The sequence below is a fragment of the Hydra vulgaris genome, chromosome 15 (genome assembly GCF_038396675.1).
Source record: "Hydra vulgaris chromosome 15, alternate assembly HydraT2T_AEP".
In the NCBI taxonomy this organism is placed as follows: domain Eukaryota; kingdom Metazoa; phylum Cnidaria; class Hydrozoa; order Anthoathecata; family Hydridae; genus Hydra; species Hydra vulgaris.
In genome coordinates, this window is record NC_088934.1 from 7499734 (window position 1) to 7571822 (window position 72089).

Here is a 72089-nt window from a genome sequence, read left to right on the forward strand (position 1 = left end):
TTACAGACACACCAATTAATAATTTAGCAGAAATATCTTTCTTAACATTGTCTGGAATAGGCTGGTACATGGTATTTGTAATAACAATAGTGTGATTATGAGTTTTGATATAATGCACACTTGTAGCCCCATTTTTGCTTGCCTTGACAATCATCCTGGCAGGACAAAAAGCATCCAATTTGACATTCCCTCTGTAGTACCATTTTTTTATTTTTTGTGCTGGTTCAATAGCAGAGCGATGTGGTTTTGAATGACCATCATTTTGACAAATAAAATAACTTCTTTAAAATATATTCTTTATTAATGTTATTTCCAGTAAAGAAACTGCCCGCTTGTTTACTGAAAAAAACATAATTATTAATTTCCTCTCTTTCCTTCCAGGCTGTGAATTGACATTCTGATGAAAAAGGAAGGGATTCTTTGTGAAAAATACCTTCAAGACAGTCCTCTATGTGTTTAATTAGTTTTATTTTTTGAAAAAAAACTTGGGTGCAGTTTTGATAGTAACATGGAGTTCTTTAATTTTTGATTGTTTATCTCTAAAAATAGTTTTATGTACCTATAATCTATGTCTTTTCATGCTATTTTTTCTTGTAAATGACATCATACAAGTAGAACACGTAAAACTAAAAAAAAAATTTTTAATTAGGTTAAAAGTTTTCACCTTTAAAATGTATTTGCATAAATAAAGTATTTTACCTAGGTAGTTCCATGTGCAGGAATAAATTTCACTTAAATAAGTTATAGAATTGAATGACAAAGATGCTTAAAATTAATAAAATTTAAATTAATATTTAAAAAAAAAAACCTTGATAACAACTTAACAAAAATAAGGAGAACCATTGAGTTAATACATGCATTTTATAAAATTTTTTTATCCACCTCTTTTGTTTATAACATCTTTAAGAAGTGAGGGAGAGGGAGGAGGAGATATAAAGGAAAGATCTACTCTCGCAAAATTTTCAAATTAAACAAAAAAGTGAATTAAAGTTTATTTTTTTGTCCTGAAAAATAAACTTTGCAAATAAAATTTGTTACTATCTGAAAAAAAATTAAATAAAATAAAAATAATGAAATTTAGGCCTTTAAATAAAACTTGAATAATAAAGAATTATTCTCACAACAAACGCTTTGTAAAGGGGAGAATTACTCTAACCAAAAACATCTCCAAAAAATGTATCATTTTTTTGGTAAAATAACTCTTATAAATTATTTTTTTTTAAAAAGAGGAGACTTCCTCTCATGTTTTCTTTTTCTATAAAAGGGGGAGACTTCCTCTCATTCTTTCACATGAGACTTCCTCTCATGAGAAATCAAGAAAAAAAAATTTAATCCATATATAACTTGACAAATGCAAGACTTTCTCTCACAACAAACATTTTGCAAAAGGGAGAATTACTTTAACCCAAAAAGTCTCCAAAAAAAGGTTCATTCTACTAATAAAATAACTCTTCTTAATTTATCTTTAAATGATAAATTTTAAATGTAAATATCTCCCATATTTCCCATATACAAAAACAAGGCTTAATCAACAAACATTTCTAATAAGAAGAAATACTCTAACCAAAAACATCTCTAAAAAATATATCACTTTATTAATAAAATAAATCTTATTATTATTTATTTTTAAAAAGGGGAGACTTCCTCTCATATGAAAAAACTTTTTAATAATTTGTTTTAAAAGGGGAGACTGACTCCCGTCATTAATATTGCATTACGATTAAAAGACCAAAAACCTACCTTCAAAATATATTTTTTTTACTGCGGTAATAACAGAAAATAATTTAACAAATAATATACCAAGCTTGTTACAGATTTCTACTTTAATTTTTCAAACTTAAAACCTCATCAGTTCACTCTCATATACGGACGAATGGTGACAAATTTCATGCGGGTCATACAGGTCAATGTTTACGTCGAGAGTATTTCTCCCCTACGTAAAATTCAAATGGCAATGCTAGATTGATTTAACAAAGAAGTTATGAAAAACTTACATTAATCTAAATATATTCACAATTCAGATTACATTAAAGTGATAAAAATTTATATTACACATATAATGTATATATTTTTTATCAGTATTGTACTTATAAAAAATAGATTAATGCAATAGAAATATGGCCCGTATTTCTATATAAATATCTCCCATATTATGGGAGATATTACAACCTTTTTCAAAAAAAAAACTTTTTTTTTTGAAAAAGGTTGCTAGTTTTATTTAAAAATCTGGAGTTTTTTATTTTAAAGTAGTAAATTTAAAAAATTGCATTAAGCTGTTTGTAATTTAAGTAATTTATTTTAAGTTATGAATCTATTAAATGTTACAAAATGTTGTCATACTTATGATAAATAATAATGGTGTTACTATTATTAGTTATAATCATGACAAGAAAATGTTCAATAGTTAATTTTACCACAAATTATTTATCATCAACTTCAAAAAAAAAGCTTCATGTTTACATGTTTCCAAGTGACACACAAAAGTTACAATATTGGTTGTCATCTATTCCAAATGCATTTGAAAATGTAACTTGAAATATGGGTGTGTGTGAAAAACACTTGACACCAGGCTGGAAAATGCACAAGTCTCCTCATTCAAAGTTGGAGGTAAGCATTCTTAAAGTTGTTTTTAATGATAAATCTTTCATTGACTAATTCTATTAATATCTTTTTTTTAGGTTCCTATTGATCCCCCATCTTTTTTTCCTGGATGCACATTTCAATAGTGCGTCAAACAGCCTCAACACAACCAAGATCTACAAATATAAATAAAATTTCTTTAACTTCACGAAACGCAATACCTGATGAAATGGATGATTTCAATCAAATTGATTTAATTAGATTTTATGATGTTGAAATGATGTTGAAATAAAAGAAAGGTAACATTAATGATTTTTTCCTTGTTTTTTGATATTTGTTTGTTTTAATTTAAAGTTTACTTGTTATTAAATCTATTTTAGATATCCTCAATACTTTGCATTCATTGAAAATTCAAAAGTCATATTGTTTGATGTTTCTCAATCATGTCTGCCCAAAAGAATATTTTCTGTTGAAATTAATTGTCATTCATGTCAATTTAATATTTATTATAGGCATTCAAAGTTAACTGCTATGACCTGCTCAGTTTTTCTAATTGTCTTACTCGGTGGTCACAGCTTAAAGCTATTGTCAAAAGAGTTAGTACCTCTAGTCCTGAAATAAAAGATGAGGTATTAAATTTGATTAGTCAAATTGAAAATACATACAGTGACACTTCTGAAGAAATTTCTTTCCTCATTGAATAACTATGCCTTACCACTTATTCTCCAAATGGACATCAATTTTCTACTTTATGTATACATCGTACACTTGAACTGATTCAAAATTAAGAAGAGTTAGAGAAGTTGGAAATAAAAAAGAGTGCAATGATACAATCAAAATTATTTTTGAAAATTTTAATAGTTCTAAAAATTGTTGCTGCCCTCCCTTTGATGAGATGTATATCAAACCAAGTGTTAGTTTCAGATGAGGACACCTCATTGAATATAGTGAGGACAATCCCACTAAAATTGCAAGAATATTAGTCTTTATAATTAAACCTATGTTTGGTAAACCTTCTTTTGTTTGTAGAATTATACCAATATTCAAACTGTTGGTACAGTTTCCTTACAATTTGATCATAAACATAAATAAACAAATAATTGATGCAGGAGGAGAATTATTGTGCCTCATCAGATAACCATCCCACGAATCAAAGTTTTGTTGTTAATAAGAGTTTTCCATGGCAAGGTGTTATAGAAAAAGAAAAACCAGTTATTATATACACTTCCCAGTTCACTTGTTTAAAAGTATAAGAAACAAATGGTTTATGCAAAAAACACAAACAGTTAGTTTAAAAATTAATAATCAACCTCTCTCTGGTGATTGGTCTCACATTGTTCAATTATATAACAGACAGAAATTGTTTGTTGCCAAAACTACAAAGTTTTCATGCAAGTCAGTGTACCTTGGTTTGATTGATAGACAAAATGTTGCAAGCATGATTGCTGTATTTAATGAAAAATTTTGAGAACACTGCCTGTTTTTTGGCACCAATTGTTTCATTATGGAACATGCTAAATGTTAAGAGCAAAGATTGTGAGGTTTTACTTAATGATACCAATTGGTCTCTTTTCCAGACACTCGGTGGCTATAGATTTAAAGAAATTTTAGCATTTGCTAATGCAACTTCTAAGATGTCAGAGGGAAAGGGATTTAAGTGTCATAATACTTTTACACCAGAAACAAAATATGCTTTAGTTAACATCCTACAAAGATTTGTAGGATTAATAAAAAAAATTCTTTCAGAAGATCACCAATATGTTCTTCCTGGTATTTTTCAAACAGATCGTTTTGAAGATGAATTCGGCATCCACAGGTAAAATTATAGTTGTGTTACTTATAGTTTAGAAAATATTGTAGATTTAAAATCTAAAAAACAAATATTTCTTCATTCATTTTTAACGTACATAAGTTTAACAATATGTTTTTGTTTGACTATTGCAGTTTTAACTATAATGTTATAGTAGGTTCAACTCAATTTATTTGGTCTTATCTTTTTGTAAATTTTTTGCTTATCTTTAGACAACTAAGCGATGGAAATTTGTTTTTTTTGGATGAAACTGACATTCAATGCTCACGCATACATTCAGACTGTTGCACAATGGATCTAATGGAAGAGGATATTATTTATTTAGATGAATGTTTAATGAATGCAGACAATGAATCTATTAATGATCAGGAGAATGCTGCCCTTTTTTATATGGCTGGTTATGTACAGTACAAGATCGATCTGCAGTGTGTAGTTGATACAACAACATTACAGTCAGCTTGTTCTGAATTTACAGATTATGTTTCACATGGTAAATTGCGTTATCCTGGTGATAGTCTTTTCCAGTTTATTTGTTTTTGTTATTTACTATTTAACAGCTTTCCAAAGTCTGAAAAACGTTTTCAATGTGTTGTTTATTTAAAGAAATTATTTTTATTTCATTCAACATTACCATTTGATTTAAAAACTGACAGTATAGATATTACAAAAGTTATCTCAATAATAACTAACTGTTTCTTGAAAGGTGTTACAATCCTTGATGATACATCTGATATTGTTTCATTAAACATTGAGGACAGAAAAAGAAACTCAATACTTAGTGGTCCGATCTTTTAGTTTTTGTTGGTGATCGAATTAATAAAGTTTTGAATAATGATTAGTTAATTCGTTAACAGTGTCTTTTAAAATGATTATTTACAGCTAATTTACAGTTATTTACATATAATTTACAGCTAATTTACAGTTATTTACATATAATTTACAGCTAATTTACAGTTATTTACATATAATTTCAGATAATTTTCAGTTATTTACATATAATTTTCAGATAATTTACAGTTATTTACATATAATTTTCAGATAATTTTCAGTTATTTACATATAATTTTCAGATAATTTACAGTTATTTACATATAATTTTCAGATAATTTACAGTTATTTACATATAATTTTCAGATAATTTACAGTTATTTACATATAATTTTCAGATAATTTACAGTTATTTACATATAATTTTCAGATAATTTACAGTTATTTACATATAATTTTCAGATAATTTACAGTTATTTACATATAATTTTCAGATAATTTACAGTTATTTACATATAATTTTCAGATAATTTACAGTTATTTACATATAATTTTCAGATAATTTTCAGTTATTTACATATAATTTCCAGTTTCTTTGTAAAAAGTTGTTTTATTTTTAACACTTCATCAACACAATTTAATTTTTGTTTAAAAATAGTGATAAATATTTAATCCATAAAATTTTTTAATTATATTTCTATTGATAATTATATTGTTTAATAATAGAAGTTTCGCTTTTTTTTTCATCGGCCCTGTCGTCAAAACTACATGAAATAAGAGTTTCTCGTCCCTTTGTTTTAGTAGTCCCTGTTTAAGATTTTGGGTATTCAATTTCTTGTAGATTGTAGAGTTTGAGCTGACCTAATACAGTGTTTTTAAATAATAAATGGCTTCGATATTGTATATTGGTGCAACATAAATTCACTCTCTTATTCAGGAAATTTAAATCAAAGTCGAACTCATGGTCATAACTTTAAGCTAGTTGAAGAGATAGTAAAAAGCAATGAACAGCGTCAGCGTCATCAAAAACATAGTCAGTGCCACAACTATAAATAGTTTGAAAGCAAGATTGGATAAATTTTTCGAATCTGAAAATCTTGATGCTGATTAACGATGAAATTGGCTTTATTCCCATTTAATTAACTTCTTAAAAAATAATTTGTAAATTTTTATGTAGGCCGCCAAAACCAGAATTGGTTACACAAGCTATAGCTTGTTGCGGTACAATAAATAAAAATAACTTAAAAAAATATAATGAACAAAAAATATAAAAATAAGATCTATATATTAACTACAATCCAAGATCAGCGAAAGCAAAATGATAGGTTGTACTCTAAAAGAAATCAGAAATAGAAAAAAAGTCTTCAACGTTATCTTCATCAGATTTAAACTAAAGCCACTTTTTGGTTCCTCTTTCACAAAATGGTTTGATCATAATTGGTTTTGAACCGGTTTCACCTCAGCACGATGCTTTCCTTAGATGCAGCACTAACATTCTAGACACATGTAGACTTTTTTGTTGTTGTTGTTTTTTTGTGTTTTTTTTCTTAAATTTTTTTGTTTTTTAATCTTTACAAATTCGTAATATATGATAGAATCTTTACAGAGTAAGTAAAATTAAAAAAAAAAAATCGTTATACAAAAAAGTTACGTTATACAAAAAAAATATAAAATAAAACTGTAAAGTATTAGAAATTACTTCAAAGAACGCGGAAAACTTGGAGAAGACCGACGGTCTTGTCATCAATAAACCGGTATTCGTTACTAATATTTTTGGATACTTCAATTTAAAATAAGTTTATATATAAAAAAAAAATGTCATCAGTTTTCGGCAGAATTAAAATAAAAATCCAAAATGCAAAAAACAAAGAATGCAGACAAAAGAAGTTTTTAATTTTTTAAATTTTATTTCAATATAATTTTCCTTACATTTATAGAACGCTTCAATTTGTTGTTGTTACTTAAGTTTTCTTTCTTTATTAGCTTGCTACTTTTTGGAAATGTCTATTGGAAACATAAACGCTTTTGTGTTTATGCTTCCAATAGCTTGCTGAGCCATAACTAACATCTTTGGAGATGAAATTGTAAGTGCTGTTGATGGTTGATTATTTTCATTATTTTAATAAATACACAGCTCTGCTCGCAAGAACTTTTCTTCCTACATTCACTTAACATTGAGCCCTTCACTTGAAATCCTTACTTTTTACCTGCATTTATAATTATTTGTTTTGATTTCCACTCTGGCCATAACTCTGCAAGTTTATTCATGAAACCTTACTTGTTGATCGTCACAAACGTAGAATAAAGTGCAGATTTAGCACTTCTGTACTTAGAGTGCAATTTCTTATTAACTTGATCAAGGAGCTGGGTAACGCCGTTTGTGTCAGGTGGAGTGATGAAAGTTCAAATATTTTTGCTTCTTAGAAATGTCAATATATAGCAGTCAAATCTTGAAGAATGATCATTAGACACGACAACATCAGGCCGTTTTATATTGCTTTTTTCAAATTAGTGGTAAAACATTTGTTATGTACTTAAAAGTCTATTATGATTTTGGTTGCCACTGTTATTTGTGGAGATTAGGAAATTTGGAATTCTTTTTATTGTTTCTTTTGGAGTCATGGGAGCATTAATCCTTTTTCCCTTAAATATGTAGCAAGTTGCTATGTCTCCACCATAGGAAAAAAAAAATGATGTATAGTTATGCGTTCCCTATTTTTTCATATCATCTTTATGGCAGCGAGATATTGGTACCACTTGACTTTAGTATCATAATGAAACCCCCCAGTTTGTAAACGTGGAGTTGATGGTACTCCAAATAGTTTAGTTTGTGCTGGGAGAGGAGAAATTTATATTTCTCCTCTCCCAGCACAAACTAAACTATTTGGAGTACCATCAACTCCACGTTTACAAACTGGGGGGTTTCATTATGATACTAAAGTCAAGTGGTACCAATATCTCGCTGCCATACACTTATTTTATTCCTCTTAACTTAAACAGTTTATATAAATATAGTTTTATTTTTGAATCATGCGTATTAACTATTCATGTTTTTTTTGAATACATTATTATTAGAAAAATTGATTTAAGCACCTTTTTTTAATGTCTTAAATTTTTCAGACATAGCAACGCCCTTAGCAACCATCTTTTCACTTACTCTTACTTGGTTTTACGGTAAAATAAATTACCAGCTTTTAACAATCATAAGCTTCAGCTGCATGTTAAGTTAAATTTATTAGTCATACTTTCAAATCACAATTTAGTTCAGTACAAGTTTTGCAAAACATGCAATGCACGCATTGTTCATATGTGATTAAAACACTTTTGTAATAACAATATAGTTTTAATTTAGAAATTTAAATAATATAATAAAAACTTATTCTGGAATTGAAAATAGATTATTTGCTTATAACCAATACAGACACATAAAAAAAAAAGATTTGACTCACGTTAGCATCTAATGCTTTACTGTCAACAAGGAACTCTGACCAGAAAAAATAAAACTCGACCAAATAGTTCTAGAAGACTAAAATAATTAAAACATTACAAATAGTTTTAGTTTATTAAGATTTTTTTTAAAAGAAGAGGTAGCAACTTGCTCAGACTGGAAATAATGTTAATGTTAGAAATAATAAAGTAAGCAATAGGGACTTTGTTTAGAACTACACCTATCATGTATTTAAAGTTCTTGTCAATGACATCATACATTCGAAACTCACAAGAGTCTTATTGCTTATATATATATATATATATATATATATATATATATATATATATATATATATATATATATATATATATATATATATATATATATATAAAAACAATATCACATAATATTTTGGTAAAAACTTCTTTACTACTAATAATTAAATGGTAATAAATGTATATTCTTTTTCGTCAATATAAAATTTTTTACAAAATTGTTAGCGTAACAAATTGACTGGAGCAAGCAGAAGACGATGGTCTTTTCATCTTGCCCCGTTAATTTCAATTATATTTTACAATTAATACCAATTAAGTATAAAATAAACACAAATTATAAGATATTTAACTATATATAAATATAAGAACTCGTATAAGTAAAATAGCCAAGTAAATCAATCTTTATAAATATAAATATAATTAGATGCATTTTTATAAATGTAACCATAAATATTTCCAGCTATTGTGTAAATATAAGAGATTGTTACATTAATGTTGAGGTCAAGTAACTGTTGTTTAACAACGCATTTAAAATGTTAAAAAGAGTTCCCAAATGTTGAAAAGAGTTTCCAAAAAAACTTTAAATTGCAAGGGTAATACCAGTTTTTAAGTCTGGAGATGATACTAATATTTCTAACTATAGACCTATTTCCATTCTTTCATGCTTCTCAAAAATACTAGAACGCATTATGTAACGGGTGATGCGGAAGTTATCGGACAAAATAAAAATGTCAATAACTTATTTATAAATAAAAAAAAAAACTACTATTATATTTTACTTAAATAAAGCATTTATCTTTTAATAAAAATATATTATTTTTTATATGAAAAAACACCACCATCTGCAATTGATCTCAATTTTAGTCTGACGCCTTTCATATGCGACTGTATAAAGTTTAAATCAATTTCTTGTAGTTTTAGTTTAATGCGATCAATAAAAACTTGCTCTGTTGAAGCTTGCTAATCTCCCTCGTAAACCTTCTGTGCCAAATGTCCCCAAAAATTTTCAATTGGTTGTGCTTGAGACACATTTGGGGAATTGGATTCTTTATCAACGTAATAGACATATTGGTCCATCCAATTTAGAGAATCTTTAGAATAATGAGAACTTGCTAAATCTGGCCAAAATAAATAGTTAAAGTCTCCATGATACTTGTGAATAAATGGAAGAAGTCGTTTTTCTAAACATTCATTAATATAGATTGATGAATTGATCGCTACAGCCTTGGAAGTGCGAAACAATGGCTCGGACATACCACGGTCAGATATGGCTATCCATATTGATAATTTTTTTGGAAATTTTTCTTTTCCTATAAAACGAACACTCTCTGGGCATGTCTTTTTGTTGTTGGTTTAGTATCCAGAATTTCCAGGCATGTTGTTCCCTGCAAAACAAAAGTATTTTTCGTCATCGATGACTAGAAGCGATTTTGTGTTATAGAGTTGGTTAACTAGTTTCCTGCTTTTTTTCTTTGGCTTTATTTGTTGTTCTATAGTGTATTTTGGAGTCTTTTCACGTTTTCTATATTTAATATTCATTTTTTTTAACTGACGACCAATTGTCGATTGATTTACACCGAATTTAATACCTATTTTTATCTGACTGACCCCTTTTCGATTGTTGACAAGCCTCGTTAATTCGGCTTTCTTTTCTCTAGTCCAAGATGTCGGACGACCAGGGTGCTTTCTATCAGAAAACGATTGAACAGTTTCAAGTCTTTTTAGGTTATCATATATTGTACTTCGAGCAAATCCTTCCTTTTCAAAATGATTTACTATTTTTTTTTTTTTATATTAAGTTTATTTACAATAAACATTTTTAGTCGCTTTCGAAAAGATTCTCGTTCAGCTGCATTTAACCTCATTTTACCACAAAAACTGATTATTATGCACAAAAAATAATCAGTTTTTGTGATATAATCAAAGATAAGCCACAAAAACTAATTATTATGCTCAAATAATGAAATTAGAATTTGTCCGATAAATTCCGCATCACCCGTTATAACAAATTATACTCATTTTTAGAAAAAAAAAAAATCTTTATAACAAACAATTTGACTTCAAAACAGGGCACTCTACTGATCATGCAATTCTTCATCTCATTCAGATTATTTTTCAAGGTTTTGACAAAAACAAGTTCACTTTAGGTGTTTTTATAGATCTTAGTAGGTCGTTCGACACTGTTGGTCATAGTATTTTAATTAAAAAATTAGAAAACTACGGAATCTAAAATATAAACATAGCTTGATTTAAAAGCTACTTATCTAATAGAAAACAATATATTTCATTTGGGAATGAAAAAACTAACAATATGTCAATTACTTGCGGTGTTCCTCAAGGATCTATTTTAGGACCACTTTTATTTTTGATCTATATTAATGATTTAAGCAAAGCTTCTAATATTCTAGGTTCTATTTTATTTGCTGATGACATAAATTTATTTTATCCTCACAGTGATATAACAACATTATTTAAAACGGTCAATATTGAACTTCTAAAACTAACCGAATGATTAAATATGAATAAACTTACAGTTAATTTAACTAAATCTAATTATGCTATTTTTCATCGCCTCCATAAAAAAGATAAAATCCCTCTTGCACTTCCAAAACTTATTATTGGAGAATACAGCGTAAAAAGAGAATGTTCAATGAAATTTCTAGGTGTAATTCTAGATGAAAACATAAATTGGAAAGACACATAAACATGATTGAAAATAAAATTTCTAAAAATATCGGATCATTCTATAAAGCAAAACCATAATTAGATCAATCATGTTTGAAATACATATATTACTCATTTATTCATTCCTATCTGAATTATGCAAACATTGCCTGGTGCAGCACCAATAAGACAAAGACAAAAAAGCTATTTAGCAAACAAAAACATTCAATTAGATTATTATCAAATGCACACCGCTTCTCAAGTTCTGGACCATTGTTCAACAATCTAGAAATATCAAATTTGTACCAAATAAATATATATCACCTGCTAATTTTTATGTATAAAACTAATAATTTATACAATACCAAATATCTACAAACCATTATTTAATAAAATTCAAAACAAATACATGACTAAATATTCAAGGAACAACTTTGTACAACCCAAAACTATATATGAGTCAACCAAGTTCTCAATTACTATTAGAGGACGTAATGTATGGAATAAGATAATTAGTAATGATATTAAAACACTTACAACTCTTGAACAGTTTAAACAAAAGCTAAAACTATTACTTTTAAATAATGAAAAAACGGAGAATTTTTTTTAAATCTATCTATAAAAATGTCATATTTGAAAATTATCTATTAGTGCATGCTTTGTTCGTCAGGAAAGGTCTAAAGTCTTTAGTTATATACATTATATTCAATTATATTATGAAAAAGTAATTATATAGATTTACAGCATTTATGTGCACATGCATGTATATGTGTACATGCGCATGTGTGCATATATATACATGTGTACATACATGTGTATCTGTTTATGTGTGTGTATGTATGTATGTATGTATGTATGTATGTATGTATGTATGTATGTATGTATGTATGTATGTATGTATGTATGTATGTATGTATGTATGTATGTATGTATGTATGTATGTATGTATGTATGTATGTATGTATGTATGTATGTATGTATGTATGTATGTATGTATGTATGTATATGTGTATGTGTGTATGTATGTGTATGTGTGTGTATGTATATATATGTATGCGTATGTATGTATGTATGTATGTATGTATGTATGTATGTATGTATGTATGTATGTATGTATGTATGTATGTATGTATGTATGTATGTATGTATGTATGTATGTATGTATGTATGTATGTATGTATATGTGTATGTGTGTATGTATGTGTATGTGTGTGTATGTATATATATGTATGCGTATGTATGTGTGTATGTATGTATGTATGTACGTATGTATGTATGTATGTATGTATGTATGTATGTATGTATGTATGTATGTATGTATGTATGTATGTATGTATGTATGTATGTATGTATGTATGTATGTATGTATGTATGTATGTATGTATGTATGTATATGTGGGTATGTGTATATATATATGTGTGTGTGTGTGTGTATATGGGTATGTGTATGTATGTATATGTATATATATATATGTACATATATATATATGTGTATGGGTATGTATATGTGTGTATGTATATATGTGCATGTGTGTATGTATGTATGTATGTATGTATGTATGTATGTATGTGTATATGTTTATATATGTGTGTGTGTATGTATGTGTATGTGTATATATATATATATACATATATGTATTTGTGTATATATATATATATATATATATATATATATATATATATATATATATATATATATATATATATATATATATATATATGTATATTTATATATATAGTATCTTCTGATTATAAATTAACTTTTATGTTTTTACTTTTCATGTTTTCGTTTTTTGCTGTTGGTTTTGAATGATTTATTAAAATTTTATTTTAATGAATAATTTTGAAATTTGAATATATATAGCATTGCATGACCATAAGTTAATCTTCATGTTATTGAGATTAAATTACTTCCTTAACTTTTATTAAAACAACTTTGAAAGACTTTAAATATTTTGCATTTTATATAAACTTTTTTGAAACATTTTTTATCTCATTTTTAATTTTTAATTTTAGTTACAACGTATTTATAAAAATGTCTAGAAAAAACAAGGGACTTGGTGATAAGGCAAATCTGTCTTCTTCTCGTCCTTGCCATTTTTATATATATTATAAAACACGGAACTTGTAAATATATGTACGGCTAAATGAAAGGAAAAAAAAAAGTTTATCGTTTTAATCTCATTTGTGAGATATGAGTTCCACAATCGTGGTTCCAGTCCCCCTTCTAAATATTGAGAACTTTAGGATTGTCTCAAAGATATTTTTGAAAAAGTTCTGCTTAGAGTGTTTTGTTTCGTATTTATGATCAATAAGTTGGAAGTAATTATGGAATATTTTTGGGACCAAATTATTTTTTACTTTTAACATAATCTGAAGGATGCTATAGATGTTTTGTTCATAAATATTAGGAACTCTCAGTTCTTTTATTATTTGTTTGCACTAATATATCTATTTGTGAATATGCAGCATGCTTGCTTTTGTTTTTTATAGACTAAGGCTAGTTTTGATTGGAAAGTACTTGCTCAGGCAACATTGCAGTAGCTAATGTAGTTATGAGCAAATGCAAAGTATAAACTTTTTAGACATACTTCATTTAAAATATACTTAGTTTTATGCATAATCCCAATGCTTTTAGATATTTTATTTTCTAACAATTTGATATGCTCTTTCCGGCTAATATGTTCATCTAGAATGACTCCTAGAAACTTCACAGAAAATGCTCTTTTTAATTTTGTTTTGTCATCTAAAATATTTGTAAATTTTAATGGTAATGTGTCTGACTTTGATGGTTTTGTGAAAAGAATGCATTTGCTTTTTTCAATGTTAAGGGAAAGTTTGATGGCCTTCAACCAATCGCTGAGCTCTTCAAGCTCCTGATTTACTGTGTTAAAAATAGTTTTAATATTTGAGTGGGTGTAGAAAGCTTGGGCGTTATCTGCAAAAAGAATAAAATTCAGTATACGAGATGATAAAAATATGTTGTTAATACAGACAAGAAAAAGAAAGGACCTAGAATAGATCCCTGGGGAATGCCATGGGTAATGGTTTCAAGTGTAAGTTTTATTGTAATATAAAGCTTGTTTCCGATTGTTTAAACAGCATCTAAACCATTTTAGATTTTTATTTTTTATACCATAATTACTAAGTTTGTATAAAAGGATCTCGTGATCCACTGTATCGAACGCCTTTGACAAACCGATAAATACTCCAAGTATGTATTGATTTTTGTCAAACCCATTCAAAATTTCATTAACTAACTTTATTACTGCATGTTCAGTTGAATGGTCTTTTTTAAATCCGTATTGGTTATTAAAAAGGATATTATGATTTTGGAGGTATGAAAAAAGTCTGTTGTACATTATGCACTCTAGTACTTTCGAGAAGCATGAAAGTATGGAGATAGGCCTAAAGTTTGATAAAGTAGAGTTCTCCGCTTTTATATATCGGAACTACGCGTGCTAATTTTAAGTGTTCAGGAAAAACTCTACTTTTTAATGAGAGATTAAAGATATACAATAAGGGATATTTAATAACATCATAAACTTCTTTAACCACCTGAGAGCTTATGTCATCAAGGCCCAGACTCTTTTTGATTGTATTGTTTTAAACGCGATTCGAAGCTCATCAGGAGATAAGTCAAACTCGTCCACTACAAAGTAATAGACGAGTTTGACTTATGATTTAAAAATATTTAAATCATATTTTAAATATGATTTAAATATTTTTTTACTTTGAGTTATTTTATTAGCTAGTGTGTTTCCAATATTTGCAAAATAATTGTTAAAACTTTCAGCAATCTTTTTTTGATCATTATTAACAATGTTTTTGTTATCGATATTTAAATGGTTTGGCAGGATATTACCTGGATCAATCTTTTCCTTTCCTATTACTTCTTTTATAAAAAATCCCATGTTTTTTTTATTATTATCAATATTATTTTGTAAAAGATTTGAATAATAATTTTTTTTAGCTTGTTTCTTAAGTTTTTCAAGAAGGTTTTTATAACTTTTATATATCTTTCATTTTTGCAAGTTTTTTTTTTTTTAATATTTTTCGAAAATTTTTGTTTTTTCTTGGAAGACATGAGGCCATGTGAAATCCATGGACTTTGTAAGTTTTTGAGCTTGACTCTTTTTTCTTATTTTGGAAATGCTTTTTCATAAGCATTACTGAACTCACAGATAAAATGTTCATAAGCTTTATTCGCGTCTTTGTAGTTAATAAGTTGTTGCCAGTTTATTAGTGATAAGTGACCGCGAAAAATTTTAATACTATTTTTATTTATTTCCCTTTTTTTTATATTATTTTGTTTGGTATCCAATCAGATTTTTCTTTGCATATTGAATTAGAAGTAAAAAAGATTGGAAAATGATCACTTACATCGGTTTTTATGATCCCACTTTGTGTGTTATATTTTGAAAAATTATTAGTAAAGATATTGTCTATGAGTGCTTTAGTTTGATGAGTAACACGAGTTGGTTTGTTTATTAATGGTAATATGCTATGTCGATAAAGAATATTTATAAAGCGTTTAACTTTACTATCAGTTTTTATGTCTAAAAGGTTTATATTGAAGTCCCCCATTAAGTATAGTTGTTTATTTCTTACCGTTTCTAAATACTGTTCTAAATATTTTTCAAACAATTTTATATTACCACTAGGTGGTCCACATATTGCTGTTAAAAAAACGTTTTATAATTTTTTCTTATTATTAATCAGTTCTAAGGTTAATGACTCTACGATGGCTAAGATTTTCTGCTTTTTTAAATTGCAGTGTATTGTGGATAAAAATAGTGTTTTTGTCAATTTAATTTTATATTTGTGTTTTTCTCAGTTTTTCAATATTTAGCAATTTTGTTAAATTAAAAACATGATGTCTAAAAATCAACATAAGCTTTTAGGTTGAAATTTTCACAGTATTTTCTTTATTTATAATTTTATTTATAATGGCAGTAGTTGAACTAAAACTAATGTTTTACACTAAAAAATTGTCATTTTATAATTAAACTTTAATAAAAAACTTTATAAAAACTTTACATTTTATGGCACTTCTACTTCTAGTGGAATATAACATTAATGAGTAAGAAATATCAATTTCTTCTGAACTTTTTTGCATTATGACTTGGTTTTAGTTCAACTCCTGCATTACTATACAATGAAAAACTAGTGAAAATTTGAAGTCTTGAACTATTCTAGTTTTTTAAATATTTTGGTTACAAAATACAATTTTTCAGTAATAATCGAGGCAAAAGGGCTTGATTAACTATTTTTTAAATTAAATTATTTTAAATATTATATTTTGAATAAAAACAAACTAGAAAATTGTTGCATATTGTCTTATTCTGATTTTTATTTTTTATGAGTATGTACCATCTTAAAAAATTTTATCATACCATAGCATGGTTTTAAAGTTGTAAAAGTTGTATAAACGTTTTTTTACGCTTATTTACAGCCCTACTGTGTAGTGTTAAAAATCGTATCGCATATCCATAATTAAAATCTTCGTTAATGCTATAGGACATTTTTTTTAACATAATATACATTGTTTTTAATAATCATTTATACTTTTTTTATTACATCATTGATTGTGTTGTTTTATTTGTTGCTTTTAAACACTCCATATATATATATATATATATATATATATATATATATATATATATATATATATATATATATATATATATATATATATATATATATATATATATATATATATATATATATATATATATATATATATGTATATAAAGGGTGTTTTTTAAGCCCAATAGAACTTCAAATTGGCAAAAGTAAGCCAAAAAAAAACAAAAAAAAACTGTAATTAAACTCTTTATTTTTTTGAAAGATCACATAACATTAACACTTAAAAAAATAATTTAGGGCATATGGGCACCGCGGGTATTCTTGACGAAACCCATTCTGGATGTCCATTTTTGGGCCACTTTCTCAAGAACTTCTGGTCTTATGTCACAAATAACACAAACAATGCTGGACTCCAAGGCATCAATCGTTGCTGGTCTAACAGCATAAGCCAGTGACTTCATATGGCTTATCAGGAAATAATCCAGAGGTGTCAAATTGCACGACCTTGGAGGCCAATTGACAGGTCCATTTTTTGAAATTAAATCATCTCCAAATTTTGATTTCAATAAGTCAATGTTTGCGATCGCTGTATGGCAAGTAGCACCATCCTGTTGAAACCACATCTCTTTTATATCTATGTTATCTGTACTCTTAAGCAAAAAATTATTAATCATGGTGCGGTATCATTTTTGAAGAAATAAGGTCCGATGATGTAAACTGCCAGCGTGTAAACTGCACCAAACAGTGTATTTTTCTGGATATACTGGAGTCTGTAGGGTCTCTTGTGGATTAGTCTCACTCCATATACAGCAATTTTTCTTATTAACAAAACCATTAAGCCAAAAATGAGCCTCATTGCTGAACATAATTTAGCGATAAAACAACGGGTCAGTTGTTAACTGCTCAAGAGCCCTACCGGCGAAGGAACGACACGTGTTATGGTTTTGTGGCTTTAACTTTTGCCCCAACTGGATCTTATACGGGTGTAGACCAAGATCTTTGATCAAAATTTTCCATGTCATGAACGGACAGAGCCCCAATTCATGCGACGACAACGAATCGATAAATTTGGGTCGTCTTATTTTCAAAAATTGACGACTTATTTTCATAGTAAATTTTAATGTTGTAGCGTTGCTCAAGCGTGAGCCTATTCATGATTATTTGCTAGAGAATACTGAAAAAAATAAAATAAAATTTTTTACAAAAATTAATTTTTTTATATTACAATTTACAATTAAAAGTTCTATCGGGCTTAAAAAAACATCCTTTATTACGGAACATTAAAGAGCGCAAGTTTAAATAACGTGTTAAATGAAACCTCTTTTATCCTTAAGTATTCGTTTTATAACAATGAAAAAAAAATTTCATAAATGGGACAAAAGGGTAAAATTGAGGGGGTGTTTTTCTCATTTAACCACTTTAGGTGCATGTTGCAAAAAAAGTTAATCGAAGAGTATTTGTTCTATAAAATTGAAAAAGAGTATTTATGATAACAGGAAAAAAATGCCAATGGTTACAAATGGGACAAAGGGTAAAATTGAAGGGGTTTAGGTGCGAGGGGAAGCTAACGTTTGGGGTACTTTTACCTCCGTCAGCGCTTTTTCATTAATGCCCTCGAAGTGAATCTGCTTAAGTTTGGAGTTGGCGCAACCCAGTGGGCACAGGACCTAAATAAGACGTCTTTTGAACGTTCAAAAGACGTCCAAAACGTTCAAAAGACGTCTTTTTTACGTCCTGTGCCCACTGGGAATGCACGTTGATATCGTACCTGAAATAAGGACTTTATGGGGCGTTTATTAAAAATATAACTACAGCTGTTACAGTTGTAAATTCTAAATACTCTTCTGTGCGTTGTGACAAGATCGTTAGGTCTTCTTGTATCACCATAAAAATAAAAAACGAATTCACTATCTAGCAAGTCACTTCTCCACGATTCATTTATAAATATTTGCAAGACATATATATATTGTCTATATATGTGTATTATAGACGATATATATCGTCTATACTCGTGTCTCTAGAGGTTGTTTTTAATGTTATTCAAAAACTTTAAATCTGTGAGAACGATCAAGTAAAATTCGCTTAGTGAATACTAGATACTAGTGAAGAATCTTTTATTGCACGAATTAGTAAATTGTTTTAGAAATGCTGCTATTACCGCATTAATTTTAGCATTTAATCTGTAAAATGATTTTATTTGTACGATAGTTTCAATGAGTTTGGATAATAATTCTTAAGCAATTATATTCATTATTTTTTGCTAAGGTGATTAAGTGAAAGTCGTGTTTTGTTCTCACACTTGTTTTTTTTCGAAATTTAGACTTTATGAATCAGCTAATAGTGGTCCTAAATTTTAAGGTATATAATTGAATACAATTTAAACATATACCTTAATTTTTCTCTTTTTTATAAATTTTATACGAAGCTTTTAATACTTAAAAATCGATTTTTCAATTTAGAGATAATCAATTGCTGATTAAAGACGACATTTTCTCAGAAAATCTTTTAAGCAGCGATACTTGATACTTTTTGTAAACTTAACAAAATAACTAAGTTAGCACACTTCCCTTTTTGCACAAAACGAGTATAGAAAAACCATGCCACTAAAACAATTAACTGACAAAAACACCAATAGAGACGCATCTATTACTATTTCAATACTTATATTTCAATACTTATATTTCAATACTTATCTAATTATTTGTAGGCATTAAAGCCCTTGCAAAAAATTAAGACTTCCAAAATTTTAAAATTAGGTGAAATAAAAAACTCAGTACAATTCCTGTGAATTGAATTTAACTATTTTTATCATTAAAAAAAAAAAAAAAAAAAAAAAAAATCGATTTTGGAATTAAATTTATCTTGAGAAATCTGGCTATAATCTATATTTATAAAATACCATACAACAAAAAGCAATAGACAAAGCAATATTTTATTCATTCCAAAAGATATTTGGTTAGGTAGTCTATATATATATATATATATATATATATATATATATATATATATATATATATATATATATATATATATATATATATATATATATATATATATATAAGTTATCAAGACGATAAAGCACGGAAATCAACTAAAGGAAATAACAGTTAATGTTTAGTAACCATAGTCACGAGATCGATCTCTTTCACGGTCATAGTCATCTCGACGATTAGCAATTGGACTGCGATCACGAAAGTCATCATAAACATCTCTTTGGTTTGAGCGAAAACTATCACGACCACTAACATATGTATCAGTCATACGAGGCAGTTCTGGAATCGGAAGACCTTTTAACAATGGATGATTAGAATCGACATAATATCTCTCATAAATGACATAACCATCAGTAAGTCCTAATTTTCCAGCATTTGGTACTTCTCTAGAATGTACAACTTCTCTTCTTACCCGAACATCTGGGTCTGGTTGGCTGTGAGAATTGATTCTCTGATGATCTTGCCTGTTTAACTCTTGTTGTCTACTCTGTTGCTCAGCCGCTGCAGCAGCAGCTAAAGTATTTACAGCTGAAAAAATACCTAAGCCACCAAGAATATTTTGCTCAACAGGTGCAGCTCCAAGTATTCCACCAAGTGGAGCATTCAGTCCTCCTATCGGTTGGGGACCACGTCTCATTCCTCTATCACGACGATCATCTCTTCTATCACGTCTATTTTCTCTGTGATTTTCTCGTCCTCCGCCATTTGATCTATCCTTTTTATCTTTTGATCTACTTTTAGAAATTTCCACTGTAATCTGCTGTCCTAACATTTTGGATTTGTGTAAGTCTTGCACAGCGTTATTAGCGTCTTCTTCCCTAGCAAAATGAACGAAAGCAAAGTTTTTAATCACAGTAAGTTCATTAACTTCACCATAAGGACCAAACAACCCACGCAAATTATCTGGATTACAGTTATCAGGAAGGTTACCGACATAGACCTTAGTAGGCATAGTAAACAATTGAGCAATCAATGAAGGCGAAGATCTAGAGTAAATAATATATATAACGAGTTATTGAAAAATTTAGTAGAATTCGAATATACGAAAGACATGAAAGTTGATGAGAATTAATCAACGAATTAGAATAAGCGTCATAAAAACTAATAAAAAAACCTTATTGAATAAATGTTAATAAAACAGTACTCTTAAACATAATTAAACCACTAGTTGATGTGGGTCTGAAAGCAAAAGTGAAACAAATGACTTACTTAAACTAGTGATTTAGCAGAAAAAAAGATAAAACTATATTACAATAGCAAAGAACAACATAAACAGACGATCAAAAGACATCGGCTTTAGTTTTTCACACATACAGTTGATGAGTATCAGTAAGTTAGAAAGTCTTTGAGCAAGATTAATTTTTTAAATAGAAAAGTTATAAGAATTAACAAACAAAATTAAAAGCTTAGATAAAGTTACGAGATCGTATTAGGATAAATTAATTTAGATTGGTAATAACTTCTATGTCGTTTACTTAAAACCCAATATATTCACATACAAACTAATTATAATACTCACACCAATGATTAAATAAAAATAAAAAAATTAATTTATGATTGTTATATAAAAGAAAAAGTTGATGGTAAAGCAGACGGTACTATGCTTACTTTTAGATTTACGTCGAACTTTGAACGAACTCTGAAATGAAGTATTCCTTGCAATACGACTGGCAAGCAATAAACAGAGACAGCACAGCTAGGTCTGGTGCGTTAAACAACTACAAATTCCGCGTGGAATGGTACATACAAAGTTAATCCTCGGCTTCACTCTCTAAACAAAATAATCGGTGTTCAAGTTGTGTTCTCGTGTACGTAAAACAAAAACTTTTTGTTAAAGTTACTCACGAAAACTAACTCCCAAGTAAAGGTTGAAAATATCATTTTTAAAGTTACATCAAGTCTTGAAGTTCAAGTAATAAATCAATTGGCGATCTTGGGATCTTCCATAAAGAACGTACGTAGTATGGGGCAGGGGCGGACTGGTCACTGTGCCGCTGTGTATTTGCACAGTGAGCCGGTGTCATATTATATCACTGATCTAGATTATAACTAAATAGCGCATCTCTGATATCGAAATCGAAGCCGAAAAAATATTTTGGCGGCCATATTGTGAGGACCCACGATTTGTTATGATGCGCTTGAAACTCTAAGAAAAGAAACCAAAAGAAAGAAGAAGAAAAGAAAAGGATTGAATGTACCTAGTAATTAGAAGGAAAAAAGGCAATATCAACAAAATAATAAAAATCTGTTGTAAAATGTCTAACGAATGATCGTATTCTTTAGATAATTTATCTAGATTCTTATGTTGATATTCAAAACCTATGATTATAAGTAGGGGAGAGCGGGGTTGGTTGTCACACATTTTACATTTTAGGCTGCTCAGCTTTTAATTTTCATCCAATCAATGCCAAACTTTGCACAAAGCTAGTTTAACTATTTCTAGTAACTATTATAATATTTTTATGACATTGAGTGAAATATTTATTGCTGTAAAATCATTTTTCAAAGACCACTTCTGTGTGACAACTAGCCCCGCTCACGGGGTAGGTTGTCACATGGTGCGGAGTTGATAGTCACATTTGGATTTTGACAAGTTTAGATCAGAATTTAATGTAAAACGAGTACAAATTAATTTCGTTTATGTTTTACTAAAAAAAATAAAAATAAATTCTATAAACTGAAATATATATATTTTAAATATAACACATTTAAAAATTTAGTTTATCACTATAAATGTTTTTAAATTTGGTTTTTTAAAAATTATTGGATAAAGAACACAATTCACAAATAAACTATTGTAAGCCTGGTGTGCATTCTTCATGAGCCCATTTTTGGCAAACCTGACATTGAATCCACTGTTCTCTTGATCTGCTGTTAGAAAATGATTCAAAACAATAGATGCATAGATACTCTTCATCTTCAGATGAATTTAAGACTATAGAAGGTTTTTTCGTAGCAAAATTTGCTTTTATTAATTCTTTTTTACTTCCATTCGTAAATGATTTACAATTCCTAATAAAAATTTTTTAATTAGTTTTCTTCTTTTTATAATTAGCAAGCCATGCTTTGACAGGCGTGTTAGTAAGAATCATAGTTGACCGCTTTTTCCTACCTCTTTTTGATGCTAACCTCGGGCCTGCTTTAGGCAGAGGCCTAATACTCTCAGGTGGTATGATTGAATTGTTAAAACCTAATGTAGTGATTGGGTTCTGATTAGAGGTTTTATTTGATACAACTGGATCTTCTATTGTTATGTCTACCTGATTATCTGGTATCTGAATAGATTCTTTAAATCTTTTATTTGTTGGTTCTGGTTGCATTGAATAAGATTCACAGTCTTTTTTATTTGAATCAGCCTGTGAACAAGGTGGGTCAGGGCGATCAGTTACATAGTTAGGACAGTAATCAATTTCAGTAAAAATATCAGGATTTAACGGGTAAATACCTGTTGCAGCAAAACCAATTAAAATATTGTGGGGAGATACAGCCTTTGGAAATGCAATGTTTACTATTTTTGGAGTATCATATATTGTAACAGTTTTTCCAGGATTCATTACTAACTATGATGTCATAGCAGTATTTATATAGTTTTTGAGAGGACCATAAAATGCCTTATCCAAGGGCTGTAACTTATGTGTGCAATGTGGTGGGAAGGTAAGCATTACTATTTCATTATTTTTTGCCAAATCTAATCCTTCAATACTAAGATGGGTTTCGTGATTGTCAAGCAACAATAAACAAGGCTTTTCTTTAGTACATTTTGTATTGCCTACAAAATGTTTTAGATATTTTACAAAGTTTTCTTCTTTCATCCAACCACTTGGATTTGCATCTCCTGCACTTCCTGTTGGGGCACTGATTAGGAAATGATCTTTAAAGTTTTTACGAGGAAAAATAAAAAAAGGTGGAATGCTATTTCCAATTTTCAAAAGAGCATTTATTGTGCATGCTAATGTTACAAGAGTTCCTCTTTCAGCTGACGTGGTGGCTCCTACTTGTTTTAATCCTTTTTTCGCAATAACCTTTTTAGGTTGCTGTACAGTAGTTACAGCAGTTTCGTCCATGTTCCAAATGTCATTTGGTGAGAACGAGTATTTTTGCATACAGTACTGCAAATTGCTAAAAAATGATGCAACATTCTGCTTATTGAAACTTGTCGCTCGACTTAAACTAGTAGCTTCAGGTTGCCTAATGGAAATATTTGAATGGCGTTTTATAAATCCTGTAAACCAATCCTTACCAGCTTGTTCCTTTACAACCCAAGAATTGGGAACCTTCATATTATTTTTAATTGCTAGCTGGAAAGCAAGTTTTTTTACTTCGGTAGGAGTTAAACCAAAATATATATCTGCTGCTCGCAACAGGTAGGTGACCAGTTCTTTTTCTACTTTTTCTGGCAATATCAATCGACTTTTGCATCCTATAACATTCAGGGAGGTGGGGTTTTCATTTTTGTCAATTAGATCTGCTATAGAACCACGCGATGGGTTAGTAATAATAATTTTTTTACAATAACGTGCTAATGTTCTGTAGTTAATGCCATGGTTTTTTGCTGCTGATCTAATAGAAATGTTATTAATCTTTACATCTTTAACAGCACACATTATGACATCTCCAGAAGTATAACCTCTATTAGTTTTTCTTTTAAAATTTCGTACCATGTTTATTACTAAGCAAAGAAAAATATTTGCAAATAATGTAAACAAAACATTAAAATATATATATATATATATATATATATATATATATATATATATATATAAACCCACTAAATATAAACAATGCACAAACAAAACAACAGACAGTTTTACAAACTAAACAACAGCTAATTGTTTAGTTTGTAAACAAAACAATAAACAGTTGAACTTCTGTAATCCTTTTTCTATAATTATACTAAACATTGGATCGCAATCTAAAGTTATGCACGTTGAAATAAAAATAATTTAGATTACAGATATTTAGTTAAACAAATATAACACTTTCACTTTAGATTTTTAAATAATATCTTAAACATTAAAATAATGCGGACAAATAAATAAAGCCACTAAATAATCTGCAAGCGGCGTTTAATTTGCAGCGCATGGAGTCGAGGCAATTGTGACAACCATCCCCATATATTTTGTGACAAGCAACCCCTTCTGAGTAAGTTGCTGGACACCTGTACATTTACCTAAAAGCGTGAGAATTTCATGATAATTTTTTATGGATTAAGTTACTCAAATGAATAAAGTACTTTATAAATCTACATTCAAAACACAATAAAATAATTTTCGTTTGGTAAAAGAAAATTTCTGAGTAGGCGAAATTTAACTTTTTCATATCAAAAACCTATAAAAACGAATAACTTTTCTTCTACACGCTAAAAAAAGATGAAAATTACTGTAAAAATGTTTTTTTTATATAACATTTCCATTGTATGATTTGAAATTTCTATATCTTATTTACATTTCCTGTAATAAACTTTGTGACAACCAACCCGCGTGACAACCTACCCCGCTCTCCCCTACAAGTTGAAAATATAATACTTCTAAAAGTAAGTAAATAATCTTTTCAACTTTTTTACTAAAGTATATAAGTTGATTAGCATTCTATTTATTGTTGTTAATAAAATATTATATATATATATATATATATATATATATATATATATATATATATATATATATATATATATATATATATATATATATATATATATATATATATATATATATATATATAATGTTACTATTTATGATATAAGATAGTTTTGTGTTTGTAAAAGTTGTAGTTATTGATGATTAAATAATACCAATTTACTTAATGTTTTTCTATTATTTTTCTGTGACATTTTCTCAGTGGCTTTTTTTCCCAGATCATAAAGTCTGACTTTGCAATAACATTGAGAAATTATTTTGATTAATTTAAAAACATGGTTTTCATTAATACCAGTATCAAACATATGTTCATGCAAGTCTCTAAATATAACAGATCCTAAACTTTCTAAAACTGAAATAGATATAACTTCTGGGATATTTTTGGACTGTGGCAGTTTTCCAGGAATTGTTGCTAGCATTCTTGTATATTTTTCATAAGACCACCATTGTTCTTTACTTTAAGAAAATTGGATTCTGGAGCATGTTTTTTAGAACCAAGTTTACAATTTTCAGATATAAATATAACTTTACAAAATATTTTAACCTGCTTAATACTTTTTATAGTTATTAAAAATCCAAGGAACCCAGTTTTTCTTGTCGTATGCAACAATCTATGAGATGAGTCTTGTAAGTTTGAAATATAATCATATGCATCATCAAGAAATTTATCCCATATATGCTTATTACTCATTTTTAGTGCGGATTTATAACCTTTAGCAAAAGGATTTCTTGAGTTTAAAATGTCAAACAATCTATCAAATATTCTAATAAATATAACTGTTGCATCACTTCCTTGAAACAAGATTTACTTTAAATTTTTGTTGCCTCCGATTAATATGCGCTAGTCCTAATTTATTTCCAAAGCGTAACCCTTCATCTTCTTGCAGTTTTTGAAGATGAACTATGTATTTCCATGATATTGCATTGTTTTCGCTATCAAACAAAGCATCACTATCTGCAAAGCAATTTTGAATTAGCTTAAGCATGTGACGAATATCAAGGAGAGTATGAACTTTTTTGTTAGAGTTGAGAGGATGAGTGAAAAAAGTGTTCATTTTTAAAGCATCAATTGAAACACCAAGGTTTGATAACATGGAAATGTGACATGAGGGTCCATTACATGTTAGTGATATGACTTCAACACCAACATCTGTCAAGCGTTTAATAAATAAATTTACAATGTTTGCTCGTTCACCACCATTTAACCCATTTATAAAAAAATATCCACATGGAACTTTCCATGAACTGTTTATACTAACAACCATGAGAACTAGAGCATCTTTTGCAACTGGGGATAAATCATCTTGTATGCTGTTCCCAAGATTAACATACCCATTAAATGCTTTTCCATCCCATGATATGTGTTTTTTAATAGCCATTTCATCTAACAAAAGTGAGCAAATGACTTTAGATCCTAACTTTTCAGCTTCTATAACCTTGTATTTAAGTGCTGCAAACGCTGGCTTTGTAAAACCTGGTTCTGCTGAAACTTTTCCATACCATTTCTTAATTTTTGCTTGATGTGGTAAATTAAAGTTAAATATTTTTCACACATAATCATACGCTTTACTTGAATAAAACTGCAGGGTAAGTGCAAAGGATTTGATTTCTTCTGAATATTTATATCCTTTACCATGATTTTTACACATAATCATTCTTCTGGCTAGAGCTTGAGGAACTTCTGAAAATGTTTTTAATAGCATTTCTTTACAACTTGATGATACTTTTTGTTTTTGACTTAATATTTTTAAAACTGATTTAAGAGGTGTTATCTTTTTTTTCATTTGAGATTTTTGCTGTTCTGCTTATACCTTCTGTTTCAAAGACACAACTATTTTGTTTCTACGATCTGTTTTTTTTTTCTGGAGTTAAACTGCAATTGTATATTTTAACTTTCATGAAGATAGGTCACAATCACTTATTTTAGAATTTTCAAAAGTTGATCTATTAATAGGAACTTTTCTCTATTTCATTTTCTAATATTGAAACGGTGGATTTTTTAAAAATAAAAACATTTTAAAGTTTATTGACCTCTCTTAGTTTGCTTGCAATGTAAACAAATGGATTTATAGTATAACAAACTTAATAAAATATCAAACGTTATTTTTAAAATCATTTTTAAAACGAAATTATTTATTATTTTTAGAATCATTTTTAAAATGAAAGATTCCTAGAACATTTCATAGGTGACCTATGAAATGTTCTAGGAATCTATTCACTTCTTTTACTGTCACTATGTTTTCTTTTATTGCAACCAAATGCAATACACTGTGTCCCTTGCTTTTTGGAATTTTCTCCAGACATTTATAGAATGAACATTGTAATTATTTTACTGAAAAATATTTATCATTATTTGAAAAAAAATAATAATAATTTTCCATACATTCTATTTATGTTAGATATAAAAAAGCAAAAAGTTAAACCACCAAAATAAAGAAATAGCTTGTTCACCTAACAATATTTTAACTAAATAATATTTCTCCCCGGGAAACTAAATAATATTCCTCCCAATATGGCGCTGGCGAAAATATTTTGGCTTCAAAAATTACGATATTTTATTAGGAGATACGCTATCCAGTTATAATATAGATCAGTGTATTATATCCATCGGGGCGATACAAAATAACCTAATGTGTACCTATTTTTGTAAAAAAAAATTAAAGACATATATCATTTGTATAAAAACAATTTTATAAGTAATATTATATTAGATTCTACAAGATTTCCTTAAAACAATAGATTCAATTCATACAATTTTGTTCTTTGCTTACTACGTAATATCCTATTCTTTATATACCGCTGTGCTATCAGCGGTCAGCGATACGGTCGGAAACACATTCCTAAATTAGTTATTACAGTATTAGCTATGATACAGTAATAGTGCGTACATGATAGTGCGTTTTTTGTGATGTACATTTTATGATAGTATGAATGCATAGTATGAATTGCTTTGTTATTACCGAAATCCTGATTTCTATCGTAGTGTCGTGTATAAAATAATGTGTTTATTCAGTGCAGAATCAAAATACTGCTATCATTTAAAACTTAAAATTAAGTTAAATAAATTAACAATACATTATGGAGAAAAAAACAAAGGGTGGAGCTAAAAAGCTTCGTATAAAAAAACTGGTTGATTTAAAGGCTATTGCAAATGACCCAAAACAAACAAAATATCATTTACATCGGTCGTTACATGCACATCTAATAAAATATTTGTTAGTGAGTTTAAAGAGTTTAGTATACTACACTTATATCAATCTCCTAGACTATACAGTATACTATACTTATTTCAATCATTAATTATATTTATAGTAATATATTACATCATATATTCAATTTAAACGAGTTAACTACATTCATTTTTCTTTTATCCTTATTTTATTTTTCTGTAATTACTTTTTCTATTGTGTTTTCAATATTTAGATGATTGTGTAACGCAAAAAAACACCAAAGTTGCTTAATTGATACTGTTGGAGAAAGTTCTTTGGTGAATAAACTTTTTAAAACTATATATTACCTATTACATATTTACTTATTATATTGTGTCTACATTATTTGGTACAGTTGTTATTTTATTAATAAGTACCTACATGTAAAATAGTTTTAGTTTCATAGATTTGTAAAGTAACGAATTGTTAAAAACTTGTTTAGGTACATGAGGTTAAGGAACATTGCTGTAAGTAAAAAATATTCATTTGTGGTTCCCAAAAACAGTTCAATTAATTAAAAAATGGATTTTATGAAGCAACAACCTTATCAATCAACTGTATTGCATAATATTTCATGGTTTCTTTTCAAACTTTTTAATAGGGAGGATCAGAGAAGTAAAACCGTTTTGAGAAAATGGTTGACGTTAGGATGTTAAAATAATAATGAGGTCAAAGCCTTGTATTGCAGTATATGTATTGCTTTTTCTACATCACCAACCAATTTTTCTACTGGCTGCACAAATTTATAAAATATTTATGCAGCTATAGAATCTCACGAAACAAGCAAAGTACATATTTGCGCTGTTGAAAGTTATGTTAAAGCATCAAATAATGACAAGCTGAAAAAAGAGTTTATGTATTAAAACAAGTCTTTGAAATTATAAAATTCTTGGGTAAGCAAAACCTATCTTGTCATGGAACTGGTAACACAGAAGGGTTGTACAAGATGGATGATGTTAATGTTAATAGAGGTAATTTTTTGGGGCTTTTAGAATTTAATGCTGAAAAAGATGCAATTTAAAAAAAATATTTAAACACTCCTATATTGTCAAGCAAAAAGAGAAAATTAAATCTGGATCAACTGCAAAAATGTGCAAAGGGGAGAGGATCATTAGTTACACTTTTATCCAAAACTACTGTTAATTAAGTAATTACAGGTATACTAGAAACTATGAGGAAACATATTCATAAAAAAATAAGCGATCAGCAGTTTTTTATTTCAAGTTTGACAGCACTCAAGATATTGGAGCTGCAGATCAAGCCTTTATCTGCCTTTGTTACTTAAATAATACAGAAATTAAAGAGCGCCTTTTTGCTATCATTAAAGTAGAAGATTCAACAGGTAAAAGTTTATATGAATTATTAAAAACTTGTTTTGACAAACATAATATAAATATTAAAAATGTTATTGGAGAATCATTTGATGGTGCTTCAAACATGAGAGGCGAGTTTAACGGTTTGCAGTCTTTTATTAAGCAGCAAAATGAAAATAGTATTTATGTTTGGTGCTATGCACATATTTTAAATTTGTGTGTTTGCGATACCTGTGACAATATAGTAGCCAAGAGTTTATTTGGATTCTTGAACCGCTTGAGTGCCTTTTTTTCTAATTCTTATAAACGAATGGACATTTGGAAAAAAAATAAGAAAATTTAAGTATTGAAGTGAAAAAACTTTAAAAGCTTCAAAAATTTGGAGAGACTAGATGGTGGTCCCGAGAAAAAGCTCTTAAATGGGTTTTTGACGGAGAAGATTGTTTATATCCTACTATTGTTAGTTCTTTAGATTTTATTTGTTCATCAAAAAGCTTTGATCAAAATTCAATATATGAAGCAACGACATTAAAAGATAAATTGTGTGAATTCCAAAATATTTTGACAGCCCATTTATTTCTTAAAGTTTTCAATTCTATTGGACATACATCCAAATATTTACAGTCTGGTAATTTAGATCTTTTAGCTGGTTGGTCAATGGTAGATCAATAGATAGAATTTAGATCTTTTAGCTGGTTGGTCAATGGTCAAATGGAAAACACAATTGATCAAATTGTGTTTTCTACATTAACCAACCATAAATTTTGATACAATTGTCATTTAAGCAGAAAATTTTTCATAAATTATGAACGATAAATTTACAAATTTTGCATTGAATAATAGTATAATTGTGGAAGATAAATTACCAATAATGCGTCCTAGGCATAAGAAACGCAATTATGATAAAGTGTGTTCAGATGAATCTATTATAAATCCTTATGATAAGTTTAGAGTAAAAGTTTTTCAATGCACTATTGATCAATTAAAAATCAGTTTTATTGAAAGATTTTCAAATAATAAGGAAATTATAGCTGATATTCAGTATTTATTGCCAAAGAATTTTTAACCAGAAAATAATTTACGAGAATTAGCATTAAAAGAATTATCAAAATTATCTTCTATAAGCCATCAGAAATTAGTGTCAGAGTTGAACCATTTTTCAAAAATATATGACAATATTGCAAAGCCTCTGGGTTTTTAATACTTTAAAAATTTATAATGATACGTTTCAAGATAATCAAGAGTGTGACAATGACGAATTGGGATAAAATAGATTCAGAAGTTAAAAGTAAAATATACTTACTTAAACTATACTTACTTACTTAAACTATATTTAGTTATATTTTATGTTTGTGCAAAAATATTTTTTTTTACAGGGTGTAGAAAATCAAAAACTATCAATAATAATCATAGCTCAAAATCATGCTTAATATGTCTACAAAAATTAATATACCAGTTAAATATGCATTCACCTACATATTGTAACTTGTATGCAGCAATTGAATTTGTTTTAACACTCTCTGTTACACAGGTTAACTGTGAAAGAGCATTCAGTAAGCTTAAACTAGTTAAAAATTGTTTATGTTCTTCTTTAAATCAAGACGCATTTAAATCTTTAAATCTTTAAATCTTTTAAATCTTTAAATCTTGAAGCATTCATGCTAATGTCTGATAAAAAAGATATATTGAATGCTATTGATTTCCAAGAAATATTGAGTATATTGAAAAAGTCTTCATTATTAAAGAACCATAATGTTATTTATTTTAAATATATTTAAATTATAACAAAAATATATAGTATTTATGTTATAATTTTTAAATAATAAAATTACTCGTTAATAAATACTTAATTTATCAACTTGTTTACAATGTAATTTTTGTACTACAGATGTAAGCTATATAGTAAAAAAATATTTGTTAGTTTTTTTTGGAAATTTTTTTTTTCAAATTTAGTTGTCTAATGTTTTACTTAGTTACTTTCTTCTCCCCTCTCAAAAACGATGTCAATTCTCTTCCCTTTCCTCTAAAATAAAAAATATAACATTGATTTTTTTCTGGTTTAGTTATACATTTGCTCTCTATAGTACTAAATTGATGTAAAACACAATAAATTGTTCTTTCGGATATTGAATAAACAAGGTCGTTTCTGAATTTAAACTTAATTCTCGATGATTCTGCCCTAGCTCCTAATCACCTAACATTTATAGCAAAATTATATAAAAATCTGCTCTTAAATGGCGTAAATTAAATTTAAACAAAAAAAATTGCCATTAAATTGTTTAGTTCTTAACACCCCCCTCGTTTTCAATAACTGTCAAACGTTTTAAAACCCCTTTCCTCTATCTAATAACGTATTTTTTTGATTACCCCAACACTTCGGGCCGATTTTACTTACAGCACAGTGGATTGATTGGGTCTCAGTCCGCCCCTGGTATAGGGGAAGCAAAAACGTACGAATTCGAGCAAGCGACAGTAACAGTGAGTACGTACGCGGTTTGAAAAAAACAACAAGAAATTACAATCTCTTTTCTGCATCTCTCCATAAAACTTAGTTTCTTTTTTTTTAACAAAATGCAATGAATTTCACGAGTTTAAAAAATTAATATTATGTTTTTTTTGTTTTTAAAATGATTTTAAAATTTTGTCCGTTGGGGAAGGAGGTTTGATTTTGTAACTAATAAGCGTCAGAGTAACAAAATCAGTTTGTGCCTTGTCTAATAACATCTTTCCAACAACATCTTTAAATATAATAATGTATAACTAAATTTTTCTAATATCACCTGTAAATACACTGAGATATAACAACTCTGTCCAACAAAATCTGAAATTTCATTTATGTTTAATAACATCTGTGTAAAAAGTATATGATTAATAAGTATATGATTGTTATACTTAGATAATTGTTTATGATTGGAAGTATTTGAACTGTATTTGTACAACTACATCTGTGATGTAGTTGTACAAATGCAGTTATTCTTAACATAATTGTTAAGAATTAACTACATCTGTAGAACTTCCAGATGTAGTTGCACAGATGTTGTTATACTTAGATAATTGAAAAGATTTAAAAGAAAAAAGTATATTTGCTTTTAGTTGTGTTCAGAGAGAGTTTGTTGGCTTTAAGCCATTCAGTGTCATTCAGCAAAATGGTTGAATTTTAGTACACTAGATGATAAGTAAATATCGTTTATGTAAATAATAAATAATAAAGATCCTAGAAGAGATCCTTGTGGAACTCCGCAGGTAATCTTTAATAATTTAATGCAGGTATTGTCATAAGATACACATTGCTTGCAATTTTGAAGATAGGAACAATATCATTTAAAATTGTTACTAATAAAATTTAAGTTTTTAAAAAAGTATATAATGGTCCACAGTGTTAAAAGTTTTTGAGACGTTAATAAAAACCCCAATAGTATATTGCTTGTTTTCAAACCCATTTGAATTTTCTTTATCTAATTGAATTACTTCATGTTCTGTCGAATGCCCTTATCTAAATCTTTACTGATTATTCAAGCCGTAGACAGCTTTTTTTTGATGATTGAGCTAAGCAACTTTGAAACATGAAGAAAACTCCATAATTAAGTACGTTCTTATACATAAGGAATGAGGATGCTGTGCAAAGAGTTGCGGTGATTGTAAACTAAAAACAAAAAAATCCAAAACTTTACCCCCCAACCCAAAATAGGAGGGGAATGAGTCAAGTTTGTTATTTTTTTTTCAATCTTCAAATTAATTTATATTTATTCATAAATTTCGAATTTGATTAAATAATCTCTTGTTGATCGGCTTTTATGACCTTATAAAGTTTACAGCCCCCTCAATTTGAGGGGAGATGATTCGTTGATGCTTCTGTTACCTATAAAGAGGATCTAATTGTTTTTTTTAGCACTACCCCATGCAATATTTGCATAGTTTACATGGCATTGAATAATGAGTAATAAAGTTGAATAATGCATAGTCATTTAGAAAATTTCTTGCTTTATACAATACTCAAATATTTTTTGATATAGTTTTAGTATGATTTTTTATCTGATAAAAATCTTGTTAGATTTTCATCAGATGAGAAAACACCGAGAAAATTTATGATTTTTGATTGTTTTATTTGAATATTGTTAATATATATTTGAGGCATATCATTAGGTAAAATATTCTATTTTACCTAATGATATGCCTCCATTTAGTTTTTGATATCCTGAGTCCAATTAGTTTTTGATATAATCCCTCTTGGAATTTTAATTAGCTCAATGTTCATGCTATGAAAAAAATTTTAAGATACTGGACAGAAAAAGTTTTATGTCATCATCAAACATTACTGTCATTAAATTTGTCATAAATGAGAAAAAAGAAGTGGTTCTAGTACGGACCTTTGGGGAACACCAAATATTATATTTAGTAACTTTGTAGAGGAGGATACATCAATTTAAACAAACTGTTTACAATGCTTAAGTAGCTTTTTGTAATATTATAAAGTTTCCGCTGTTTTCATAGTTTTTAAGTAAATAACACATAATGTTTAATGAATAATGATAACAATTTTTGGTTTTATGGTATGAAAAGCATAGCGAAGTTAATTAGGCAATACCTCAAGCTCATCCATTACACTGTTGACTTCTTTTAGATTTGATTTAAAATTTTTGTTCCCTGGAGTTATTGGGTTTGCAAGGTTTTTACCAACGTTTATAAAAAATTTTCTTATTTAGCGTATAAACATTTTCGTAATATATTACCATGATCATAATAGCAGTGGTTGCGTACTTGCCTCAAAAACAAAGGATCCGTGATTCAAACCCTACCTCTGGGCAAGTTTTACAATATAGTTAGTAAGGAGGGGTAACCTTCCTATTAAATGTTCATCCGCGGTTCCCTGTGACAAGACCGTAAAGACTTCTTGGGCACCTAAATATTAAAAAAAAATCATTATTTTCTTTTTCTATTGAAAAAAAAGTAAAAAAAAAGCAAGGACAATATTGACTGGTAAAACAAATCAAAAACATTATTGATCTCTTCCGCCATCATTTACAATTTATTGTTTCAAATCAATATCGACAGCAAGTTAATGCAATCCAAAAAAATGTTATTTGCCACCACCTCGAGTTTGGTGGACTGTTTTACAATCTGGAATCACAACTTGATATGAACATTTTATTTATTTTTTTATTTTTATTTTATTTATTTTGTCATTAATAAAAAGAATACAATGCCGTTTTATATAAATAAAATCTACATGATCGGGGCTAAAAGAAGACAATATTTGCCTTATCACTACGCCCCGACGTGCTTTCATCATCAGGCATATACAATCATTAAAATGTAAACATAAAATTACTTTGTACCATATAAAAAATAAATACAAATTTTACAAGTATGTTAAGATCAGTTACTAATTTATAATCAAAATAAAGTCGCAAAAAAATAATAATAATAATAATTACACCTAAAAACTAATAAGTTAATAGGATAATTTAAAAAAAAAATTAAATTAAAGACCAGTTAATAAGATAGTTGTTAAAAAACAAAAAAAATTAAAAATCAAAAAATAAATATATAAAAAAATAAAAATTAAAAAAAGAATCTTAAAAAGAATTTAATTCATTAACATCGTTAAGAAGTTTTTGGTTTGAGTTTTTGTTTGAATAGAGAAAACGAAGAACAATTTTTCAGCTGGTTATTTAATAAAGTGTTCCATAATTTAGGACCTCTGATGGCAGTAGAAAATTTAGTAAACAAATAGTGCATTTTAGGTTGTTCATAATTGTAATTTGAAAATCTTATAGGGTACACGTGATTAATTTTAAAGAAAAGTGTATTAAATATTATAGGAGTGACTTTATTATGAAGTTTGTACATAGATATAAGAATTTGATAAAGGTTTAATTGAAAAACATTAAGTATGTGATGATTTTTAAATAGTTCTTTAGAATGTGGGAATCGATCTGCACCTGAAATAATTCTGACAGCGTGTTTTTGTCTACTAAGCCATTTTTTAACTTTACTTACATTAGAGCTGCACCATGCAATATTTGCATAGTTTATATAACAATGTATGAGGGAGAAATGATTTTTAAGCAGTTTTGGTTTAAGAATTGCCTAGCTTTGTAAAGAATGCAAATATTTTTTGAAATTTTATCTTCTATCGTTCTTATGTGTTTTCTCCATGTCAAGTTTTCATCAAGTATCACTCCTAAAAACTTTAATGATGACTTTCTAATTATTTTAGAATTGCTAATATAAAGATCAGGAAGTTTTAATGGAATATTTTCTTTATCGTGAATTCAATGAAAAAGAGTATACTTAGTTTTATTTAAATTTAAGAACAATTTGTTTGCCTTTCCATTCCGCTAGATTTAAAAATTCCTTGTTTACTATTTGAAATAAAAGGTCGACATTCCCACTAGAATGAAATAAATGTGTGTCATCTGCAAACAAAACTGAGTTTAAAATGTTTGAAAACTTATGGAAATTGTTTACATAAATAAGAAATAAAAGTGGACCCAGAATTGAGCCTTGGGGAACACCGCAAGTCAAGTAATCAGTTTTTCCTTCTTCGTGTGCTTTGTACTGTTTTCTATTGTTTAAAACTTTTGAGTCATTCTAAATATGTGCTTTTAATTCCATAACTTTCAAGTTTTTTTATAAGAATGCTATGGTCTACTGTATCAAAGGCTTTGCTAAGATCTATAAAAATTCCGAGGGTAAATTTACTTTCGTCAAATGCTTTAAATATATCGTGAACAATATTAATAATGGTATGGTCAGTTGAATACCCTGGCTGAAATCCAAACTGTTTATTAGATAGAATATTATTTATATTTAGAAAAGTTAAAATTCGGTTATACATAATTCGCTCTAAGATTTTCGAGAAGCAAGGTAGAATTGAAATTGGTCTGTAATTTTCGTGATTAGAAATGTCTCCTGATTTGAAAATAGGTATGATGCTTGCAATTTTAAGTTTCTTCGGATAAATACCTAGTTTTAAAGTTAGATTAAAAATATGTAAACGAGGGATTGTTAAGTATTTTATCGAATTTCTAATTACATTACTACTAATATTATCATACCCCACACTTTTGTTTAGTTTTAAAAGATATACTATATTTAAAAGTTCCTTTTCAGTAATTTCATAGTTATACATCTTAGAGGTCTTATTAGGAGTAAAATATGACTCAAAGTTTACTTCAGTAGTTTCTATTTTCGACGCTAAAGAGGAACGTTCGCCGAAAAATATCGATTAAGTATTTCAGCAATTAAAGATTTATTTGTAATAGTTTTATTTTCAATGTTTATATTTTATAGGAAGACTATTTCCGTCAGTTTGTTTCGTGCCAAATACTTCCTTAATTATGTTCCAAGTATTTTTTGGATCATTTTTATATTTTATTAAATGCTCGGTATAGTAATATTTCTTTGACTTTTTAATAACCATCTCTAAAACACGTTTATAATTTTTTTAAATTAGTTTCATTATTGAAAGTTTTTTTTTTAGAAACTTATTATATAGTCGTTGGTTTTATTTTGACGACTTTTTAATTCCAGGCGTTATCCATGGGTTGAATAATGTTTTTTTTTTCCACACATTTTGTAACTACAGGAAAAGCCGTATTGTAAAGTTGTTGTAATTTATCAATAAACTTATCAAATGCCTTATCTGTGTGTTCAATATCAAGGAGGTCATCTCAATTTTAATCTGATAGAAGAGTATTAAAATTTTTCATTGATTTTTCATTTATATTTTGCGTATTTTTTTAACTTTTTGTGCATAGATGTTATCACATTTTTGTGAGATAAGAAATATAATGAAGTGATATGAAATGTTGCATTTAAAAATTCCTGTTTTTATTTTTTATTTGAAATCATTGCCTAGCCGGCATTTCTACGTTGTTTCAACGTTGAAATTTGGTTGAAGCGTTGTTTCAACGTTGTTCAACTATGTCTCAACGTTAAAACAACGTTACGATTTAAACGTTGTTTATTTAACGTTGTTTCAACGATAAATAAACGTTGACAAAAAAACTTAATTATAAAAAAACCGTCCGTTGAATTGGTACTTTAAGCAAAAATAGTTAAAGCGAAAAAGTAATAAAGCAATATTTTAGTATAATGTGCAAAACAGAAGGTGTTTATGTGTGAAATTTTGAATTTTGAATTTTCAAAAACGTTTTATTTAATATTCAAATTTCTACTTGTTCTTACGATAAAAGAAATTAATAACTTATTTAAGAAACTGGAAAAAATCCCACTCTAATGTTCTAGCTCTGGCAGAATCATCTTCTAGTAGTGAAGAAGAGAAAGTCGAAAAAAATAATGACAATTCAAAATTTACACAAAATATCAGTTAAGTAAAAGAAGACAAAAGTTCGGAAAGCGGTTATGAAAGTGAAGAGTTTCTTTATGATTATTTGTCTCAAAGTGACAATGAAGAAGAAATAGAAAAAAACGATGCTTCTTTTAATCATAAACTGGCGAAATGGCATTAGAGTACTGCTGTTCACGTGAATAAGTAAACAAGCCGTTAGCTATACTGATAGCAGAAGCCTTATGCTATCTGCAAAAACAGCTTTTTGTAAAATCCAGTCTCAAGTCCAAAATAACAGTATTGACCACCACACTTGCTTTCGACAGTAACTGATTTTGGAGCCTGAAGCAATGTTCTTTTATCTTTTAGTGAGGATAAGAAAAAAGGAAACAAAGTACCAAAATTAGATAACGTTGATAAGTTCTCGATGGCTGAAGACAGTATATTATTGTTTATTTTTTAGTGAATTTTTGTTTAATTGTATTAGGTTTGTAAAAATATTCAACGAAAATTGTTTTGTGAAACTATTTTAAGTTATAGAGTTTCAAAAGAGAGTATTATATTTTCTTACTGATATAAGAAATCCCGAAACACAGTGACAAAGCCTGATTATAATAGTGAATTTATAAGCCCAATAAGTTTTATTTTGTCAGTAGCTAAATTTGTTGAAGTGACAAGATATTAGATGACGAAAAAAACACAATCATCAGGATTGAGTTTTAATAAGTATTTTATTAAATAGTTATATCATTTAGTTTCAGAACTTTTTTTAATTTTATGTCTACAGCTTTGTGTCAAAACTTATAAAAACTTTTAACTGTATATATTAGAACAATGGCTTCTTATTTGGTAGGATAATTTCAATGGTTTAAGGGCAATTAATGTTAAATGTCTACAGTTTCATTTTCATTAATATGATTATAATACATTATGAGCGAGGTTAGGCATTTTTTACAACCAGATGTTATTCCTGGTGTTAACTTGTTATTCAGGTCAGGACTGATTATTTTTATCTTGTTACACTAACAGAAGTTTACCAGACTATATGGCGCTATGAAAGGTATACCTTTATAAGATATATAAAACTTATTTTTATTTACAGCTTCTTCTATTAAATACGATGAAGCGACTGAAAATTTAATTGATGGCATTTTGTCTGACTTATTCTACATTTCGAAAAGGTGGTAAAAAGGTGGTAAATATGCTCCATTTCGAAAAGGTGGCGGAAAAGAAAGGAAATTAGATTGATTGTTATAAATATTTACATATATTTCAATAAAGAAATATTTTCTTGTTGTCTACTAATATTTTGTTTTCAGAGTTAATTCAACATTACCAAAAAATATTTCAGTTATGAAAAAACATAGGATTGAGTTGATGTTTTAAGTATATAATGATATATATTTAAGTATATAACTGATATAATATTTTTATTTTTAATAAAAACAAAAATTATTTTTTAATTAAATTAATTATTTTTGAACTAAAATTGTTCTGTATATGCATGTTTTTTTGTATTAGATCAATTGATCCACTCCCAGGTAGTATACCTTCGTTTGGGCAACGTATGTAAAACCATTGCAGACGCCGGCTTTTTTACCAACGTTGATCCAGTGTCATGTATAAGGCAATGATATTTATGATTGAGATTAATACCGACGCAACTAAAAGCAGTTAGTGCAAAAAGCAGAAGCTAATCTGGCTGTAGCGTTATCGAACTAACGCAACACAACTAAAAGCAACTAGCGCAATTACATTTGTCCAGCGTATGGTAAACACATCGCAAATCCTGATTGTTTTTAAAGTGTAAACTTAATATTGACCAATGCATACGGATTAAGGTTGGTTCAACGCATATGAATCAACGTTGGTCCAATATGTACAGTGAGTGCAGATTACAACTTAAGTAAAATTTTCTGTTAGTTTTGAAATATCAAACCACAAGCAAATGTGCATAGAATCAATGGCTTCTTTGTAATAATCAGTTGTCGTTTATTAAATATCGCTAAATCTTATATCAGTAAGGACTGTAATAATACATAATATAAAGTTTAATACAATAATAATACGGCTAGAAACAGCTTCAAACTATGGACTTTCAGTTATGAAGCCAGAACTTTAACCCTTACACCACGGCTGCTATCAAAAATAATATTTATAATGTATAGAAAATAGAAAGCAGTATTTCCATTACCCGGTGGAAAAAGTTTACCCGAGTAATGGGTAATTTTAAACTTACACGGGTATTACCCGGATAATTTTATCCATTACTTCTTCTCAATGCTATAGTACAAAAAATGGGATCGTTAGTTTAATCATTTTAGATTAAAAACACAAGTTTTTAACAACAAATTAAAAAATATATATACTTTTGTCTTTAAACTACATTTCTATAATAAGATTTTTATAGAGCTGACGCATTAAAATCAAAGCATCAAGAGTATTGTTGCTCAATCTATTTCTTATTTTTGGGGCAAGCAATCCTATGGCTGAGAAATCTAGTTTCCAGCCTTCATTGATGTTGGTTTAAATGTTAATAAAGTTTGAAAAGTTTTTCAAGATTTTAAGACTTTGCACTGCTAAGTAAACTTGACTCTTTTTCTAAAATTTTAAATCCAATCTTATCTACGGGGTTAACCTCAAGGTTTGTCTCTTGAACAAATGAAACAAACTCTTCTGAAAAAGATTTTATTTTTTCAGAATATTTTCATGTATTAGCGGTCTTCTTGAGTTATGATCTTATTAGAACATGACTCAAGAAGACCGCATATACTTATGGTGAAAATATATATACTCCAGTTAACAAAATGGGTAAATTTGAGTAAAATTTAAATTTGCTAAGCTAAGTCAACCCGCCTAAAATAAGTAACTGTGAACACTAAGTAATTTTAAAATACATTCTATTTTTGGATTTTAAAAGGTTATTCAAGCTATTTTAAATTTGAATTAAATTGATCAAAATGCATTAAGATCAATTTAATAATACCTTTTAGATTCTTAGAAACAATGACGTCTTTTATTCGAAAACAAATTGATTATTCTCTCGCAATAAAAGTACTGACGTCAAGTAAACTGACGCCGAAAAAAGATTTTATAATACTATTTTACATCTGCGTGTTTATTTTCTTTTATATTTCATAAATAATTAAGGTCGGCTTTTTTTTCATTTATATGTTTCTAATACACATTTTTATGTTTTTACACAAACGCCATCACTTTTATGTTTCTAATAATTTTCTTTGTGACTAAAAAGATCTCTCCAGTAACTGCCTTTAATGTAAGTTTTAATTTGTTGAACATTAAACCACGCAAGTTTCCACCCTGCTAACAATCAATTACATTTTAATATTTTCTTTAGTTTGATAATTGTTGCGACAGCTTAATTTTGTGGGGATAAATTTTTGCCAATGAAATTTTCAAGTAATTTGCATGAATTATTTTTGGAAAGGCGGATATCATAAAAATTGGTGTAATATTACCAAAAATTGTTTTTCACAAAGTTCAATCTAAAATAAAAATAAAAATTAATCAACATGGAAATAATAATAAAGGGGATCTAAAATAAACGATTGCTCTAAACATAAACTAAAATAAACGACTGTCATAAGTAAATCACGAATAATGAGCAAATAATGGCAACAAAACAAAAAAAACATCATGTAAACTATTTTATGCAAAATAAAAAATAATAAACGTAATATTAAACATATTATACGTAGTCTAACTCATCAATTGAGTTGCAGGGGCGGAAATTACAATTTTTAGTCTTTGAGATAATTTCCAGATTTGGAGCAAACTCCAATAATTTATATGTTTGTACTTATGTCAAATAAGGATGCTTTACTATTTTACCATTGACTATAACGTTATGTTGTATATTCAGGTATTTACTTTATATTAGTACTTGTACTATTGTAAATTTCCTTGAAATGTTATAACTTATTTCAAAATATATTTGATTTGATTTGCAAAAAATTGCGATGATTTAAACCTGGGTACAAAAAAAATCTTAACATTTTTTCCCCTCTCTCTGCCCCAAAGTGAAAGCAACAAGTTGATTAAACATTTTTTTACTATTCTTAACTAGATTTAAATTCATCGATGAATTTACTACGACAGATTATACTATGAAACTTAAAATTTATCGTTGAATATAAGTCTGGTTAAGAATAGTACAAAAAATATTTTATCAACTTATTAATCTCACGCTTGAGACAGGAGGGGCCAAAATTTTGGAGCTTTTTTATTCCCATGTTCAAAGCAATTTTTTGCTTTGAACATGGGAATAAAAAAAAAGCAATTTTTTGCAAAGCATCCTAATTTGACATAAGTATAAACATGTAAATTTTTGTAGTTTGCTCTATGTCTAAAAGTTATTTAAAGACTAAAAATTACAATTTCTGCCCTTGTTGAGTTGCTATCAGAATTGTCATCATTTTTTAACAGTTCTGTGTTCGTCTTTTAATACATCTTCTGAGTCACCATCTAAATAAGCATTACGCTCAATTTTGTAAAAAAAAAAAAAATCTTGAGGTGTTTGACTCATGGACGGGTTTTAATATAGAAAAGCTAATTTACAAATTGAAACTTCTCATAGTATTGACAATAAAAACTATTCTCATACTTGTTGATTTATTAACAGCACTTGATCAAGATTATCAGATCTGATAAGATCTAATAATGGTGTAAAATAAAAGAGCAAGTTAAGTTATCTGAAAATCAAAAAACAAGAAACCTTGTATTTTGCACAATGTTGAAAGTAATTATTTCAGAGGTTTATGCAAAGACCTATACTACTTCTGTTTACGTTAACGATATATACTTATCTTAAGACAAATTTTATGCTTCACAATACTAATGATAGTAATGTTTTTATTATTATTTTCATTATTATTAGAACAGGTTTACTAATGTCTGCTAAATCCAGTAAGGTCTGGTTAAATATTTAATAAATATGATATTACCCAGTGGGTACGGGATGTAAATAAGTTATCTTTTAAACGTTTCAAACGTATTTTGAACATCTTTTGAACGTTCTAAAGACGTCTTTTTCAGGTTCATGCCCACTGGGTAGTGGTATAATTTTTAGTACAAAATTAAGGAGAATAATGTAAAACAGAATCCACAATCACTTTTCTGAAAACAATTTATTATATAAGATACAATGAGTAGGTGGGTTCAAAAAAAAGAACTCAACTATACTAGGCACTTCAACATCTGAGAGCGTAATATTGATAATTGATGAAACACGGCTCAAGAAAAAAGATCTGACGTTTTATGCCGACAAAATAGTCTGAGGTGTACGTTCTTTCATCGTTCAACCGATTACTTTAAATACAATCACTTTTTTTTGCAAAAGGTAGAGCCATAGCTTATCAATGGTACCAAAAATATTTTTATAACACTTTAACTTTTAGAGATAATTTGATTCAAAAATTAAGGTCAATTTATTGCCTAAATATTTTTGAAAATTTATAATGTTTTTTTTTAAACCTTTTGTGCATTACCATTAAATGAAACAATTTAAAAAAAAGTACTGTCACATATTTATTATGTCAAAGGTGTTTCCTTCCAAGTCATTATACTTCCAATTACTATAGTTTTTATTTTTGTATTCTTAGTTTGGAATGACGGTCTTGTTTATTGTTAGTTTTGTAAAAGAACAGACATGACGGAAACGTTAATGCGATTCTTAAAAACGTTAAACCGCTAAAAACGTCAAAAGTCATACAATAAAAAAAATAATGAATTTTTAGGTTTAAAAGTTGCATAAACTTTCAACTAATAATAATATAACAATAAAGTTGTTATTTTTTAAACGTTAATATTTGTTTCTAACTAATGGTATTTGTTTTGTTTTCATTTTACATTTTTTTTTAAATGTTGAAGTGCCAAACTATACATAACTGTCTTTATACCAAAATTGCGTTTTTTCAACACACCCAATCATCTCGTCTTAGGATTATCATAATTTGAATAGTATGACAGCTTATGTATTATATCATAAAACTCATAGAATTAGCAGTAGATAAGCATAAAATATTGAGGATGTAATAAATTTTTGATGATCTTGTTTCGTTCTAACGTAACTACAAAATATTGAATAATACAAAATTATAACGGGGATGGTAAATTTTTTTAACAATAAAACATTTAAAAAATGTTAACTATAAAACCAAGAAATTAAAATAACACTGTCTTTTATGAATATCTTTAATCAAAAAAGTTCGCAAAAAAATCAGTAGTCTACCGTAAAAAAGGGTATACCATTTTAGGAATCTGCTCATTTTATGCAGCCTTCCCCTATTTATCCCGATGAAACATTTTCATCATGTTTGCTAGATAATACATGTGAGATCCATAATAGGACCTCTTCTATTCCTTAGGCCGGGTAAATAAAAATGAGCGATTGCTTTTACTCAGTAATTGGTCAGCTTTGCGTGAATAAAAGCTTAACCAATTTTGATTAACTTTTTATTCGCGTAAAGCTGAACAATTACTGAGTAAATTGCTTAACTTTACGTGACTGAAAATTTGAATAAAACTGCTTAGTTTTTATTCACGTAAAGCTGATCAATTACTGACTAATTACTGCTCATTTTTATTTACCCGGTCTCTTATTTATAATATAAAGGCTCTAATAACATAACGATTATGTTTGGGGACGATACTAATCTATTTATGTCGTACAAAAACATTTAACACTATTTCATAGATAGGCGTTTCGATCAAAACTTTAAACTGAATTTTATGTTAAAAAAACTATTGAGATAAATAAACCTTGATATTATCTTTCTAAAGTTACTTTTATTACTATTATATTGAAAAAAGAAAAAAATTTGTTTAGTATTAAAGAACTAAAATAAAAATCGTCAATGATATAAAAATTAAAAAAAAAACGCGCTTTTAAAAACAACGTTAAAAAAAATTGTTTGACTAGTTTTTAAAAAAAGCGAACTTCAAAATTTGACCAAAAACTTTAACTTAAAATAGTTTATAAGCAAACTTCTGAACCACAGCATAATAAGACATTTTATTATAATAGGAAATTTGGTTTTAGAAAATGCTCCTAACATTTAATGTCTGAAAAAGATCAACTGGGAAAAAAATTTGTAAAAGGGCAAATATTTTAGAATTTACTCTTACAAAACATGTCAAAACTTTGCCAATAATAACCATACATTTAAATCAATTCGTAAATTTTATTTATCAAATAAATTATTATTTTTATTTATTTATCTGAATTTTATATTTTTTAATTATTTATATTACTATATTTATGTATTAACTATTGTTATAGTTGTATAAGCATATTATAAAATATATCAACTTATTTCCATAGAGGTTCGGAATGCATTTTTTTTTAATCTTTGCATGATTTATCACATTTTGTAAGATACATAAAATCAAAAATTATGATTTTTGATTTTATGTAAGATTTAATGTTTTAGTAAGGTTTTTCTGGTTTAACTTGGAATAAAAATATTTTTCAATTAACTGTGTAAATCTATTTTACTATCATGAGTTTGGCCAAATAACATTGTACACGCCGGTTATCACGTCGATAAATGATATTTATTGCGTAGTAATTTTTGTGTACATTTTAGTAACTATTATAAATATTAAAAATTATCAAGAGACAAACTTTGTATGGAAAAATACTTCGTGCATATTTTAATGATGATTGTAATTATTGTCGAGAAAGTTAAACATTGTATATATAATAGTTTGTGTGATAAATTAGATCAATTCAAAATCTCAAACATTAGTTAACACGGTATGAATACAATAATCTAGATGTTAGATGACAACATTATCAATGGCACAGTTTAATTCTAATTTCGATATGGCTGGTAATAAATGTGAAAACCTTGATGAGCCAGCATCACAAAAAAAAAAAAAAAAAAGAAGGTATGAAATTATCATTTTTTTTTCTTTTTAATCAACAATGCATAGTAGTTACAATTTGTAGACTCAAAAGAAAAACTAAAAGTTTTTGGGTCTTTCTAATTTATAAATTAGAAATATAATAAATAACTCGATAAGTCTATTCTAGTAAGTTTAATTAGTTCTTTTTTAATTTTTTGGATTTTCCAAATAAAAAAAAGTAAGATTATGATGAAAGCAAGGAAGACAACAAAAAACCAAAACCGTAAACCGTAACCGTAAACAGTTATAAAAAGCCAAAACGTAAACCTTCAAAGTTTTTAAATATGGCTAACAAAAAAGACGAACCAGAATAGTAAAATGGTTATATCTTATTATAAAGCATGTTGCCAGCCCTTAACAAACCGTTAAAGTGATTTAGAGAGGCATGCTGATATAGCCATTCATATAAGTAACATGATGAAATTACCAGAAAATGACCACTTATAAAAATCAGCGGCAAACTATCAGGGATACAGCCGCGAAAAGGCTGTGGCGAAGTTAGAATCTATATTGGGCATTTTGGTACCCCTGGTGAAAGCGTTATATGCAGACAATGAAAATGGTTACAAGATGTCTTGCGCAAGACAAAATATCAGTAGCCTTATTAGACAAGGTATTGTTGAATTTGTACAAAAGATTTTTTAACATATATAACCCTAATAAATTAATAATTTTAATTATTAAAATGTTATTTAATTCATGTCAGGATCTGTTGTATTTTATACTATTGATGAAGACCTTTGGTAGTAAGGTTATTGAATAAAGAATATCCATCCATAAACCAGATCGTCGTTCCACTTCAATTGAATGGTCATTTAAAACTGAGTAAGTTAAGTGGTCTTGAATGCCATTTAAATGAAATAGCTTTGAAAACAGTTTTGTTTATTTTAAACTTTTTTTGCAGTTTGCAAAAATTTTATCAAGAAGAATGTCTAATGTTTTTTTATCTTCCATTAGCACAACCAGAAAGCGGAGATCTTCGATATCGATCAGTTGCTATTTATGCGGTAACGCTGTGATAAAAAAAAAAGGTAAGATTTTTGCAAGATTTTAAGCAAAAAACGCGCGATTTAAGACAAATGGAAGATTTTTATTTTATTTTTTGTAAATTTATCAAATTTTAAGAAATTTGTAACTTGATAAATTTGAAAATTAGGTTAAATAAAATGGAAACTTCATGATTTTGATTTTTCTAGCGTGGAAGCACTGTTCGAAGTAAGTAGTAAAATTAATAGTAAATTTGTCCTGGTTACTCAGTTCATAAATTAGAAAAATAATTGTCTCACCTAGTTAACGCAGTACACCACCTAAAAAGCTGTGAGTAATGGCTCCAAATTTAAACTGCCCATTTTTGCTTATAGGAACCTTCAATTGATAAGTCACTGGTTTATATGTATCAGGAATGTTGTCTTAAGTTGTCCCTCTTAAACTGAATAATAATAATATGGAAACTAATATGTATAATAATGTTAATAATGATATGGTAATTATAATATGTATAATACAATTATACAGTAATACAATAATAGATAATAATATTAAATATGCAAGGTGTGTTTTTTTTTTTTTTTTACAACTTCAATATATTTACACTTCATTACTTTACAGTTCTACGACATAACATAATGCAACACGTCAAATATAAAACATTACATAATAGGGGAAGACTGGGCAGGATGGTGAACATTTTGAAAGCCTTTAGTTACTGCAAAACTATCATAAAGCAATAATTCATTGTCAGTATGTTTATGATATCATAATAATTAATTGCTAGCATGAATTCTCAGTTTGTAAGAAAAAAAATTTGATATAAAAATTAAAATAAAAAGTTCATAAATTTGTCATCTGGTCAGGAGACCGAGGCAAGATGACTTTTTTTGCTATTTCTACCTCCATTTTTGGAAAATTTAAAAAACTATTAACTACTCTAAAGTAACACAAAATAAACACGCATCAAAATACTCCTAATAAAGTTACACCTAATGGATACATCATGAATAACCGAAACCGAGTTATTTTTTTCTAAGCGCAAAAAGTAAACTTATGCATAAAATTGTATTAATAATATTAAATAAAAACTAATTAGCCTTTTTAAATACAAGATTTAAATACAGTTTCGTTTTCACCCATTTTTAAGTTTTTTAGTTGAATCGTGCCCCCATCTTGCCCCTTTCGACATTTTTCTCCGTTTTCCCTATAGCAAGTTTAACAAAGTGTAATTTAATTTATAAATAATGTTTCTTATCATAAAAACTAAGTGTTTCTTAAAAAAAAAAAATGTCTATATATATACATATATATATATATATATATATATATATATATATATATATATATATATATATATATATATATATATATATATATATATATATATATATATATATATGTATATACATTTCGCCGTTAAAGAATATTTACTATTACGAAGTACATGAATAAAAGACCTACATGACCGGGGCAAAAAGAAAACTATAGTTGCCCCATAATATTGAGCATCCGTGGCGCAGTGGCAGCGCACTTGCCTCAGAAACAAAGGATCTGAGGTTCAAACCCCAACCTCTGGGCAAGTTTTGCGACATCGGTTAGGAAGGAGGCGTGAATTTCCTATTAAATGCTCATCCGCGGTGTTTTGTGATAAGACCATAAGGACTTCTTAAAGAACATAAATAAAACTAAAAAAAAAAAATTAATCCCCGTAAGATACTTAAGTTAGAAAAACCGTGTATCAAAATCCAAAGATAAAATCATTTTTTAATACCATTAAAATTACTAAAAATATAATTAAATGGGAATTAACTAAAAAACCGAAACCAAAAAAAACCGGAAACAAATTGTTCCATACCTTATAATATTTATGTAATTGAACAAATAAATAAATTATTTTAAAATATTTTTAATTTTTATCATTTTATATAATAAGCTCGCCTAGTTATTTAATGCAAAACAATTGAGGAAAAATATGTAGATAAAAAAAGGAAAAAAGGTAAAAAGTGAATGGTTACATCCACATTCACGCTCATATATGTAAGAAAATAAATAAATATAAAAACATAAAAATAAAAACTATAATTCTAACACATGCATATACATGAATTTGAAGTATACATAATATACGATTTTAAGAACTTCTTTTTTTAACTTTTTTTTTTTTTTACATCCTCAGTAATAAACCATTTATAATTGTAAAAAAATCTTGTAACATTTCACAAGAATATCTTATTTAAACGCCTTTGAAAAGTTTAATTTATTGTCGTTTAGTAAAAAGTTTTGTTTAAGTTGCGTTTTAAATTGGTTAAGCGAGTGTCTTAAGGTTATCGTTTAAAAGTGTATTCCAAAATTTAGGTCCTTGGTTTGCTATTGAGTATTTAGTGGTTGATTAACAGGTGTTGGATTGCCTATATTATTTAAAAATTTTGTGCTTTATATATGAATAATTTTTTTACATAAAGAGTTAAATAACAACGGTGCCATTTTTTTATCAAGTTTAAACATAAATATAAGAATATGATAAAAATCCAATTTAAAAATATTTAGTACATTAAGTTTACTAAAAAGTATTTTTACTAACTTAAAGCAAGAATCTCAATCAATAGACTTGTTTACATAATATTTGCACTGAAGAATTCAAAGTTTATTTAGCGTTGTTATTATTATCAGAAATTTGGTACTAGTATTTCAAAAATGGAGGTTTGGCGAACGACGAAATAAACTATTTTGTTTATACGTGTAAGTTACGTATTTACATATAAAATTTTAAAAAGCTTGAAATTTATTAAAACATTTGTTTATATATTTTTTAAGGCAAATATTTTGTTAGTTTAATTTGTTATTATCTTAGATTTTGGGTTCAAGATGACACATCCTGGATGCCACATCCTGGTGTTAAAAGATATAAAGTCAAATGCAAAGTCAAGAACTATTCACATTCAATTTTTAATAATGATTATCAGATGACACATAATTGAAATTATCATACAGATCATATCCGAAATCATAAAGGAATACCTTATGAGAAGTATGACGCACCATGAAACCCTTTTTAAACCGATTCGGCAACCAATTCCCAATCGTGTAGCAATATAAGTTTGTTCAAAATTAATTTCAATGTCCAAGAACTTAAGCCAAGCAACATTACAAATGAAGTGGAAATGAGTATCAATGAAAATCTGTCTAAAATCTCTGAAAAAATTAAAAATGAACCGTCTGAAATTAAATGGAGATGATAAATGAGAGTGAAAACATTGATATTAATAATGATGAAATAATAGCAGTGCCTGAAATTTTGGATTTCTGTGATCAAACTCTGTTACTAGAATCCCAACCGAGTGATGTTAATTTATTGGCAAAAGAAACTACGTTGTCAGATTCGGTGGGTAAATTTGCAAAGCTGTATAAACTTTTAAATTAGTGTGATTGTTTTTAAGTGAGTGTGGTTTAAAACTAGAAGAAGTGAAAAATTTAGATTAAGACAATTTTTGGAAAAACTTCTCATTGAAATGACAGAGCTTGCCTGCGAGGTAGAAATTTCAGCAGAGAATTTACTAGACACCATTGACCAAGCTCTTGCTAACATTTTAACCAAAGAAAATATGATAATATAAAAACTCTTACTACAAAAAATATCTTTCTTTCGCATGGTCTTGGTCAGCGTCCAAAAATTGAAAATGATAATCAAAGAAACGAATTGAGCTCGGGCCACATCAAATAAAACTTAATAACTATCCTATCAATAAAAATATTGACAAAAGGAAGCAAAATCGTTTTTCATCATTGAAGTACGACAATATATTATATAAGCTAGATGTCTAACTTGGGGGATTTTATTGGACAAAAAATGGAGCCGCTTTTTTTTGCTTATAAAATAGGCAAAAGCTGAAGCCGATGTGTGGAATCAAAGTTAAAAATGCAAGCCAAAAGTTCACAATAAATTAAAGATAATTCAAACGATTTAATAACTATAAAATATTTATAAAACTTTTTTTATGAGCTTACGTTAACTAAAATGTTTTATAATTCATAAAAATGCTTTAAAAGCGTCTATCGCTTCTCTATTTGAAACTTTTATCCCTTTTTAATCGAAAATGAATTTAGGAATCATAAATTATTATTTAACAAGAATTATAATTTCCTCTTAACACTTTTACATAAATAATAAATAGAACTTATATTTAAAATATATTTACGTCATTTTAGATAAGAAAAGTTAAATCACATTTGTTTACAAATTTAATCCGTTATTTGTAAAAAGGTCTAAGGCGGCTTCACTTTTCGGATCAAAGTTAGACATCTAGTTTATATAATATATCATTGTTGTGGTACAAAGAATACCCTCACCAAGAGTGCAACATACTTAAAGATTGCGCATTCTGCTACTATGCTTTCTCTTTCCAAATGGACCAAGTAGAGAGAATAGTGAAGTTGTTTGGGTTCAAAACGGTATCCGCAAGTGGCATAAAATGAAGAGTCAAGGAAAAAAAAGTGAAAGAAGAAAACTGTCAGAAAATTTTTTATAAAAATCTCATAAAGCTTTATTATTAAACTATTGCAATTATTGTAATAGTGCTCAACATATCAATCTCCTTTTGGATAAGAAAAAAGGCAAATTGTTATTAGTGAAAAAGATGAAACGGAGTCTAATTAGTGTGTTAAAAAAAATCTTATTAATTTGGCTTGATCATTGAGTTGGCAAACCTTTCGTGGAGAAGATCGGGATGAAAATGGAAATTTCACACAACTGGTATATTTTATGTCGAGAAAATATTAACTAAATCCCAAAACGACGTCATTAATTTACTTGGACAAGTTTCCGAAGTTAATCAAACATTGATTTTTCAATGGCAGATACAATTATGGCAGATACAACTCCTGATGTGTCTCTCAGAGATAGGTTAGCAATTGCTGTTAAGTACGTGTGGTACGTGGCTAATAACTGTAATATTAAACAAAGAATTATGCAGATATGCGAGATAACTGACAAAACAGGTAATGGAATTGCAAAGTTAATAATATCGACAATCAATTCCTTCAACTTGATATCAATTGTATTGTGTTTCAAGGACACGATTACGTCAACTCTATGTCCAGAAACTTTAAAGGAGTTCATGCAAAAGTTTCAGAAAAGCTAAAACAAGTTATAACTTATATGTCAAGCTCATCAAACTAATACTTTTGTTGAACATGCGGTTAAAAGAAATAAAATGGCTTCAAATGTTTTGAAGTTCTTGAAATGTGCTACGTATTTATTTCTCCAAGTACTGAACAACTCAGCTTACTTAATTCTAAACTTGAGTCCATTGAAAATTTAATTGAAACTTCGTAATCTATCAAAAACTAGATGGTCAGCGCGTTCAGAATCCATTTAAGCATTTTGGATAAGTATGAAACCTATTGTTGAATTTTTTTATGAAAGAAGTCAGTCTGATTTATTTGATAAGAAAGCAAAAAATCAAGCTGTATCAGTACTTAAAAAGATCGTGAATCCAAACTTTATCATTATGCTTAAGTTTATTAGTCAAAAACAGTTACAAATATTCTTACTGACGAGTTGTAGAAAGTTGAGTCGAACAATTTAGATGCTAAAATAATTGTATTGTTTACGATACAATCTATTGAACGAAATAGAAAAGAAGAATTTGATGTGCATCGTGAAATTTAAAATAAGTAGCATGAAATCAATGTGTTAAAAGTATACGAAGATCGTCATAAACGGAGAGCATTTCCGAAACGCAAGTGTTTTCAGTATCTGTTGCGAAAGTGATGAAAGAGCATTTAGCAAAATAAAAATTGTTAAAAATATTTTGCAATCTGCTATGTCAGATGCTAGATTAGGATCATTAATTGTGTTGGCGTCATTAATGCCATATTTATGACGCCAACACAATAAATGTGTTGGCGTCATAAAAAGATTTAGTGGACAATATAGATCTTGACATGTTGGTAAAAAAGAAGTCTATTACAACACAAAGACGTATTCAAATTCAGTAATAGATTATGCTGTTTTGCATTTTATACGTTATTTTTGTTGTTGCTAGTATATTCTTTTGAAAATCTGGAAATTTCATTTGCATTGAAAAATTTATGTAATCTTTTAGAAAATATATATTTTACTTCTTTTAACGTGTTAAAGGTAATTAATTAAGAATGTAATTAAGAAAGTTTTCCAAAAAATCGTTTTTTTAAAACAAGAAAAAATTTTCTTGTTTTTTTTTGAGGATCGTTTGAATGCTTTTTTTAATTGATCTGAATAATAGTTTTTTTTAGATCTTTTTAAAGTTGACACAAAAAGGCGTTTAATAGCGTTTTTGATTTAACCAATTTTGAAACTTCAGAAATTGCCTTATTATAATATTCAGATGTGAATATATCGTGGGCTTTATCAGCGTTTAGATTCAGTAACAGGTCATCCCAGTTAACACTTGATAAAAAATTATGAAAATATTTAACTGAAGAGTCGTTTATTATTCTTGCTGTTATTTTTTTATTTTTTTTTAAATCACCATTACATTTGTGGAGTTGGAGTCACGACATATTTAGCTAAGTCGGAGTCGCTAAACAAAATCACGACTCCTACTCCAATAGTAAAACTTCTCGGTATTGCGCGTGCATGTAAAAAATATTTAAAGACTTCAAAGGACTTTTCATATATTTAACAAAAAAATTTTTTTTTAATTATCTCGTAATATTTTTTAAAGAATTCAAAGAGTTTTTTAAAAATTTTGCTTTGGAGTTGGTGTCGTACTGAAAATTTTAACGATTGGAGTCGGAGTCGGAGTCGGAATTGGTACTTTTTTTTTACGACTCTTCTTCCCTGTTTTCAAACACACACACACACACACACACACACACACACACACACACACACAAATATATATATATATATATATATATATATATATATATATATATATATATATATATATATATATATATATATATATATATATATATATATATATATATATATATATATATATATATATATATATATATAGTACCGGAAAAATTATTATGGATTTCTCAGGTTTTAAATAATAATCAAGTTTTTTACTTCAAAAGCAAAGTTTTTAATACTTGGTTTAACCACCTTTGGCCGCTTTCAATGCTTTCACTCTCTTGGATATGTCTATGATTGAACTACAGCATTAGTTAGCGATTATTTCGCTGTGGAATCAAACATGAATTAACCTCTCTATAAGCTGTTCTTTTTTAGTAATTGGAACTTTGTGTATTTTTTCTTTTAAAAATATCCCATAAATTCTCAATTGGGTTCATATCTGGTGAACTCTCAGGCCATCCGAGTACAGAAAAATCATTGTCTCGGAACCATCTGATTGACAACTTGCTTATATGGCAAGAACCACAATCCTGTTGAAATTCCTTATCAGTGAACCAGTCTCTGACTTGAGGAACCAAACGTTTCTCCAACACCTCTATATACTTTCTCTGGTTCATCATTCTTTCCACATTATGTAGACAGCTTGTTCCATAGATGGATATTGCTCCCCATACCTATTATCTTAGTGGGGAACTTCATTGTTTTCTTAAGACACTCAGGCTTAAACTCCTTTCCAGGCCTTCTTTTGATGGTCTGGACTCTATTATACAACACAGCAACCGTTGATTTATCTGAGAATACAACCTGAACAAAAAAAATGCCAGATAAGTTTCAAAGAAATTATGGTACAAATATTACATTACTAGTCATGATCAAAAAGTTAACATCTACTGATATTAGTAAGAAAATATGATGAAACTGAAAGAAATCAAGAATTCAATACTATCAGAGATCTAACAGAAAGGTAAATTAATGATTACCTTGGACCAATCTGATTGCATCCAACTTTCATGATCAACGGCCTATCCATGCCTAGCATGTTTTATTTTGTTCGCTCCAACAAGCGATTATTCACTATTTTACGGCTTACGTTAATGCCCAGACTAGCAAATTCCGTAGATATTTTCCTGCAAGAACTTCTTCTATCTCTGAGGGCCATTACTTTGATTTTTCCTTAAGACTGGGGGTAGTGATTCTTTTACAACCGCATTTTCCAACTTTTCCAGCTTCAAAGTTTCTATCCTCATCCATCTTTCTTTTCACTGCACTAACTGTTTGAGTTGAAATCTTCAATTTCATAGCTATCTCCTTTTGTATTAGGCTATTATTTTCCAACAAAACACAGATTTCTTCTTTTTTTCTAGGGCCTAGGTCTTTTCTTTTCCCCATCACTTCAAAATTGGTCAAAAATGTCAAAGATTTTGCTGAACAATTATTTTTTTATTTTTTCAGAACTGAAACTTAGAATTTGTAGAGTCCAAGTACATACCAAGTACAACGTACACCGCAGAGAGTAAAAGAAAGTGACGCGAATTCAAATTAACATATTTCAGAATTTACAGGTAAATTTCAGCAACTTTTCTTGTCTAGCCCTTAAATGACCCTAAAATTAAAAAAACCTATTATATTTGATAATAAAATAGCCTCATTACTATATATATATGTATGTCATTAAAAAAATATATATCATTGACCACTGAAAACATTTTGGCTGCTTTAATTAATGGAGTTTAGTGACAATCCTAAAAATCCATAATAATTTTTCCAGTACTTTATATACATATATATATAATATAATTAAATCAAATACGGTATCATACTATTTATTTATTTTTTATTTTTTACGTTATATTTTGTAATATATATAAAATGATAAATAATGTATAACATGTTATATTTAGTATCATATATTTATATATCATATATTAGATTATATATATCATACTATATTATTATTATAATATAATATAATATATCATATTATACATATTATAAATATTAACAGTACTGTTAAGATTTATAATTTGTATAAACAAATATAATGAGAATAGATATATATAACATTGTAGTATTCTAGTAGAATTTTTAGCAATAGGGTACTTCTTATATTATTAAAAAATAATTTAGTACTAGATTCTAATTTAAATTAAAACTTTATTAAATATTAACTTAAACAAACAGAAATTCTGCATTAAGTTTAAACTTGACTCAGAGCCGACGACACGGGTTTAGAAGTGGAGGGGCACAATCGTCAGTTTTGAAAAAAAAGTCCTCTATATCTAGAACTTTCTATAGAAAAAAAAGGTTCTTTAGAAAAAACGTATGGAAGAGGGGGTATGTCCCCCCGGCTCTCCCGGTGTTGTCGGTTCTGTGACTTGAAAGTCATAGTCAGTACCAACACTTTTGTTTATAAAATCAAAGCAAAAACTAATTTAAAAAAATTTGTCTCACAGTACATGACATATTCCCATAAAACCAAAGAAATTGTGAACCATTTTCTGCCAGTTCATAACTATTGCAGTCTAATACATGTACCTTTTGATACCTGATCTAGTTAAAATGATATTACATTTTAAACTTACTTATAAAAAAACACAGAATTCTAATGAAAAAAAAGTTAACATCTGAAACTTGGAAAAAAATCGAAACTACAGCGCAACTCAATACACTTTTAAGCAGATTGTTTTATAAAATTTCCCTTTTAACAAAATAATTTAAGAGAAAAGAATCCTCAACAAGCACTTAATAAATTACGTTACCGCTCGCAAAAATCACAAAAATCACAAAAAAAAAAAAAAAAAAAATCAAAAATCGATCTAAAAACGCGTAAACATGAAGCTTCAATCAAAGTCTCTAACAAAGTGTAGGGGAAGCTCGTATCTCTAAGGCCGGATTATTTTCAATGCCCAAATTCAAAGGCCTAGACCTGGCGAAAAATGGTGAAAGTGATATGATCACATCAATATACTAATTACTTTGTATTAGTATAACTATATTGATTTATACTATAAAAGTTTGTCATGTAGAAGAATTTAAAAATTAGTGGCCCTAGGTACAATAGACATTTTTTAAATTGTACCTAGGGGGGCGGTCTTTAAAAATTAGATTTAACTCCATAATAAATTGAAAATAAATATAGACACATAAAGTTGTTTAAAAGTTTATTTAATCTTAGATTGGTTTTAACAAATTTATCTTGTGTCACTTAATTTCAACACTTAAATAAATAACAAAATTGACGAATAAGTCTACGCGTAAAATGGTAGTCCCAAAATAACCACAAGAAGTTAAAAAATTCTGCACTAATCAAAATTTAATATTTTCTTCAAGTTCTTTACGCACATATGGCATTAAGTACAAGAGTAATAAATCAGCGAGAATAACTAAGACCTCGTCGACGTTACTAGATAATATATTCACTAACAATTGTCATAATTGTTTCTTAAAATCGAGTATAATCAAAACCGACATAACTGATCATTACCTAATATTCTTAATTACAGATAATACAACCCTTAACCGTTCTGTCTCTAAATCAACAATCTTAATACGACAAACCAATAAAAACTCTATATTATACTTTCGAAATCTTTTATCTGAAAAAAAACTGATTGGAATCTTATATTACAATCTCAAGATGTGAACAATGCGTATGAATTATTTTTGGCCCAGTTTTGTATACTCTAAAATTTAGCATTTCCTGTAAAAAAAAAAGTTATAAATTCTATTTCACTTTTAAACCCACGGATGACCGAAGGTTTGTGTAAATCATCAAAGAGAAAACAAAAACTTTATGAAAAGTATTTAAAACATAAAACATATAAAAATGAATTAAATTGCAAAAAATATAAAAACATGTTTGAAAAAACAAAGAAATACGCAAAAAAAAAAAATTATTATGCAAGCTTGTTGGAAATAACACGCGGAAACACACAAAAAAACGTGGAACGTGATTAAGCAGACATTCGGTAAAAATAAATGTCCAAAAAACAATTTGCCACAAAAACTTTTAGTTGACGGGGAAATGATTTATAATAAAGAAGCCATAGTTAAAAAGCTCAACAAATTTTTTTTTGATATTGGCCCATCGTTAGCTGATAAAAATCCAAAAAACTCCTCAAACTTTGAATCTTATATGAAATCAACCAACACATCTATGAAAGAAGTAAAATTAAACATAAATGAGTTGCGAAATGCCTTCAACTGTTTAAAAAATAATAAATGCGCTGGCGTATATAAAATCAGCGTGAATGTTGTAAAAGCAGTGTTTGATATAGTTGAACCGTCACTGTTTTACATTTTTAACCTTTCACTAAAATTCGGAATTGTACCAGAGAAATTAATTATTGATAAGATCGTACCTATTTTTAAATCTGGCGATGACACAAATATGTCTAATTATAGACCTATTTCTGTCTTACCGTGCTTCTTAAAACTGTTAGAACGAATTATGTATGATAGACTTAATAGCTATTTAATTGAGAGCAATATAATGTTTAATAAATAATTTGGGTTCAAAAAGAATCACTCAACGGATCAAGCGGTAGTCGAGCTAATAAATTATATATACAATGGGTTCAATAATGATTGCTATACATTAAGAGTTTTTATTGATTTGTCAAAAGCATTTGACACTGTTAACCATAATATTCTTATAAAAAATTAGAGCTGTATGGAATACTAAGCAACAACTTACTATGGTTTAAAAGTTACCTGTCAAGCAGAAAATGCATAGTATATGCAGCAACTAAAACAGAAAAACATATTATAACTTGTGGTGTTCCCCAGGGATAAATTTTAAGCCCCGCTATTATTCCTGCTCAATATGCGGTAGTGGTGTAGTGGTAGAGCGCTCGCTTCATAAACGAGAGGTTCCGAGTTCAGTCCCCACCACGTCCCTGGTAGTACCGCGCTCAACTCGTTTCTGTGCGCAGCGGCCTTGTTTGTCAAGGTTCGTATTTCGGACCTATGGAGTTGAGAGAGAGAGTTATACCACAAATAAGTAGCCTCCTCGTCTGTTGTGGCCTTCTCGGCCTTGAGGAGGTGAATTAACAAATATATATATACATATATATAAATATATATATATATATATATATATATATATATATATATATATATATATATATATATATATATATATATATATAAATGATTTATTTTTAGTATCTAAAATTTTTAATGTTATTTTATTTGCTGATGATTCGGATTTTTTTTATTCAAACAATAATATAAAAGATCTGTTTAGAATATCTAACGAAGAATTATTAAAAATAAATGACTGGATTACAAATAATAAACTTTCAGTAAATGTTGGGAAAACTAAATTTATTTTATTCCACAAAAAGAACCTTTTTTTTAAATTACCTAATCTCTTCATGAATAAAATAGTTATTAAAAGAGAGTCAACGGTTAACTTTCTAGGAGTGCTTATAGTTTTTTGAAAAACATTAAAACAATAAAACTCTTCTCAACTTCTCCGCAGAACAATTTAAAAGAGAATCTAAACGATTTCTATTAGAAAATAACTTCGATTTTTCTTTTAAATTTGTACCTAAAATAATTAAACTGAAAAAAGTCATTATGACTCACTTATTTTTATTTTGATTTGTTTTTTATTTTCTTCTTATAAAAATGAAAAATAAATAGCTAAAAGAAATTATCTATATCTTATTATACGATTTACTATTTGTAACGTATTATGTTTTACTATATAATTTTCAACCTGTAAATTTTTAACTTTTAATTTTTAATTTGTTTCATAAACTGAAGGCGACAATGTAAACGGGGCTCGGCGATAATCAATATGCGCCTTCTTCTTTCTCCGGCCATTTATTATATATGTGTGATCTTTCTTATTGTAAATTTTATTAAACGGCAAAGTAAAATAAAAATATTAACAAACCCCGATTGATAAGAAACTTATTGAACATCGCATTTAGTACTTAAGTAACAAACAATATAATTTTAATAATATAAAAAGCATTTCCTCTAGGATTGTAATACAACCTAAGATACCAGCTGCAAAAACGTACTTTAAACCATCAAAAAGGGTTTTCCAATTATAAATTGACGTTGCAAAGCTCTCAGAGAATCAAATAAAAAATAAATATTTTTATAACTAATCACCTCATGGTGATATCACCATGGTGATAATGCATTTTTTTCAGTTGTAGAAGTATAATATTTTACTTAAAATACTCACAAGCAATTTATTTTCATAAAAATAACTATGTGAAATCGACAAATTTGCAACAACCATACATAAACAGCATTTTCGAACTTAAGTTATTATTATAAGCGTTACTTAGAACTTTATAGTTTTCAAATAAAGTGGGGTGGCCCTAGGTACTAAGAGGTCCTTGGTACACATTTTCCGTAAACATTGAACTAATAAAAATGGTTTTAAATAAACAAATTATTTCTTAATATTGATAAAACTAAACATATTTTTTTTATCTCCTTATTAAAAAACAGATACTGCTGATTGATTTACTTTTACTTGTAATTGACAATTGGCATTTCCGTTTCTGTGCGTGGTTTTTTCTTTTTCTTTGTTTTTAGAATTAAAAGCTGGGGTTTAAAGCAATATTCGTACTATTATGATTTTTTTCAAGAACAATTATGACAAAAGTATTATCATATATAAGGCTGCCTGAATGTTTAAATACATTCATTTTTATTCTTCTTTTTATTTTATTTTAATGTCGCAATAGTTTGAAAAATATACAACAATTTTCAAAACGCAATACTCTAGCTAGATATACAACAATTTTTAAAACGCAATACTCTAGCTAGATATACAACAATTTTTAAAACGCAATACTCTAGCTAGATATACAACAATTTTTAAAACGCAATACTCTAGCTAGATATACAACAACTTTTAAAACGCAATACTCTAGCTAGATATACAACAATTTTTAAAACGCAATACTCTAGCTAGATATACAACAATTTTTAAAACGCAATACTCTAGCTAGATATACAACAACTTTTAAAACGCAATACTCTAGCTAGATATACAACAATTTTTAAAACGCAATACTCTAGCTAGATATACAACAATTTTTAAAACGCAATACTCTAGCTAGATATACAACAACTTTTAAAACGCAATACTCTAGCTAGATATACAACAATTTTTAAAACGCAATACTCTAGCTAGATATACAACAATTTTTAAAACGCAATACTCTAGCTAGATATACAACAACTTTTAAAACGCAATACTCTAGCTAGATATACAACAATTTTTAAAACGCAATACTCTAGCTAGATATACAACAATTTTTAAAACGCAATACTCTAGCTAGATATACAACAACTTTTAAAACGCAATACTCTAGCTAGATATACAACAATTTTTAAAACGCAATACTCTAGCTAGATATACAACAATTTTTAAAACGCAATACTCTAGCTAGATATACAACAACTTTTAAAACGCAATACTCTAGCTAGATATACAACAATTTTTAAAACGCAATACTCTAGCTAGATATACAACAATTTTTAAAACGCAATACTCTAGCTAGATATACAACAACTTTTAAAACGCAATACTCTAGCTAGATATACAACAATTTTTAAAACGAAATACTCTAGCTAGATATACAACAATTTTTAAAACGCAATACTCTAGCTAGATATACAACAATTTTTAAAACGCAATACTCTAGCTAGATATACAACAATTTTTAAAACGCAATACTCTAGCTAGATATACAACAACTTTTAAAACGCAATACTCTAGCTAGATATACAACAATTTTTAAAACGCAATACTCTAGCTAGATATACAACAACTTTTAAAACGCAATACTCTAGCTAGATATACAACAATTTTTAAAACGCAATACTCTAGCTAGATATACAACAATTTTTAAAACGCAATACTCTAGCTAGATATACAACAATTTTTAAAACGCAATACTCTAGCTAGATATACAACAATTTTTAAAACGCAATACTCTAGCTAGATATACAACAACTTTTAAAACGCAATACTCTAGCTAGATATACAACAATTTTTAAAACGCAATACTCTAGCTAGATATACAACAATTTTTAAAACGCAATACTCTAGCTAGATATACAACAACTTTTAAAACGCAATACTCTAGCTAGATATACAACAATTTTTAAAACGCAATACTCTAGCTAGATATACAACAATTTTTAAAACGCAATACTCTAGCTAGATATACAACAATTTTTAAAACGCAATACTCTAGCTAGATATACAACAATTTTTAAAACGCAATACTCTAGCTAGATATACAACAATTTTTAAAACGCAATACTCTAGCTAGATATACAACAACTTTTAAAACGCAATACTCTAGCTAGATATACAACAATTTTTAAAACGCAATACTCTAGCTAGATATACAACAATTTTTAAAACGCAATACTCTAGCTAGATATACAACAACTTTTAAAACGCAATACTCTAGCTAGATATACAACAATTTTTAAAACGCAATACTCTAGCTAGATATACAACAATTTTTAAAACGCAATACTCTAGCTAGATATACAACAACTTTTAAAACGCAATACTCTAGCTAGATATACAACAATTTTTAAAACGCAATACTCTAGCTAGATATACAACAATTTTTAAAACGCAATACTCTAGCTAGATATACAACAACTTTTAAAACGCAATACTCTAGCTAGATATACAACAATTTTTAAAACGCAATACTCTAGCTAGATATACAACAATTTTTAAAACGCAATACTCTAGCTAGATATACAACAACTTTTAAAACGCAATACTCTAGCTAGATATACAACAATTTTTAAAACGCAATACTCTAGCTAGATATACAACAATTTTTAAAACGCAATACTCTAGCTAGATATACAACAACTTTTAAAACGCAATACTCTAGCTAGATATACAACAATTTTTAAAACGCAATACTCTAGCTAGATATACAACAATTTTTAAAACGCAATACTCTAGCTAGATATACAACAATTTTTAAAACGCAATACTCTAGCTAGATATACAACAATTTTTAAAACGCAATACTCTAGCTAGATATACAACAATTTTTAAAACGCAATACTCTAGCTAGATATACAACAATTTTTAAAACGCAATACTCTAGCTAGATATACAACAACTTTTAAAACGCAATACTCTAGCTAGATATACAACAATTTTTAAAACGCAATACTCTAGCTAGATATACAACAATTTTTAAAACGCAATACTCTAGCTAGATATACAACAATTTTTAAAACGCAATACTCTAGCTAGATATACAACAACTTTTAAAACGCAATACTCTAGCTAGATATACAACAATTTTTAAAACGCAATACTCTAGCTAGATATACAACAATTTTTAAAACGCAATACTCTAGCTAGATATACAACAATTTTTAAAACGCAATACTCTAGCTAGATATATTCGGTGACTGCTATTTCTCTTCAAAAATATATTAAATATAAATTGTAGAGATATAATATTTCACTTGAAATACTCACAAGCAATTTATTTTCATAAAAATAACTATGTGAAATCGACAAATTCGCAACTTCCGTGCGTGACTTTAGTGCGTGACCATACATGAACAGCATTATTGAACTTAATTAAATCTTTGATAACATTACTAATTTATGCTATTCTTTGTTTACAAAATATTTATATAGATTACAATTAAATGAGAGTAAATTAGAGATCGCCAGTTTTATTTTTATGAAAATAATAAACAAACCATTTATGAGTTTCTGCGCGTGATTTTTTGAAAATGCCCTAATATAAAAATAAAAAAAGTAAACTGTAACCTACTTTTTAGGCATTTGAATCGATGAAAATCTTATTTTAAAAAAATACATTGCAAACATTAGCAGTAAACTTTCGCAAAAAAATATTCTACAAAGCTAGAAATGTTTTAAATAAGTGTGCATTAATTTAATTATATTACCCTTAATTATATTCACTTATTTATATTACCCTTATATATACCCTTACCTAATATATACCCTTAATTATATTACCCTTAATTATATTCACTATCACATAAACTATGCAAACGTTTCTTGGAGTAGTACAAATAAAAGTAAACCTTTTTATTTTCAACAGAAACATGTGACAGGTTATATATATTTAAAATTTTAAAGTTCCGTAAAATTTTGCATTGCTTTTTACGGACCTTTTTTATAAATTTTTTTTATTTTGTTATTTAGTACCCCAAGAAGACTTAACGGTCTTGTCACAGACCACCGCGGAAGTGCATTTAAGTAGGAAGTTTACGCCTCCTTCCTTATTGTGACGCGAATATATATCCAAAGTTTTTTTTGAACATCGATCTCCTGTTTCTAAAGCAGGCATTCTAACCACTGCACCACGGCCGCACAAAAAATCAAAATAGTTTATAAAATTTTTTAACAATAATTATATTTAGCAGGCTTTTTTTCCAACAAATTCAAGTAAATTTTACATTGCTTTTAATGGATCTGTTTTATGAATCAAAATAGTTTTAAAAAAATTCGCTCGTGATATTTCTTATCATAAATAAATTTTTCACGAAATCTTAAAGATTGATGATACATTAATATACTTATAATAATTTTTTGTAATCCCTTTTTCAATTAACTCTTCTATAACATTACTAATTTATGCCGTTCTTTGTTTACAAATATATATTTTTTTAATATCTTGTTTAATTTTCAATAATGTAAAAAAAAAAAAAAAACTTTTTTTATTTAATAAAGAAATAATGACCGTGTATGTACTTTGCAACGATTCTCGAAGACCAAGTAAAATACAAGACCAAGTGAATTATATATAAAGATTGTTACAAAAAATGTAAAAAGTCAATGTTGTTCAAAATCATAGTTTTTTGAGTGCAATCAAATTGTAAGAAAGTCTAGAGTGGTTGGCTGTGCTTCTCACCAAAAGCTTGTAAGCTTAATATTCAGTGCTGATTGTTTCTAAAAAGTCAAAGAAGCTACTACTTGTTTTTGTTGTTTTAGCAACTATTTGTTATTATAATAGTAAGAAGTTGTCGCTAAGAAGTCATTACACAAAAATAGTATTAAAAAAAATTTATAATACCACAAGAAAAAGTTAAAAATCTTCTAAAACAGAATTGAAAGAAAATATTGGTGTCAACTTTTAACAGAGTTTAAGTGTAATTAAATTATTGTTGTAAAGAGGTCTTGCATTTTGCGAAAATGAGATTGCTAGATCAGTAAACAATGGCAGTCATTTAGGATGTTTGGAGTTACTTGCAGAACGTGGTACATATTTTGTAGAGCGTTTTCAAGGTGCTAACAATTGTAGAGGTCATAAATTATATTTGCCATCAACAATTTCTGATAAATTCTTTTAATTATAAGTGGTTGGTTAATGAAGCAGATTATAGACCAATTGTAATGGAAAATACTATTTTTATTAATTTTTAGATCCAACTCCAGGTGTTTTCATATTCAGATCAGTTATTATTAATAATTCAACATGTTACATCGAAATATCTTTATTAATTGCAAGCAAACTAGTTCAAAATTTTTTTAAATTTATTTTAATTTATTTGGGTACTGGTGAATGCTTGCTAAAATACTCTACATTTATAGAAGAGAATAACATAAGCATTGCTTCAAATATAAGTAAAGAAAAATAAAATTGCATGCCAGACAGGGTTCGCAAAGAAAATAGTTCCGCGAAATACATTACCCGGAACTAATTTCTTTGCGAATAATGTGAAACTCATAATGTTGGTATTACATTAGTAATACCAACATTATAAAAACTTTCTAAATATGAAAAAATATTTATATTAGAAGCAACTAAACTCCATATGGAAAATAGTACAAGACTTTCCATTTCAATATACGACTTTCGGGTCTGCTCACCTCAATACAGTTGATGCGCTAGAGAAAGGTTATAAAACAATTCAATAGATTTAAAAAAAAAGTCAAAAAGCTCACCGCAGTTGAAAATAAGTAGATTTACGGCAATAAAGAATAAGTTAGAGAGAATGCACCACGTACTGTCAATGATTTTTAAAAGATTTGGCAAAACAATCAAATGTCATAAAAATAACTAAAAAAATGCTGTTTTTCTTAAAACTTTTATTCAAGTGCTTTGTTCTTAATTAATTGAAATAAAACAGAAGTGTAAAACTTTGTACCAAAACAAATGGGACCCTTTAGAGTAGAAATAACAAATTAAGAACCCTGACGAAATTAAGTATAACTATTGACAAGCTATAATCAGCATTGAATTAAACAACCACTTATTTCAGTATTATTAATAACCTTTTTGTTTTTGCAACACTATGATTGCATAAAGGTGACTAGAATAGTCATCCAGTCAGATAGACATGGGATTTTAAGATTTTGATCAAGTTGTTAAGGAAAAATTTAAAAGGATTGTTATACAGAATAGTAGTAAGACTCGTTCTGAATTGAGAAATAATACTTTTATTGAAAAAAAAAACAAATAAAGAGAGGTTGGGGGTGGGGGAACAAGCACTATACGCATTCAAAGCAAATAGCTATACAATAGCGTATGTAAAGGCGCACCTATATTTTTGAGCAGACTTAATAGGCGCTTGGATAACTAAAAAAAAAATACTAAAAAATGAAAATCGAAAAAGTTAGTACAAAAGAAGAGCCCCGGCTCAATATGAACCTTAAATCACTTGTCGTCAACGCAGCACATGCCATTCATTATCACACTAATCAACCGCGCTACTGTGTCATTTTTTTAAAAACAGTATTATATAATGAACTATATCTACAATATATGCTAGTAAAAATTTGAAATATATCCTATCAATTGCGAGCTAGTAAAATATATACTATGACTAAATAAAGTGAATATTCCTAGTAATTCCAAGTTATTACGAATATATAAAGCACTGAAAACCATGGAATTAATTAGAAATAAGCAGCTAATATATTGTAATTCACCGTTCTCAGGAACGTACTACGATCACCAATAAGATTTCTGGAAGCTCAAGACCTGATTCGACAGCAATCATCAAATTAATGTCCTTGTTTTTAATCATTTATTATTATTACTATAATTTTTGTTAGTTTTTTAAATTAGTGGCAAATTATCGATCCCCGACGGATGTTTATAAAACTCTAAAGCTTTTCAATTTCTAGCTTTTTACCCCAATTTGAGTAGTCCTCCTCTATAAAAAGAACAGCATTTCGTGACATTAGAATAATAAGGTTCAATCTCCTTTTTACCATGTTGAGAGAATTAAACAAATTTTAATATATACTTTTAAATTTTTAAAATCAAAAAACAAAATTTGCTAAATTGGTTTAATTAAAAGATTAAAAAAATCAAATTTGTTAAGTTGATTTCTTAGAACACACATTATCAACTTCTTATTAAAAAGTATTGATTGGTATAAGACAAAATAGCCTATCGTGATGTAAGAATTATAAGGTTTTATCTCCCATTTTTCATGTCGAGAAAGTTTTACTTTCGGTTTTGATTTATTATATTATTTTCATGTTTCTAATTATATAATTTCAACGTATTAATTTTATTATTATTATTATCATTAATTTCAATGTATTAATATATTATTTGTATAATTTAGTTTATTAAACTTAATGTATATATATTATTATTACGTAGTTTTAATGCAATATATGTATAATTTAATTTATTAATTTTAATGTATATAACCTTTAATGTAAATAATATTTTAATGTAAATAATCTTAATGCTATATAATTTTTAAAATTACTTGTTTCAACTTTATTTAATAATCTTGGGAAAAACAATAATTTATAAACAATTTAAAAAATTATATTAGTAATAATTTAAGATTAATTATAAAACATAAATAACATAAACAACATATTTTATCAATATCAATATTAAACAATAATAACTGTAAAACATTTAAATAATTAAAAACCAAGAGTAAAATTATCTCAACACAACAAAAGGAAGATAGAAGCCTATTATTCTAACGTCACGATTTATCAAAATGCTTATTTAGATATATGGTTAATTGTAACTTGAATTTTAATCACATAAAATTAACTTTAACTATTTTAGGTTACAACATTTCAAATGTTTATCTTTGTTGCTTTTCTGCAAGAAAAATTATTAATGGCACCTTTAATGTTAATTTCATTACGGAGTTTCTGTTCAATGCATAGTTTGGCAAGATTCTTGAACGCATGGTACTCATTGTGGATCTTTGGTAATGATTGTGGATATTGTGATCGCATGGCAATCATTGTGGATAGTTTTCTATAGTTTTATTATGAAAAACTTCTCTAACAACTAGCCTACATTTACCTCAGTTGTAAGAAAAACTTGTAGCAGTACTATATTATATTTGGAACTGAGTTTTAAAAACTGTAATTGATTATTAAACTGCAAAAGTTTAAGTGAACAACCCATCCATGAAGTAGACTACCCATTCATTTTTTTGTTATGTCTTGTGATACAGCAATAAAAATAGAAACTTGGAGTTTTTTTGAAAAAATAAGAATTAAGAAAGTTATTAACTGTACAATTAAAAATCGTTGTCTCGATTACCCCAAAATAAAAAGTAAAAATGACCCAATACTTGATAGATATTTACTCAGAATATACCAGTTATTTTAACAAGAAATTTCTAACATATTTTAAACATATTAACAAAATTGATTTTATCAAAAATAAATTAGAGGAAAAGGAATGTTTTAGAAATAATGCATAAAAAACACAAAAAAATTAGGTGAGCCAAACAAGATTATTACTATATAATTTCAAGAACTAAAACGTATTAAACAAAATTTCCTAATAAATGAATTTCATTACTATGAAAATTGCAACTTTTTTGAATAACTATTTTAAAAGTTATCATTTCGCAAACTTTTGTTTTACAACGTTTTATCAATCGGTTGCTATGTCGTTGTTATGGAAAAAATAATTTATTTTGGTAGACATAAAGCCATATTGTTAATACTTAATGTTAAAATGTTAAGCTAAAATTTTTTGTGATCTGTGAACAAAAGAATAATAAGTCAAATTTAATTTTTTTTTTTTTTTTGTCAAGATTGGCTTTTATTTCATGAGGTGCCACCTTAACGGAAAACTGATTATTGTTAAAATATTAATGTTTTAAGACTCACAAATTATGTTATTATTATGTAAATATGCAAAATGACATTTAAAAATTTTTCAAAATAATGGTTCGGCCCTTGCTTATTCCTGCTAATTTTTTTTAACAAGGATAGGTACAAAATTAAAATCGAAATTAATAAATTATTAAAAATAAAAACTTATGTATATTTTAGGTACCATAAACAAAATAAGTTATGAAAATGTTAATTGTGTTACATGACCCGTAAAAATTAAATAAAGGAACACAACTAAATAATGTATTATTTTATATTTATTATTTCGCTGTTGAAATAAATTATTAAATTATTTTTAATTCGTAATTATTTTAAGTCTTAATTATTTAAAATTTGTAAATATAACGCATGTATCTTGAAATTCATTACATTATAGAATATTATTCCTTTAAAAATTTGAATAGATGCGCTTTGGATTTGATAACCAAGTATTACAATTTACCTTACATTACTATACAAGCAAAAAAATTTAATATTAATAGAACAAAAAATATTTTGAAAACTGAAAATTTTAACGCCAATTATATATTTCCAATTTTTTCGTATTTCCAAAATTTATTTCTTTAAGAAATGTGCAGAAGTTATAGACTATACGCTAAAATTTGTCTTTTTAAATATTTCAATTTAAAACCTTTTTTAAAATTTGTTTAAATTTTTATTTTTAAATAAATTTGTTTTTTAACTTATTGATAACTTTCATAAAATTGAAGCATTGAAAAAACTTTAAGACAGTTAATTCCCGGTAAGTCATAATTATAATTTATACAAAATGCTTTCCGAAATAAAATTAAAAAAAAAGAAGATTTTTTTGTTAAAGCTAACTGAAAATGTCATAAAATAACAACTAAAGAAGAAATTAAACTAATTTTTGATTTATTTGCGAGAAAAATCTTTGTTAAATTAATCTTGCATCTTGGATGACAATACAAAGACATAAAATTTTAAATAAAAACGTTTTCAAACTTAATAACAAAGGTTTTCAACTAAAAAATTAGCCCCCCCCCCCCCCCAACAAAAAAAAAAGTATTTAATATATCAACACGTGCTTTTTTGCAAGCCACACAACAAAGTTCAATAACCTCCGTTCAACAAAGTGATTGCTATATTTTTCGGATTTAAATCTTTTAACAAAAACTTTTTCTATTTATTTCATGCACCACCGTTTTTTCCATCACTGAAAATTACTTGCTTTCACCTTTTCAAAGTCCATCCAATTGTCTCCTTACATCACCTTAACGTAGTGAGCCGATCTTAGGGCCGTCAGCATGGATTTTCTAACAGCTGTATGAACACTAATTCCTTAGCAAAATGTTTCAAGCTGTATTAAATTTACTTTTGTTAAATTTCTTATTAAGTTTATGATAAATTAACCTTACATTGGTTTTTACTTGATAAAATAAGACTGTTTTCGCGCTTGTTTTTTTGTTGTTGTTTTTTTTTTACATTCCAGATCTTCTTTAACGTTGGGTGCCACCCGTTATTTTAAACACTTTCAGAGTATTTCTGACAAAATTCTTTGGTATTTTAAATCTTCTTGCCATTTCTCTTTTACTAATCATAGAAACATCCTATGTACCATATTCATACTTGTTAATTTTCTTGCTTTGCTTGCAACTTTTCATTTCTATGTATATTAACTTTTAGATCTTTTCAAAATATTTAAAAAGGTTCTTATTGACTAAACTAAACTGATCATATGCAATTTTATGCAATCTTTTAACATGTTTTTAGTGCTTGTCATAGGCTACTTTTGCATTTTTAATATTATATCAGGGAAATGACTTAAAGGAAAAAGGCAAAAAAATTTATTTTCCAAAGTGTGAGAGCTGTTTGAAACTTTTTATGGTCATTATGACCATTAATGGTCATTATGACCAAGAAAAGTTTCTAGAAATGGCTTTCTAGAAATACCGACCAAAGAACACCAAGAAAAATTTCCAGAAATATGGTCATAACTTTCAAACACAAAGAAATTAGTAAAATTTAAAATCTACGCTTAATCATTTGTTATAACCATATTAACATCTACGCTTAAAATCTACATTAAAATCTACGCTTAATCATTTGTTATAACCATGGTAACATACAAAGATTTGGAGTTTGCTTCACGTCTAAAAGTTTTCAAACAACAAGTGCACCTGCTTGGTCTGAGAAAAAACCTTACAAAAGTAATTAACCTTAGATACTTATGTAAGTAGCCATACATAAGTATCTAAAACTTTGTAAATAAACAAGTGATTAGCGAAGGACTGATGACTCCAAATGATTAATAAATGACAAGTACTAAAAACTAAATAGTTTTATGCACAGATTTCAAATTCGTAAAATGTTAAGGGTATTGCAGTTCTTGTATTGAGCCATTATCTTTAATATATCTTTACTATAGTATTGAGCCGTTGTCTTTAATATCACTATATACTCTTTTTGTTGAGTTCAATTTTAACATCTTGGCTTTCAGCACGTATGTTAATAGTTTGACCTCTGATCATCCAGATGATCGATGATAGCTAGAAGAAAAATATTTGGTGTAAAATTTTTCCTGATCTCTATGCATAATTCAATGAAAATCTACATATTCACTAAGCAAAGCTTTGAGGGTACTCAAACCACTTGAGATCATCCACTTTGTCTTT

General features: G+C 27.7%; 4 protein-coding genes and 1 long non-coding RNA gene across 7 annotated transcripts; 3 read left to right on the forward strand and 2 right to left on the reverse strand.

Moving 5' to 3' along the window:
- Positions 1–2352: 2352 nt before the first annotated feature.
- On the forward strand, positions 2353–5385 carry LOC136091536 (uncharacterized). 2 transcript variants are annotated; one of them, XM_065819207.1, is made up of 4 exons: positions 2353–2607; positions 2679–2879; positions 2961–4396; positions 4603–5385. In XM_065819207.1, the coding sequence occupies exons 3-4, from the start codon at positions 4035–4037 to the stop codon at positions 5183–5185; spliced, it is 945 nt and encodes a 314-aa protein (XP_065675279.1). In that variant the 5' UTR covers positions 2353–2607; positions 2679–2879; positions 2961–4034; the 3' UTR covers positions 5186–5385. The 2 variants fall into 2 exon arrangements, with proteins under 2 accessions (XP_065675279.1, XP_065675280.1); XM_065819208.1 differs by lacking the exon at positions 2353–2607 and having other exon boundaries at positions 2635–2879.
- Positions 5386–19918: 14533 nt separating this feature from the next.
- LOC136072114 (RNA-binding protein 4-like) lies at positions 19919–21881 on the reverse strand. Of its 2 annotated transcripts, none has more exons than XM_065820468.1 (2): positions 21718–21881; positions 19919–21095 (listed from the first exon to the last, which is right to left on the reverse strand). In XM_065820468.1, the coding sequence occupies exon 2, from the start codon at positions 21059–21061 to the stop codon at positions 20231–20233; it is 831 nt and encodes a 276-aa protein (XP_065676540.1). In that variant the 5' UTR covers positions 21062–21095; positions 21718–21881; the 3' UTR covers positions 19919–20230. The 2 variants fall into 2 exon arrangements, with proteins under 2 accessions (XP_065676540.1, XP_065676541.1); XM_065820469.1 differs by having other exon boundaries at positions 19919–20927; positions 21718–21872.
- A 1788-nt stretch (positions 21882–23669) lies between these two features.
- LOC136091723 (uncharacterized) lies at positions 23670–24770 on the reverse strand. Its single transcript, XM_065819430.1, has one exon. The coding sequence runs from the start codon at positions 24768–24770 to the stop codon at positions 23670–23672; it is 1101 nt and encodes a 366-aa protein (XP_065675502.1).
- A 21550-nt stretch (positions 24771–46320) lies between these two features.
- Positions 46321–56022, forward strand: LOC136092196 (uncharacterized). Its single transcript, XR_010644264.1, has 4 exons — positions 46321–47105; positions 47199–47317; positions 47450–47523; positions 55782–56022. It is a non-coding gene; the product is annotated as an uncharacterized LOC136092196 (long non-coding RNA).
- Positions 56023–58353: 2331 nt separating this feature from the next.
- Positions 58354–58836, forward strand: LOC136091724 (uncharacterized). Its single transcript, XM_065819431.1, has one exon. It carries the CDS (start codon positions 58354–58356, stop codon positions 58834–58836), a length of 483 nt encoding a protein of 160 aa, XP_065675503.1.
- The last annotated feature ends 13253 nt before the right edge of the window (positions 58837–72089 follow it).

Coding starts and splice junctions, on each gene's coding strand:
- LOC136072114 (XM_065820468.1), bottom strand. CDS start 21,061: ATGCCTACTAAGGTCTATGTCGGTAACCTTCCTGATAACTGTAATCCA.
- LOC136091723 (XM_065819430.1), bottom strand. CDS start 24,770: ATGGTACGAAATTTTAAAAGAAAAACTAATAGAGGTTATACTTCTGGA.
- LOC136091536 (XM_065819207.1), top strand. CDS start 4,035: ATGAAAAATTTTGAGAACACTGCCTGTTTTTTGGCACCAATTGTTTCA. Junction 4,397..4,602: donor GATGAATTCGGCATCCACAG/GTAAAATTATAG, acceptor GCTTATCTTTAG/ACAACTAAGCGATGGAAATT.
- LOC136091724 (XM_065819431.1), top strand. CDS start 58,354: ATGATTTATAATAAAGAAGCCATAGTTAAAAAGCTCAACAAATTTTTT.